Source organism: Oncorhynchus tshawytscha, linkage group LG28, assembly GCF_018296145.1.
Source record: "Oncorhynchus tshawytscha isolate Ot180627B linkage group LG28, Otsh_v2.0, whole genome shotgun sequence".
Classification (NCBI taxonomy): domain Eukaryota; kingdom Metazoa; phylum Chordata; class Actinopteri; order Salmoniformes; family Salmonidae; genus Oncorhynchus; species Oncorhynchus tshawytscha.
The window spans coordinates 11878059-11946439 of NC_056456.1; the positions used below are offsets into that span (position 1 = coordinate 11878059).

At 44.1% G+C, this 68381-nt stretch overlaps 4 protein-coding genes across 5 annotated transcripts; 2 read left to right on the forward strand and 2 right to left on the reverse strand.

Annotated features, from left to right (window-relative positions):
- Positions 1-7496: 7496 nt before the first annotated feature.
- Positions 7497-12639, reverse strand: LOC112226723 (leukotriene B4 receptor 1). Its single transcript, XM_024391234.2, has 5 exons — positions 12407-12639; positions 10422-11080; positions 9960-10160; positions 9788-9831; positions 7497-9669 (listed from the first exon to the last, which is right to left on the reverse strand). Exons 2-5 carry the CDS (start codon positions 11061-11063, stop codon positions 9405-9407), a joined length of 1152 nt encoding a protein of 383 aa, XP_024247002.1. The 5' UTR covers positions 11064-11080; positions 12407-12639; the 3' UTR covers positions 7497-9404.
- A 2134-nt stretch (positions 12640-14773) lies between these two features.
- LOC112227350 (nuclear factor of activated T-cells, cytoplasmic 4) lies at positions 14774-27966 on the forward strand. Its single transcript, XM_042307944.1, is given in 14 exon segments — positions 14774-15846; positions 16932-17095; positions 18025-18534; positions 18615-18790; positions 18910-19072; positions 25331-25431; positions 25530-25631; positions 25844-25900; positions 25931-26006; positions 26009-26189; positions 26361-26416; positions 26524-26650; positions 26803-27498; positions 27657-27966. Coding segments are annotated over 14 exon segments (2661 nt in total). The 5' UTR covers positions 14774-15665; the 3' UTR covers positions 27728-27966.
- A 10684-nt stretch (positions 27967-38650) lies between these two features.
- On the reverse strand, positions 38651-43779 carry LOC112226724 (myeloid-associated differentiation marker homolog). The gene is made up of 2 exons (XM_024391235.2): positions 43624-43779; positions 38651-40739 (listed from the first exon to the last, which is right to left on the reverse strand). The coding sequence occupies exon 2, from the start codon at positions 40603-40605 to the stop codon at positions 39724-39726; it is 882 nt and encodes a 293-aa protein (XP_024247003.1). The 5' UTR covers positions 40606-40739; positions 43624-43779; the 3' UTR covers positions 38651-39723.
- Positions 43780-51127: 7348 nt separating this feature from the next.
- LOC112226725 (peroxisomal biogenesis factor 19) lies at positions 51128-62880 on the forward strand. 2 transcript variants are annotated; one of them, XM_024391238.2, is made up of 8 exons: positions 51128-51220; positions 59032-59129; positions 59355-59517; positions 61227-61312; positions 61474-61647; positions 61779-61937; positions 62029-62073; positions 62186-62880. In XM_024391238.2, the coding sequence occupies exons 2-8, from the start codon at positions 59094-59096 to the stop codon at positions 62270-62272; spliced, it is 750 nt and encodes a 249-aa protein (XP_024247006.1). In that variant the 5' UTR covers positions 51128-51220; positions 59032-59093; the 3' UTR covers positions 62273-62880. The 2 variants fall into 2 exon arrangements, with proteins under 2 accessions (XP_024247006.1, XP_024247005.1); XM_024391237.2 differs by lacking the exon at positions 51128-51220 and adding an exon at positions 58034-58177.
- The last annotated feature ends 5501 nt before the right edge of the window (positions 62881-68381 follow it).

The window sequence follows — 68381 nt, forward strand, 5'->3', positions numbered from 1 at the left end:
CAGTGTTGACCCGCGCATCGGAGGGGGGTGTACTATCACGACTTATTTCGAAGTCGTAGCCTCTCCTTGTTCGGGTGGTGCTCGGCGGTCGACGTCATCGGTCTTCTAGCCATCATTGATCCATTTTTCATTTTCCATTGGCTTTGTCTTATCTTCCTACACACCTGGTTTCAATCCCATTCATTACCTGTTGTGTATTTAACCCTCACGTCTTTGTCAGATTGTTTGTTATTCAGTGTTGTGTTGTTTTTGTATTGGTGCGTGACCTGTCCCCGTACTCACTTTGTTTATTGTTACATTTAGTGTTGGGAGTATGTTTTGTTTATTGTCATTAAATAACTCCATTACACAGTTTAATTCTCCTGCGCCTGACTTCCCTGCCACCTATACACACGACTCTGACACACTGACTTTGAGTAAAGCCAGAGTGTCTATGTATGCGGATGACTCAACACTATACACGTCAGCTACTACAGCGACTGAAATGACTGCAACACTCAACAAAGAGCTGCAGTTAGTTTCAGAGTGGGTGGCAAGGAATAAGTTACCATAAATATTTCTAAAACTAAAAGCATTGTATTTGGAACAAAACACTCACGAAACCCTAAACCTCAACTACATCTTGGAATAAATAATGTGGAAATTGAGCAAGTTGAGATGACTAAACTGCTTGGAGTAACCCTAGATTGTTGACTGTCATGGTCAAAACATATTGATGCAGTAGTAGCTAAGAAGGGGAGAAGTCTGTCTATAATAAAGCAATGCTCTGCCTTCTTAACAGCACTATCAACACGGCAGATCCTACAGGCCCTAGTTTTGTCGCACCTTGACTACTGTTCAGTCTAGTGGTCAGGTGTCACAAAAAATGACTTTGCAATTGGCTCAGAACAGGGCAGCACGACTGGCCCTTGGATGTACACAGAGGTAATATTAATCATATGCCTGTCAATCTCTCCTGGCTGAAAGTGGAGGAGATATTGACTTCAGCATTACTTTTATTTATAAGAGGTATTGACACCGAGCTGTTTGTCTAAACTACTGGCACACAGCTCGGACACCTATGCATGCCCCACAAGACATACCACAAGAGGTCTCTTCACAGTCTCCAAGTCCAGAACAGACTATGGAAGGCACACAGTACTACATAGAGCCAGGACTACATCCACATCAAGTAACTGACGCAAACAGTAAAATCTGATCTAAAAAACAGATAAAAAATACACCTTATGGAACAGCGGGGACTGTGAAGCAACACAAACATTGGCACAGACACACGCAGGCGATAACATACTCACTATACATACATGCATGTGGCAGGGTCTACAGTCAATCACGGACTACAGGAAGAAACCCAGCCCAATCACGGACCAGGATGTCTTGCTCCCAGGCAGACTAAATAACTTTTTTGCCCGCTTTGAGGACAATACAGTGCCACTGACACGGCCTGCAACGGAAACATGCGGTCTCTCCTTCACTGCAGCCGAAGTGAGTAAGACATTTAAACGTGTTAACCCTCGCAAGGCTGCAGGCCCAGACAGCATCCCCAGCCGCGCCCTCAGAGCATGCGCAGACCAGCTGGCCGGTGTGTTTACGGACATATTCAATCAATCCCTATACCAGTCTGCTGTTCCCACATGCTTCAAGAGGGCCACCATTGTTCCTGTTCCCAAGAAAGCTAAGGTAACTGAGCTAAACGACTACCGCCCGTAGCACTCACATCCGTCATCATGAAGTGCTTTGAGAGACAAGTCAAGGACCATATCACCTCCACCCTACCTGACACCCTTGACCCACTCCAATTTGCTTACCGCCCAAATAGGTCCACAGACGATGCAATCTCAACCACACTGCACACTGCCCTAACCCATCTGGACAAGAGGAATACCTATGTGAGAATGCTGTTCATCGACTACAGCTCGGCATTCAACACCATAGTACCCTCCAAGCTCGTCATCAAGCTCGAGACCCTGGGTCTCGACCCCGCCCTGTGCAACTGGGTACTGGACTTCCTGACGGGCCGCCCCCAGGTGGTGAGGGTAGGCAACAACATCTCCTCCCCGCTGATCCTCAACACTGGGGCCCCACAAGGGTGCGTTCTGAGCCCTCTCCTGTACTCCCTGTTCACCCACGACTGCGTGGCCATGCACGCCTCCAACTCAATCATCAAGTTTGCGGACGACACAACAGTGGTAGGCTTGATTACCAACAACGACGAGACGGCCTACAGGGAGGAGGTGAGGGCCCTCGGAGTGTGGTGTCAGGAAAATAACCTCACACTCAACGTCAACAAAACTAAGGAGATGATTGTGGACTTCAGGAAACAGCAGAGGGAACACCCCCCCATCCACATCGATGGAACAGTAGTGGAGAGGGTAGCAAGTTTTAAGTTTCTCGGCATACACATCACAGACAAACTGAATTGGTCCACTCACACAGACAGCATCGTGAGGAAGGCGCAGCAGCGCCTCTTCAACCTCAGGAGGCTGAAGAAATTCGGCTTGTCACCAAAAGCACTCACAAACTTCTACAGATGCACAATCGAGAGCATCCTGGCGGGCTGTATCACCACCTGGTATGGCAATTGCACCGCCCTCAACCGTAAGGCTCTCCAGAGGGTAGTGAGGTCTGCACAACGCATCACCGGGGGCAAACTACCTGCCCTCCAGGACACCTACACCACCCGATGCTACAGGAAGGCCATAAAGATCATCAAGGACATCAACCACCCGAGCCACTGCCTGTTCACCCCGCTGTCATCCAGAAGGCGAGGTCAGTACAGGTGCATCAAAGCTGGGACCGAGAGACTGAAAAACAGCTTCTATCTCAAGGCCATCAGACTGTTAAACAGCCACCACTAACATTGAGTGGCTACTGCCAACACACTGTCAATGACACTGACTCTACTCCAGCCACTTTAATCATGGGAATTGATGGGAAATGATGTAAATATATCACTAGCCACTTTAAACAATGCTACCTTATATAATGTTACTTACCCTACATTGTTCATCTCATATGCATACGTTGATACTGTACTCTATATCATCGACTGCATCCTTATGTAATACATGTATCACTAGCCACTTTAACTATGCCACTTGGTTTACATACTTATCTCATATGTATATACTGTACTCGATATCATCTACTGTATCTTGCCTATGCTGCTCTGTACCATCACTCATTCATATATCCTTATGTACATATTCTTTATCCCCTTACACTGTGTATAAGACAGTAGTTTTTTTGGAATTGTTAGTTAGATTACTTGCTCGTTATTACTGCATTGTCGGAACTAAAAGCACAAGCATTTTGCTACACTCGCATTAACATCTGCTAACCATGTGTATGTGACAAATAAAATTTGATTTGATTTGATTTGTTTCATTCAATTTCACATAATTTTGTATTGAATTTTTGTTACATGTAATCTTTGATTTGATTTGATTTACACATGGATTTAGTACTGTAGATATGTGGTAGTGGTGGAGTAGGGGCCTGAGGGCACACAGTGTGTTGTGAAATCTGTGAATGTATTGTAATGTTTTTAAAATTGTATAAACTGCCTTAATTTTGCTGGACCCCAGGAAAAGTAGCTGCTGCTTTGGCAGCAGCTAATGGGGATCCATAATAAATACAAATACAAATACTGTGGTTTTCCAGTGAACGAAGAACTTACATATTTAGGCATAACCATTACTAAGGATCAAAAGTCTAGAGGCTTCCTAAATTTTAACCCTGTTGGTACCAAAATAATATCCTATTGGTGAGCCAACTTGTAAATGCTGTTTTTTAAAACTTATTTATGAGGAATTCTTATCACTCTACAAGATCTCTGTATAACACCTAAAGATTTTGCAATCGTTTTTGATCCCATTCCCAGGGGTGATGCTTTATTATTCCGGAACGTGTCAAGACCTGACCCTCAGAACATACCTTTGATTACCCCTATTGACTCACCACCAATAGGAAATATGTATTTTTCTTTTGGTTCATACAAAAACAATAGAGCCATACATGCCTTGTTTCAACCGGATGTATCCATCTATACCTCATGTCATGCATTACTGGAATCTTTTTATTGATAACATCTGTTGGAACATCTGTTGGAAACAAATGTTTGGATGTTGCCTCACACATACCTACTTATTAACAAAATCAAGGAAGTTTCTTTTAAATGATTCATACATATTATTCTGCCAACCACTATATGAAAAAGACAAACTCAAATTGTACCTTTTGTAACGACCACCCACAGTGTTAGATCTATTTTGGATTTGTATTCATGTAAAGAATCTGTGGCAAGACATCAGTAGATTTATAATTTATCATATTTAGGAAGATGTTACCCTATTATGGAGAGAGTTACTGCTTGGATTCTTTGACCTACAATAAAAATCATTTGTAAAAATCTTTTGGCCAAATGTAATATTCACAAAGGTACATTTACAGAAAAAAGTTGTCTTACTTTACAAAAATAAATGTAACAATATTCTAAGGCAATTTAATACTCTACCAACAAAAAAGCTGTTGAAATTATGAATGTGTATATATCCCTTATGTTAAACTCTGAGCGGCTGTTTTTGGCCCTGTACAGTGCCTGGTGAGTTTGGGCGGTACCAAACATATAACTTTAAAGCTACAGGCTACAGCTATAGTGACATAGCATTTCAAAGCTAGAGGCCTTGTCTTTTTGAAAATCGAACTCAAAACTTACTGCCGGCAATGTCAGAAGAATCACCCCCACCCCCCCAAAAGTGCAAACATTTAGTATGTGTCACGTTCTGACCATAGTTCTTTTTGTGTTTTCCTTGTTTTAGTGTTGGTCAAGACGTGAGCTGGGTAGGCATTCTATGTTGTATGTCTGGTTTGTCTATTTCTATGTTTGGCCTGATATGGTTCTCGATCAGAGGCAGGTGTTAGTCATGGTCTCTGATTGGGAACCATATTTAGGTAGCCTGTTTTGTGTTGGGTTTTGTGGGTGATTGTTTCTTGTCTTTGTGTCTATGCACCAGATAAGACTGTGTTCGGGTTTCACATTTATTGTTTTGTAGTTAGTTCATGTTAAGTGTCTCTTATTAAAGAACATGAACTTTAACCATGCTGCGTTTTGGTCCGCCTCTCCTTCCCAGGAAGAAAGCTGTTACAGTATGCATGGAAAGGGTACACCCTGATGGTCATTAGCAATGCATTTCCTTCTCCATCCACATGCGCTTTTTAGCTGGCTCATCGTTTACAATTTGAAAAGGGGGAAAAGAGGTTTGAAGTTTCTTCACCTGTCTGTGTCTGTGTTTTTTAAAACTCCATCTCTTAAAAGCCCTGATTGATATGGTCATTTTAAGATGTGAGGCTTGAAATTCTGTTCAGCCATTTTGGCACAGTGACTCACTACCCAAAGCAGACGCAACTGGTTTAAACTGGCTAAGAGACGTCATATGCTCTCCTTCTGCTATCTATTGGATTGACAGGGAATCAGACGGAGGATATGTTTATGTCAATGGATAGGAAGAGACTTCAGCTTTCTCCTAAGATGTACAGTGGGGAGAACAAGTATTTGATACACTGCCGATTTTGCAGGTTTTCCTACTTACAAAGCATGTAGAGGCCTGTAATTTTTGGTAGGTGATCAAATACTTATGTCATGCAATAAAATGCAAATTAATTACTTAAAAATCATACAATGTGATTTTCTGGATTTTTGTTTTAGATTCCGTCTCTCACAGTTGAAGTGTACCTATGATAAAAATTACAGACCTCTACATGCTTTGTAAGTAGGAAAACCTGCAAAATTGGCGGTGTATCAAACACTTGTTCTCCCCACTGTAACTCCTGTAAGACGAAAAATGAATGTATGGCACGTTGCACAAGCACTGTGTTTGAATGAGAATTTGCGCATGTTTAGTGTGCCACCATTAGATCCAACCATTTTTTTGTCATTTAGTGAGAAAGTAATCCCATGCATTTTGGGCTGGTGGGATTAGTTGGAATCTTTGCCAGTTTATGGATATCAAGTCTTCAATGAAATAATCAATAATTACATTTTTATATTGTCTTAAATTAATCCATTTGGGTGGTGCTTTGGGTATCTTAATTTTCCAAATGGAGTAGATGATGGAATGATCACTGAAAGAACACCTGAATGTAACCTGCTCAAAAAAATTAAGGGAACACTAAAATAACACATCCAAATAACACATCCTAGATCTGAATGAATGAAATATTCTTCTTAAATACTTTGTTCTTTACATAGTTGAATGTGCTGACAACAAAATAACACAGAAATTATCAATGGAAATCAAATGTATCAACCCATGGAGGTCTGGATTTGGAGTCACACTCAAAATTAAAGTGGAAAACCACACTACAGGCTGATCCAACTTCGATGTAATGTCCTTAAAACAAGTCAAAATGAGGCTCAGTAGTGTGTGTGGCCTCCATGTGCCTGTATGACCTCCCTACAACACCTGGGCATGCTCCTGATGAGGTGGTGGATGGTCTCCTGAGGGATCTCCTCCCAGACCTGGACTAAAGCATCCGCCAAGTCCTGGACAGTCTGTGGTGCAACGTGGCGTTGGTGGATGGAGCGAGACATGATGTCCCAGATGTGCTCAATTGGATTCAGGTCTGGGGAACGGGCGGGCCAGTCCATAGCATCAATGCCTTCCTCTTGCAGGAACTGCTGACACACTCCAGCCACATGAGGTCTAGCATTGTCTTGCATTAGGAGGAACCCAGGGCCAACCGCACCAGCATATGGTCTCACAAGGGGTCTGAGGATCTCATCTCGGTACCTAATGGCAGTCAGGCTACCTCTGGCGAGCACATGGAGGGCTGTGCGGCCCCCCAAAGAAATGTCACCCCACACCATGACTGACCCACCGCCAAACCGGTCATGCTGGAGGATGTTGCAGGCAGCAGAACGTTCTCCACGGCGTCTCCAGCCTCACGTCTGTCACGTGCTCAGTGTGAACCTCCTTTCATCTGTGAAAAGCACAGGGTGCCAGTGGCGAATTTGCCAATCTTGGTGTTCTCTGGCAAATGCCAAACGTCCTGCACGGTGTTGGGCTGTAAGCACAACCCCCACCTGTGGACGTCAGGCCCTCATACCACCCTTATGGAGTCTGTTTCTGACCGTTTGAGCAGACACATGCACATTTGTGGCCTGCTGGAGGTCATTTTGCAGGGCTCTGGCAGTGCTCCTCCTGCTCCTCCTTGCACAAAGGCAGAGGTAGCGGTCCTGCTGCTGTGTTGTTGCCCTCCTACGGCCTCCTCTATGTCTCCTGATGTACTGGCCTGTCTCCTGGTAGCGCCTCCATGCTCTGGACACTACGCTGACAGACACAGCAAACCTTCTTGCCACAGCTCGCATTGATGTGCCATCCTGGATGAGCTGCACTACCTGAGCCACTTGTGTGGGTTGTAGACTCCGTCTCATGCTACCACTAGAGTGAAAGCACTGCCAGCATTCAAAAGTGACCAACACATCAGCCAGGAAGCATAGGAACTGAGAAGTGGTCTGTGGTCACCACCTGCAGAACCACTCCTTTATTGGGGGTGTCTTGCCTATAATTTTGGTACTTTAATTCAGTAAAGTACCTATTTTTTTAATAGTTTTATAATCCTTAGCAGATTCTTATTGAAGTCACCTAACATGATCCATTCATTTGACCAATGCATTCAATTACTGTGGTGATAATATTGTTAATGGAGTCTACTTGGTCTGTAAATCAAAGACATGTAGAGCTATTTTAACAAAAAAACTTCAAAATGTAGAGGGACAATGTCACGTGAAATCTTCATAGACAGTCAGTTATCGAGGACATAGGTTGCTACTCCCCCACCTAGAGTGCACCTATCAATTCTATATATTATGTAACCCTGGATTTTTAACTCAGTGTCAGAAATGTTCCTACTCAACCATGTCTCTAAAATTGTTAATAGATCAACATCAAATCAAATCACATTTTATTTGTCAGATGGACCGAATGCAACAGCTGTAGACCTTACAGTAAAATGCTTACTTACAAGTCCTTAACCAACAATTTAGTATTTACTAAATTAAACTGAAGTAAAAAAATGAAAAATAAAACATCTTGGTCAGAACCTTGGTTACATCCACCCTGCTTGCAGAGATTTTTCGTCCCTGTGTGAATGATTATGTGAGTCGGTGGTCTCAGTCTCTGCTCTGATCCTCTCTTTGGGAACAGCCGTCTTCCATCAAGATATTTGTCGTTGGAGTCACACGGGATGACAATGTTGTCCTCTGTGTGCTGCTCTCGCTGTGTGCTGCTCTGGCTGTGTGGTGTCTGGAGTGATGCTCTCCATGGGGCAGGGGTTGAGAATATGTGTTTGTGTGCTAGTGCTGTGGTTGTCTGGCTGTGTGGTGCTCCGGCTGTGTGGTGCTCCGGCTGTGTGGTGCTCCAGCTGTGTGGTGCTCTGGCTGTGTGCTGCTCCGGCTGTGTGGTGCTCCGGCTGTGTGGTGCTCCAGCTGTGTGGTGCTCCGGCTGTGTGCTGCTCTGGCTGTGTGGTGCTCTGGCTGTGTGGTGTCTGGCTGTGTGGTGCTCCGGCTGTGTGGTGCTCCGGCTGTGTGGTGCTCCAGCTGTGTGGTGCTCCGGCTGTGTGCTGCTCCGGCTGTGTGGTGCTCCGGCTGTGTGGTGCTCCAGCTGTGTGGTGCTCCGGCTGTGTGCTGCTCTGGCTGTGTGGTGCTCTGGCTGTGTGCTGCTCTGGCTGTGCGCTGCTCTGGCTGGGTGGTGTCTGGCTGGGTGATGTCTGGCTGTGTGTTGCTCTGGCTGTGTGCTGCTCTGGCTGGGTGGTGTCTGGCTGGGTGATGTCTGGCTGTGTGCTGCTCTGGCTGTGTGGTGCTCTGGATGTGTGCTGTTCTCACTGTGTGGTGTCTGGCTGTGTGGTGTCTGGCTGTGTGCTGCTCCGGCTGTGTGCTGCTCTGGCTGTGTGGTGTCTGGCTGTGTGCTGCTCCGGCTGTGTGCTGCTCTGGCTGTGTGGTGTCTGGAGTGATGCTCTCCATGGGGCAGGGGTTGAGAATATGTGTTTGTGTGCTAGTGCTGTGGTTGTTGGGTGTGTGGCTGTCAACGCAGGGTGTTGAATGCCTGTGTGCAATTCAACAAACATTCAAGCGGCACAAACAATGAATTAAAGTAAAAAAGGCACATTTGACAAACACATTTACAAAAGAATTGTGGCAGAGAAGTTGGGTCTAGTGAGAAACTTGTGTCTCACATGAGGTGCACTGAATATTGTAGGGATTGTTTCAGATGGTCCCATATGCAAGTAGAGGAGCAGATCTATATAGCAATAAAAAAAAAATGTAAGAAGTCTGTGTGCAGGAGTGCATCGTCATGATGAGTGGATAGCATGTGCAGTGCAACCCTGCATATGAGTGTCTATTTTCATTTCATCATAGCATTGCCCCCAGTGCTGCTGAAAGACAACGTCTCTTTGAGTCTTTTTCCCTCCCTGTCCCTGGTTGTCTGCTGGCCCTTCCTTATCCCAGTGTCCAGAGATGTCCCTTCAAAGAGGCGAGCCATGAAGGCCATGCCGTTCTCTCTGATGTAGGACTTCCCAGCGAATGTGTAGAGAATAGGGTTGGCACAGCTGCTGATGAAGGCCAGAGCGGAGGTCACAGCACGACTGGACTGCCATATTATATATAGTCTGCAGAGGGAGGGATGCAGTTCATGTTGCCATTAGTCTTTTTACTATCATTGTATGGTGGTGCTTATGTTATATTAAAATGGAAGGGGAAATGTTGGGTCAGTTGGTGAGCACTTACCTCTTTTTTGTTGCTGAATCGTCTTTCAAATGTTCAGCCACAACCTAGGAGAAGCAACCACAGAGCAAAACCTTTCCTTCATTCCTTCACTGTAAAATAGCACAACTTCCTGTGCTGCTCACCACATTCTGAGTGAAACGTCAAAATGAACCAATCCCTTATGATCACACACCTGTATTATGTTGATGACGTGATAGGGCAACCAGAAGATGGCAAACATCACAACGATGGCCAGGATGAGATTCTCACTGCAGACCTTGCGATGGAATTTGGTCTGTCTGAGGCGTCTCAGGATGCAGACGTAGCTGCTCACTATAATCCCGTACGGAACCAGGAATCCCACTACAGTCTCAAAGGTGTACTGGAACACCAACTGAACATGAAAAATGAGGTAATGATTAACTGCTCACATGTAGTGATAGCATAGTGGAATACCAGGCGTATTTGAACATGAATGAGTCTGTCATAACAAGATCTCGAACAAAAATGTAGGATTGGTTAGGATTTATGGTTTTAGTAGTCATATCATGACCGTACCTGTATCAACATAAATAACAATGCACTTAAACCAGAACAATATATTATGTACCTAACTCCACTATTAACTTAATATTCACTTATCTCTTAAACTTACATGTTGAGGCATTCTGTGATCTGAGGCACAAACCCGTTGGGTTTTGTTCTGTTCGTTACGATCATCCCTCTGCTCCCTGAACACCAGAGCTGGGATAGCCATGAAGAACACCAGGACCCAGAGCACAACTATTGCCCGCACTACCATCTTCTTGCTGGCCAGGGCCGCTACCCGCTGGGGCCAAACCACTGCCACCAGCCTGTGCAGGCTCATCAGCGTGATGAGGAAGATGGAGGCATACATGTTCGTGTTGCACAGGTAAAACACCCCCTTGCACATGTAGGTGCCAAAGTCCCAGTTCCGCCTAGCCAAATAGATGATGAAGAAGATGGTGAGGCACATGAGGGAGCCGTCGGCGCACGCCAGGTTGAGGATGAGGATGGTGGTGACGGAGCGTCGGCGGGCACGGGCCAGGATACTCCAGATGATGAAGAGGTTCCCTGGAACGCCGAGGAGGAAGACCAGGCCCAGGATGAGGGCCCCAATGGCTGTGGTGGCGTTGTTACTCACAACGCTGGGATCCTCAACAGTGCTGTTCGAGAACAGGACATTGATCTCATCTTTGATCTCTGTGTCATTGAAGACATCAAGGAAGGAGATGGATGAGTCGGAAGAACGAAGGAAGTCACTGTCATTGGCCATTGGGATTGTTATTGATTCTGAGGGAGAGAGGTGAACAGAGAGAAAGAGAAAGAGTCATATATAGTACTATTTGGGTGAAATTTGACCTGTTCTTATGAAGCTTGGATTTGGGAAGTGGCATCGAGCTTGATCTTCGAATCCAAGTCAGGTGGATTGTTTTGCATATTACATATTGTTTGCACCAATTGAATCCAAGTGCCAAAGGGTTGGACTACGGTTTGATTTGGGATTGGAGATACATAGCTCTCTCTATCTCCTATTACTCTTCTCTCCTTGCGGTAGACAATGTTTTTGCAGCACACATAAAATGTGATGCCACTGAATCAGGCAAGCAAATATTCACATTAGGCCTCCTGGCCAACAGTACACTGGCAGAGCACTGAGACGGCATGCTAAAACATGCCAAATGTTAACACTGCTCCTTCGAAAGACTCTCTCTTTCTCTCACAATACTCAACATTGGCACAATCCTATCCTCCTATCATCAAAGGCATTGTACTTGTCTTCCTCCATCCTGTAAGTTCTGTTTCTAACTTTCTGTCAAGCTATGCAGAGGAAGGACACCAAATAATGGTTCACAGAAGTGGAAATCGTGCCAATCATCACACTAATTTGACAGGCTATTAACAGGGCAACAAGTTTCCCCTCTTCCAGTTATTTTAACAAAGAAAAAAGGGGGGGGGGGACTAAATTGAAGCAGTTAAAATTGTACTGTATTATAATTGTACTATATGCTGGTTGAATTGCTAGAAAGAATACAACTGTTCATTGGGAATGTGAGAACATAAAACACAGACTACGGCACTATAGCAGCTTTAGTGTCTTTCAAAAGCAGATCAGTGTAGAGATGTGTAAACATGAGGAACCAAGGCAGAGTTAGGTCAACAGCAAGGAACACAGAACCACACAGAGACAGGAAGGGCTCACCAACACATGGAGAAGAGGGGGAGAGAGGAGACAGAGAGAGATGGAACTTGATGCAATGAGAAAATACATGAAGAAAAGAGGAAAGAAATGTAAAAGTTTTGTAAAGGAATGAAAAGAGAATGGAAAATGAATGAGAAACGATTAAAGAGATATGGAGAGAGAGAGAGAGAGAGAGAGAGAGAGAGAGAGAAAGAGAGAGAAAGAGAGAGAGAGAGGGAGAGAGAGAGAGAGAGAGAGAGAGAGGGAGAGAGAGAGAGAGAGAAAGAGAGAGAAAGAGAGAGAAAGAGAGAGAAAGAGAGAGAGAGAGGGAGAGAGAGAGGGAGAGAGAGAGAGAGCGAGACAGAAAATGACAATGAGCATACAATGACAATACAGTATGTGCCAGATAAAAGTTCAGGAGATTTGCAGCCACTCACCTTATTAACCAATTAAGCATTTAGAAGATGATGAAGATGATGATAAAGAGCAATGGATCTGAGTAGGGCATGTATTATGTGGTGGGATCAGTTTTCTATTTTTCTATGCTCTCTTTTTGTTTCTCTTTTCTGGCAGCTCGTATCCCAATCCCTCTCTCTTTCTGACAGTCTATGTTCTTCTTTACAACTGCTTTCCCCGATATTGTGCCTAAAAAATGTGCTGCCCCACGCTGTGAGGGGCAAGAGAGGTGTGTCCTAACACACACTCTCTCTCTCTCTCTCTCTCTCTCTCTCTCTCTCTCTCTCTCATATTTTTTTTAACCTTTATTTAACTAGGCAAGTCAGTTAAGAACAAATTCTTATTTACAATGACAGCCAACCCCAGCCCAGACCCAGACAACGCTGGACCAAATGTGCACCGCACTATGGGACTCCCAATCATGGCCAGTTGTGATACAGCCTGGAATCAAACCAGGGTCTGTAGTGACACCTCTAGTACTTAGATGCAGTGCCTTAGACCACTGCGCCACTCGGAAACCCAAATGATACTTCATCTGCTAGTGAAATGTAATAACAATTATGTTATTATGCTTGCAAAATTTGTTAAAAAAACAATTGCTGTACAAATTGTTACAATCTTTAAACATTTCCCATTCTCATCCATCACAGTGGATATTTCTGTATCCCCAGGGTACCTATAAGAGTGTGTTGATGATGCAAACATACAATTTTCACAACCATGATCCACCAAAACCACACAAGCGCAAACATGTACACAGAGGGAGTGTTAGACACTAATCACACACATGCACACACTTGCACACAGAGCTCTGACACTTACCCAAGAATGTTGGTTATTTCCGGGGTAGGGCACAAGGTAAAAAGAGGACAGCAGAAGCAGAGACGGAAAGTTAAGGAGTGAGTGAAAAATGACACTCCCTTGTCCAGGTACATAAAGACATGGACCTCACCATCACACACACATTTGATTTCTTCAGAACTGACAGTTGTCAGTTCCTGTCTAACACACTCACCACCAAAACATGCATCCAGTCACTCTCTTTTCTGATTTTAGCTCTGTCGTTGAAATATAAATGTATTATCATAAACATTTCCTTCCCCCTGGTGTTTGGATACACTGAATATATGATTTGAGTTTTCAGACACTCTTATCCAGAGCAACTAGGGTTAAGTGCTTTGCTCAAGGACACATCAACAGATTTTGTTTAACCTAGATGGCTCAGGGATTAGAACCAGTGACCTTTTGGTTACTGGCCCAACTCTCTTAACCACTAGGCTACCTGCCACACTCTTTCATCTCCTATACCTCTCAAATTCAAATCTGGACCTCGAAGTCAGTTCCAGTGCTTTTTTCATTCTTCCCCTCTAATCAGAGACTCATTTAGACCTGTGACACCTGGTGGGTGCAGTTAATTATCAGGTAGAACAAAAAAACAGCCGGTACTCCGGACCTCCAGGGTAGGATTTTTTAATACCCCTGTCCTGTAGTGTATATATTCCCTTTCTGGGAATGTTATGGAAAGACTGTTCCACCTTTTTACCACATGGTGGCAACATATCCACATAATTCTATCTTCCTCCGTCAATGAGTATGACATTAAACTGTTGACATCAGCTGAAACCCAGCCTGAGAATTTGACCCACATATCATCCTTCTAATTTGTAACACTCATTTGCCTCCCAAATAAAACGCTACTGATTATATCAACTCTAAAGAGCTCTTTTTTAATTTCTTGCCAAAACTCCATGAAGGCCAGATAATTCTGAAAGACACCATAAACCTACTGAATTATCCCAATCCCCCCTAATTTAAACTATAACCCTAAATAATAATCTTTAGGCAATGCTCAATCTTGATTGTGCAACAACATTCACCAAATTTAACTATCTTAATTTGGATAAAAGATTGGGTTACCCACATCCCCAAGAGTATGAACTATGGAAAGTGAGACACAAAAAAAAAAGCCTCCAACTCCTGTATAGCGTAATGATTGTGAGAACTGGAGGAGGGGTGAGCGATGGAGAGAAGGGGGGGGGGATAGAGAAAGAGAGGGAGGGAGCATGTTTATTTAAGCTTTTCGTCTCCCGTCTCAGACAGAGTGCAGACAGACTACAGAGGATAATCAGAAACAGATCTCGCAAGGCAAGGCGAGGAAGGGAGGAAGAGAGGGAGGGAGTGAGCCTGGGAGAGCTGGAGGAGGGACACGGAGGAGGGAAAAGAGAAAGGGGGAGAGGGGTAATGGGAGGAGAAAGGGAAGAAAACAGAAGAGGGGTGGGGGTTGTCATGTAAAACACCACAGGAAACAGCCTGGCCTCTTCATGCTCTCTGAGTGACAGCGAAGCATCATTGTCCTTCTTGTGACAGAGAGCACTGGGACATTCAGTGAGGCCACAGCAGGGAGGAACAGCCCACCAGCCAAACATCTGGCTCAAGAGGGCCAGTTCATTACTTGTATTACACTCGAGTTGATGCCATTTAAAATGTTTGGTGATGGGGGAGGGAAGGAAGGCAGAAAACGCCTGGAAATACAAGGATGTGATGTCAAACTGTCAGAGGAAATGTATGCAATAATCTACAGTATATACCACATAACTGATTAATTATTTATAAGAACTTGGTAAAAAATCTCAAAGCAACCAAACCTCCTCAGCTCATGGACATAAGCAGGGGGAGAGGGGAGGGGGTCTCCTTGACTGACAACCCAAATGTCCTATGGAATTCCAGTAACGGTCCAACTGTGCTGAGAAACCCACCCAAAGGCAATTAAGGGTAAAGTACTACAAAAATATTTGATACACTTTTTTTCTGGTCGAATAGAAGAAAGGATGGCGAGAGAGCAATAGAATGAAACACTGATCTCCTGTGATGGAATAGATAGATAACGGTCCGATCGTTTACGAATTTCAAAGAACTCAACGATATAGGCTAGCCTACGCATAACATTTGTCTTCTCCAAAACTTCGAATGAAATAGATGAAGCGGTGGTCCAAAAAGATGTCTTATCGGCGGAAGACATTATAAAAAGTTACAGAGAGAGTTTCTGAGCAAGAACGACCACAAGAACGAATGTTGGACCTACCCTTGAACGTATACATTTTGCGAAAACGTCGATGTTTTTTTTTTTAAAGGACCAAGGAAAGTATTATTATTATTGGATCACCCTTAGGTAGATCTCAATCTTTTCAGCCAGGGTGTTCTCTTCATCAGTCTCTCTGATTTATTCCGCGTGTTGAGGGGATGGGGGCCGCGCCGGGTTCGGGCTGGGAGGAGGGGGAGTTCGAGTTCAAGTTGGTTTTTGAGGAGGACCCGCCGCGCCAACTCCGGGGCCCATCCCCGCTGCGCAACGCGGACCAGGAGCACACCGTCGCAGGGGAGAGGACAGAGAGCTCCCTGTCGCTCCCAACGTCGAGCAATACTGGTTAGAACACTTTCTTGGATAGTGTGTGTGAATGTGTGTGACAGTGAGAGGGAGATTGACAGAGAGAGAATGTCAGAAAGGGGAAAAGAAGATGGTCAATGGTTCCCAATGTTGACGCCTAATCCACACTGTAGTGATTTGTCTCTGTGTGGTGTATGTCATGAGAATTATTTAGTTTGACTTGATCTGAGTATGTTCATCATTGGTAAAAGTATGAGGCCTCCTGTTCTCTCTGCCTCTCTCTCTCTCTCTCTCTCTCTCTCTCTACCTGGATATAGATAAGTTATGTGTCTGGATGTAGGCCTAGTGTGTGCTTGTCTGTGTGTGGGGGATGTGTGTGTTTGTGTGTATGGAGTTTGCGTGCTGTGTATTGCATGCTTGTGCTTGCCTGTATGTTGTGTGATTGTGTGTGTGTGTGTGTAAGGGCAGAATTCAATGTGGTTCTAATCAGCTGTGCGTGTGAGTGAAGTTAACAGCTGCCATCTGGATTGAAACCTCAATCTCTGTTTACTGAGCATGCACCACACCTCCCTCCCTCTGTTCTCCCTCCTTTACTTTCTCCCTCCCTCTCCTTCACCCCCTTTCTTCTAACCCCCTCTTTCAGCTTTCATACACACCCCTCTCACCCACCCACGCATCTCTTTGCCGCCCACACTGGGCATAAAATAGTCATACCACACCCTAGCCTTAAACGTACTACAAGAGAAGTTACCACGGTGCGTACTGTTCCTCTTCACTGCTGCACTAGGCTGACCAATGATCCATAATGGACACTGGACAGTGGTGGACATGGTGCTTTACAGTGACCCTAACTCCCTGGTACTGTCTACTGCACCATCACACCACAGCAGGGTAATGTGCAGTGTAATGTGCAGTTAAAACACCAGTAAGGGACATTTCCTTACTTATTTTATTACCATTCTTGAGAGTTAAGGGATACTTTTTATAGTAGTAGTTTCACTCTTCAACGTGAATGTATTTTGTCTCTACTCTCCTAACAGTGAACTCAGTAGGATACAGCTTACCATGTCAACTGTAACTGAGAGACTCCTGACACTTGTTCCACCTTTTGTGTTTGGTCACAGACAGCCACCTGGCTGCCACTCATGTAGGCCAGCCAATCGGCATCCCTACCCCACCGTCTTCTTCAGCCAGTCAAAGGGCTGGGATGCATTCCCCGCCCCCCAGGCGTGCCTTGGTGAGGGAGTTCAGCGGGACTTATGAGAGTCTTCCAGCGCGATCTGTACAAGTGAGTGGTCAGAGATGGGCCAGTTAGTCTCCTGGTCAGTGAGAGTGGGACAGAGATGCTGGAAGCCATACCTGTCCTTACAGCATGGTCCCTACTGTACATGTCTCTATTGTTAACCCTATCAGTCCCGAGACCCCAGCAAAAATCAGCTTTTCATTTTACATGACTTTCATTTATCTGCATGTCTAGCCGTTATATTTAGCCTCACAATGAGGCGTTTTACCATTTCATTCTAAGGACAACAAGGTCTACAAGTACAACACAAAAACCATTTGACATAAACTCGCCTTCAAATGTCGACACAAAAAAGGTCCAAAACAAAGCAAAAACATTTTTTTAAATCAAAATAATGCTGTAAATACAGAAACGATTTTCTCAGTGGGAAATGAATATCCACCTAGTCAGTGACAACCGTGTGGAGTATGTGACAGCAACGATGTGAGCTTTTTACGGTATTATCGACGCTATGTCCTTCAGATGTGCTATGATCTTCTATGTAGAAATACCCCTTACCTTCCAACGACTCCTATGTAGCTTGTGAGAGTCATAGAGCAAAACATGTCCATGTTTCTGAGAGTCTCAGCTTTTCATAGATATGTTTAATAGTTTGTAGCTCTAACCATTCGGACTCTACAGACGTTTCTGTAAAAAGACCCGTCCCGGGACCGCCTCTGGGATCTGCCCTTGTCTCACAAACACCGCTCTAGCTTAGCCCCGGTTAATCACACAGACTAATGGTTGTTACCAACAGATGCAGAAGAAATAGACACATGCATTGGTACAAGAGGTCTGTAGCTCAAACGCACAATGTTAAAGGGGTTAGAAGTCCAAATCGCACCGGCGTTGCAGTGGGACTCACTGGGTCAATGTTCTGACATATGTCTGTCTGTATGTCTGGTTTTCTCCATCTCTCTCTCTCTCTCTCCCAGGTCTCAGAGTCCCGTGTGTTGGAGTGCCCTAGCATCCAGATCACTACTATCTCTCCAGAGGATGACACTGCCCCAGCAGGAAGTAACTACTGGGACACAGGAGGTGGCTGGGAGAGGGAGCGCCTCTACCTCCCCTTACTGGACCCATTCTGCTACCGCGACGGCGGCACCGGCACTGGGTCCCTGAGCCCAAGCCCTGCCTCCAGCCCCTCTTCTCGCGGCTGGCTCAGTCCTGCGTCCAGCTGTGATTCGCTGCTAGTAGAGGAGGAGGATCTCAATGAGGTCACTTCCCATTTCTGCCTGTCGCCCTCCTCCCGGCCAACCTCCCCGGGGGGTAAGAAGCGCAGGAACTCCCCCCTGGCCTCCCCCTGCACCTCCCGCAGGAGCAGCTACTCTGAGGACCACTCCTGTAACCAGGAGGAAGGAGACTCCACCTCTCAGTCACATGGTCCCAACAGCAGCTTTGAGCTGAGCATCCCACAGAAGACCAGGAAGACGTCACTGGAGCAGGTCAGCTGGTGGTTTGTAGATCTTAAGTTCCATAGTTTGTTTTCATGCTCAACCAGAAGTCCCTGGCTTGTGTCCTCCAGGTTTCCCCCAGGGAGGTGGAGCAAGTGCAGGCTCCAGCCCATAGCACCCACTGCCCACTCCCAGAGCTGCTGCAGCAGAGGAGAGAGGCCCCTTCCATGGGCATGGACTACCTGTCTGTGCCCCCTGCTCTGGGCTGGGGGAGGACCAGAGCCAGCGCCCACAGCCCTCTGTTCAGGTTACACAATGTGTTTATACAGTATCCCTCAATAGTGTGTTGCCATTATTATTCTTTGGGTGGCCAGGATGTTCCCCTCAGCCCCGCCCACACATCTGACTGGTCCATTGTTCTTACAGATCCAATGCTTTGCCACCACTTGATTGGCCTCTGCCAACTCAGTTTGACCAATATGAACTGCGTATCGAGGTGCAGCCCCGCCCACACCACCGAGCCCACTACGAGACGGAGGGAAGCAGAGGAGCCGTCAAGGCATCACCAGGGGGACATCCGGTTGTTAAGGTATAATAAGTCAATTAAATTGATTATGGTTTCAATCCCAAACTAACACATACTGTATGAACTGAGAGTGCAAAACATTAAGAACACCTGCTCTTTCCATGACATAGACTGACCAGGTGAATCCAGGTGAAAGCTATGATCCCTTATTGATGTCACTTGTTAAATCCACTTCAATCAGTGTAGATGAAGGGGAGGAGACAGGTTAAAGAAGGATTTTTAAGCCTTGAGACAGTCGAGACATGGATTGTGCATGTGTGCCATTCAGAGGGTGAATGGGCAAGACAAAAGATTTAAGTGCCTTTGAACAGGGTATGGTATTAGCTTCCAGGTGCACTAGTTTGTGTCAAGAACTGCAACGCTGCTGGGTTTTTCCATGCTCAACAGTTTCCCGTGTGTATCAAGAATGGTCCACCACCCAAAGGACATCCAGACAACTTAACACAACTGTGGGAAGCATTGGAGTCAACATGGGCCAGCACCTCTTTCGCCATCTGGCCCGGTCCCTTCGTCGACACGGCGCACCGCCGTACCACCACGACTGGTCCGCAGACGTAATTCCATCAGCTGTGCCTTCAACTGGCCTTTGCTGGACGTCAGAGCAGACGCTTCTACTTACCCCGGCCTGCTAACTTTAAACGCTGTGTCTCCCGCGTGCTACCATAGCAACGACTGCCCCGCTGCTTCCCTGTTCCATCTATTGCTGTACACTGGACCCTATGATCACTTGACTACATAGCTGATGCCTTGACTACATAGCTGACTGTTCATTTAACACGGTACTCCACTTTGTTTACCTTTGTTTATCTGTCGGCCCTAGCCCCGAACTCAGGCCCTGTGTCTAGTTAACCAACCCTCTCAGCCCATTCATCGCCATTTTACCTGTTGTTGTTGTCTTAGCTGATTAGCTGTTGTTGTCTTAACCTTTGTTGTCTTAGCTAGCTCTCCCAATCAACACCTGTGATTGCTTTATGCCTCGCTTTATGTCTCTCTCAAATGTCAATATGCCTTGTATACTGTTGTTTAGGATAGTTATCATTGTTTTAGTTTAATGTGGAGCCCCTAGCCACAATCAACATGCCTTAGATACCTCCTTTGTCCCATCTCCTACACATGCGGTGACCTCACCCAGTATAACCAGCATGTCCAGAGATGCAACCTCTCTTATCATCACTCAGCGCCTGGGCTTACCTCCACTGTACCCGCACCCCACCATACCCCTGTCTGCACATTATGCCCTGAATCTTTTCTACCACGCCCAGAAATCTGCTCCTTTTATTCTCTGTCCCCAACGCACTAGACAACCAGTTTTGCTAGCCTTTAGCCGTACCCTCATCCTACTCCTCCTTTGTTCCTCGGGGATGTAGAGGTTAACCTAGGCCCTGCGTGTCCCAAGGCACTCTCATTTGTTGACTTCTGTAATCGAAAAAGCCTTGGTTTCATGCATGTTAACATCAGAAGCCTCCTCCCTAAGTTTGTTTTACTCACTGCTTTAGCACACTCCGCCAACCCTGATGTCCTTGCCGTGTCTGAATCCTGGCTTAGGAAGGCCACCAAAAATTCTGAGATTTCCATACCCAACTACAACATTTTCCGTCAAGATAGAACTGCCAAAGGGGGAGGGAGTTGCAATCTACTGCAGAGAAAGCCTGCAAAGTTCTGTCATACTTTCCAGGTCTCTGCCCAAACAGTTCAAGCATCTAATTTTAAAAATGAATCTCTCCAGAAATAAGTCTCTCACTGTTGCCGCCTGTTATAGACCCCCCTCAGCTCCCAGCTGTGCCCTGGACACCATATGTGAATTGATTGCCCACCATCTTCAGAGTTCGTTCTGTTAGGTAACCTATACTGGGATATGCTTAACACCCCAGAAGTACTACAATCTAAGATAGATGCCCTCAATGTCACACAAATCATCAAGGAAACCACCAGGTACAACACTAAATCCATAAACATGGGCACCCTCATAGATATTAGCCTGACCAACTTGTCCTCCAAATACACCTCTGCTGTTTTCAATCAGGATCTCAGTGATCACTGCCTCATTGCCTGCATCCGCCATGGGTCCGCGGTCAAACGACCACCACTCATCCCTGTTAAATGCTCCCTAAAACACTTCTGCGAGCAGGCCTTTCTAATCAACCTGGCCTGGGTATCCTGGAAGGATATTGACCTCAACCCGTCAGTCGAGGATGCCTGGTCGTTCTTTAAAAGTCATTTTCTAACCAGCTTAAATAAGCATGCCCCTTTCAAAAAATGTAGAACTAAGAACAGATATATATATATATATATATATATATATATATATATATATATAGCCCTTGGTTCACTCCAGACCTGACTGCCCTTGACCAGCAAAAAAACACCCTGTGGCGGACTGGAATAGCATCGAATAGTCCCCGCGATATGCTACTGTTCAGGGAAGTCAGGAACCAATACACACAGTCAGTCAGGAAAGCAAAGGCTAGCTTTTTCAAACAGAAATTTGCAACCTGTAGCTCTAACTCCAAAAAGTTGGGGACACTATAAAGTCCATGGAGAACAAGAGCACCTCCTCCCAGCTGCCCACTGCACTGAGGCTAGGTAACACTGTCACCACCGATAAATCCATGATAATCTAACATTTCAATAAGCATTTCTCTACGGCTGGCCATGCTTTCCTCCTAGCTACCCCAACCCCTGCCAACAGCTCTGGACACCCCGCAGCTACTTGCCCAAGCCTACCCAGATTCTCCTTCACCCAAATCCAGATCGCAGATGTTCTGAAAGAGCTGCAAAACCTACAAATCAGCTGGGCTAGACAATCTGGACCCTCTCTTTCTAAAATTATCTGCCGCCATTGTTGCAACCCCTATTACCAGTTTGTTCAACCTCTCTTTCGTATCGTCCAAGATCCCTAAAGATTGGAAAGCTGCCGCGGTCACTCCCCTCTTTAAAGGGGGTGATACTCTAGACCCAAACTGTTATAGACCTATATCCATCCTGCCCTGCCTTTCTAAAGTCTTTGAAAGCCAAGTTAATAAACAGATCACTGACCATTTCGAATGTCATCGTACCTTCTCCGCTGTGCAATCCGGTTTCCGAGCTGGTCATGGGTTCACCTCAGCCACGCTCAAGGTACTAAACGATATCATAACCGCCATCGATAAAAAACTTACTGTGCAGCCGTCTTCATCGACCTGGCTAAGGCTTTCGACTCTGTCAATCAACGTATTCTTATCGGCAGACTCAATAGCCTTGGTTTCTCAAATTACTGCCTCGCCTGGTTCACCTACTTCGCAGACAGAGTTCAGTGTGTCAAATCGGAGGGCCTGTTGTCCGGACCTCTGGCAGTCTCTATGGGGGTACCACAGGGTTCAATTCTCGGGCCAACTCTTTTCTTTGTATATATCAACAATGTCGCTCTTGCTGCGGGTGATTCCCTGATCCACCTCTACGCAGATGACACCATTCTGTATACATCTGGCCCTTCTTTGGACACTTTGTTAACTAACCTCCAAACAAGCTTCAATGCCATACAACACTCCTTCCGTGGCCTCCAACTGCTATTAAACGCTAGTAAAACTAAATGCATGCTTTTCAACCGTTCGCTGCCCACTCCTGCCTTCCCGACTAGCATCACTACTCTGGACGGTTCTGACCTAGAATACGTGGACAACTACATACAGTGGGGCAAAAAAGTATTTAGTCAGCCACCAATTGTGCACGTTCTCCCACTTAAAAAGATGAGAGAGGCCTGTAATTTTCATCATAGGTACACTTCAACTATGACAGACAAAATTAGAAAAAAATCCAGAAAATCACATTGTAGCATTTTCAATGAATTTATTTGCAAATTATGGTGGAAAATAAGTATTTGGTCAATAACAAACGTTTATCTCAATACTTTGTTATATACCCTTTGTTGGCAATGACAGAGGTCAAACATTTTCTGTAAGTCTTCACAAGGTTTTCACACACTGTTCCTGGTATTTTGGCCCATTCCTCCATGCAGATCTCCTCTAGAGCAGTGATGTTTTGGGGCTGTTGCTGGGCAACATGGACTTTCAACTCCCTCCAAAGATCTTCTATGGGGTTGAGATCTGGAGACTGGCTAGGCCACTCCAGGACCTTGAAATGCTTCTTACAAAGCCACTCCTTCGTTGCCCGGGTGGTGTGTTTGGGATCATTGTCTTGCTGAAAGACCCAGCCACGTTTCATCTTCAATGCCCTTGCTGATGGAAGGAGGTTTTCACTCAAAATCTCACGATACATGGCCCCATTCATTCTTTCCTTTACACGGATCAGTCATCCTGGTCCCTTTGCAGAAAAACAGACCCAAAGCATGATGTTTCCACCCCCATGCTTCACAGTAGGTATGGTGTTCTTTGGATGCAACTCAGCATTCTTTGTCCTCCAAACAAGACGAGTTGAGTTTTTACCAAAAAGTTCTATTTTGGTTTCATCTGACCATATCACATTCTCCCAATCTTCTTCTGGATCATCCAAATGCTCTCTAGCAAACTTCAGACGGGCCTGGACATGTACTGGCTTAAGCAGGGGGACACATCTGGCACTGCAGGATTTGAGTCCCTGGCGGTGTAGTGTGTTACTCATGGTAGGCTTTGTTACTTCCATTTCCTAATAATTGCTCCCACAGTTGATTTCTTCAAACCAAGCTGCTTACCTATTGCAGATTCAGTCTTCCCAGCCTGGTGCAGGTCTACAATTTTGTTTCTGGTGTCCTTTGACAGCTCTTTGGTCTTGGCCATAGTGGAGTTTGGAGTGTGACTGTTTGAGGTTGTGGACAGGTGTCCTTAATACTGATAACAAGTTCAAACAGGTGCCATTAATACAGGTAACGAGTGGAGGACAGAGGAGCCTCTTAAAGAAGAAGTTACAGGTCTGTGAGAGCCAGAAATCTTGCTTGTTTGTAGGTGACCAAATACTTATTTTCCACCATAATTTGCTAATTTATTCATTTTTTTTAAAAATCCTACAATGTGATTTTCTGGATTTTTTTTCCTAATTTTGTCTGTCATAGTTGAAGTGTACCTATGATGAAAATTACAGGCCTCTCTCATTTTTTTAAGTGGGAGAACTTGCACAATTGGTGGCTGACTAAATACTATTTTGCCCCACTGTATACCTAGGTGTCTGGCTAGACTGTAAACTCTCCTTCCTTCATATCAAACATCTCCAATCCAAAATCAAATCTAGAATCGGCTTTCTATTTCGCAACAAAGCTTCCTTCACTCACGCCGCCAAACTTACCCTAGTAAAACTGACTATCCTACCGATCCTCAACTTCGGCAATGTCATCTACAAAATAGCTTCCAATACTCTACTTAGCAAATTGGATGCAGTCTATCACAGTGCCATCCGTTTTGTTACCAAAGCGCCTTATGCCACCCACCACTGCGACCTGTATGCTCTAGTCAGCTGGCCCTCGCTACATATTCGTTGCCAGACCCACTGGCCCCAGGTCATCTATAAGTCTATGCTAGGTAAAGCTACGCCTTATCTCAGCTCACTGATCACGATAGCAACACCCACCCGTAGCACGCGCTCCTGCAGGTATATCTCACTGGTCATCCCCAAAGCCAACACCTCCTTTGGTCGCCTTTCCTTCCAGTTCTCTGCTGCCAGTGACTGGAACAAATTGCAAAAATCGCTGAATCTGTAGACTTACATTTCCCTCACTAACTTTAAGCATCAGCTATCTGAGCAGCTAACCGATCGCTGCAGCTGCACATAGTCCATCTGTAAATAACCCACCCAGTCATATTGTTTTTATTTACTTTGCTGCTCTTTTGCACACCAGTATCACTATTTACACACCATCATCTGCTCATCATCATCTGCTCATCTATCACTCCAGTGTTAGTCTGCTAAATTGTAATTACTTTGCTACTATGGCCTATTTATTGCCTTACCTTCTCATGCCATTTGCACACACTGTATATAGACTTTCTTTTTTTCTATTGTTGTTATTGACTGTACGCTTGTTTATTCCATGTGTAACTCTGTGTTGTTGTTTGTGTCGCACTGCTTTGCTTTATCTTGGCCAGCTTCCCTGGTTAAATAAAGGTGAAATAAAAATAAAAAAATAAAATAAAATCCCTGTAGAACGCTTTCGACACCTTGTAGTCCATTCCCCGACGAACTGAGGCTGTTCTGAGGGCAAAACGGGGGTTGCAACTCAATATTAGGAAGGTGTTCTTAATGTTTTGTACCCTCAGTATATATCTAAACAATAACTCTCTTTTCTGTCTCTCCCAGCTGACTGGGTACACAGAGAGACAGCCGCTCTCTTTGCAGGTGTTTGTGGGAACAGCTGATGACAGGTCCATCCGGCCTCATCCTTTCTATCAGATTCACAGGTAGGCGACCGTGCGACAATACTACAGTGAATCTGTGATTGTATGTGCCTCCTCAGTGTTTTGGTATTTATTGTAAAAGCGTTTCTTCTGATCCTCAGGGTGACAGGGAAGATGGTGGGCACTGCCAGTCAGGAGAGCCTCCAAGCTGGCACCAAAATACTGGACATCCCCCTCAACCCAGATACCAACATGACTGCGCTGTGAGTAACAGAGAAACAAAGAGAATGGACACAAAAGGTTTGTATGGAGTAACAGAGTAGGCAGAAAGAGTAGCTTTCCTGTGTATGTATATGTGTGTGTACTAAGTAAGTGTGTAGATGGTATTTTGTACGGTGTGAGTGTGTGTCTATGTGGCGAATAAGACAGCCTTTCTGTCTCTCAGCATTGACTGTGCTGCCTTTCTGTCTCTCAGCATTGACTGTGCTGGCATTCTGAAGCTGAGGAACTCGGACATCGAGCTGAGGAAAGAGTGCTGTGAGTAGCCAGCCAACAATCACAGTCAACTCTCCCTGTCCTGACACTTTCTTTGAGTTTGTATTTTGACAAGGTATCATATTTATCAATATCCTAGCGAATCATCTGTCTTCTCTCTCTCTCCTCTCAATCTCTCTCCTCAGCCCAGCGCTCTGCTCAGGAGCTGCCAGTGGTGGAGTCGGTCAGTCTTACATCCTGCTCTGTGGAAGGAGGGGAGGAGCTACTGTTGGGTGGGTCTAACTTCCTGCCCATGTCCAGAGTGCTTTTTATGGAAAGAGGGACAGGTAATGACGTGTGTGTGTGTGTGTGTGTGTGTGTGTGTGTGTGTGTGTGTGTGTGTGTGTGTGTGTGTGTGTGTGTGTGTGTGTGTGTGTAAGCATGATTGTGTACAATTCTTCAATGTTCAATGTGCACCATCCATTAAATAAGGTATAATTTATATCCTTATTTACCAGATGGAAAGCTACAGTGGGAAGAGGAGGCACATGTTGACCGTGACAACAGTAGTGAGGTAAATAATCTGTTTCTGGGTGTATGTGTGCTTGAGTGTGCGAGCATAAGTGTTCATGCACATGTACGAGAATTGTAATGTACATTGTTCATGTTGTCCTCCCCCAGTGCTTGCTGTGTGTGCGAGTTCCAGCCTATAGCGACCTCTCAGTGAGCCGCCCAGTATCTGTGTGCCTTTACGTCTCCAACGGGAAGAGAAAAAGGAGCAGCACTCACTGTTTCAAGTACCTGCCGGGTGAGTCTCGCCTCACTTCATCCATCAGCCTCTCAGCTGAGACTGGAACTATCTTTGTTGTTTTTGGTTCATTTTGAACAATTCATCTCCATGGTATTTATCTACGTGGTCAGGGACCAGACTACATATTACCACTTATTTTTCACCCTCAGTCATGTTTAAAGAGGAGGACCCTCTGCTGTCACATCCCTCTGCCTTGCCCCTGGAGGGGGTGACACTCTGCTCCATGAGGGAGCCCAGCAGGGTGGACAGCGGTGTGCACCGGGGGAATGATCCCATGCTCGAGGAGGGAGGACTGGCCTTCCACCTTCCCCCCTACCCTTCAGTCTGCTCTCCCCCCTACCCCGGCCAGAGCTACCAGGAGTACTGCCACAAGCCGGAAACTGTGGAGGAGAGCAGAGGTTCTCTGTCGGAGAGACACCCCAGCTTTGAGAACTTGGAGCTGGGCTTCACTGAGCTACTGCCTCCCTTTTACCCCAGAGTCCCCCAGCCTCCCTCCCCCTCCCCTTGGCTGGACTCCCCATACCTGTCCTCTTCCCCCTCTCCCTCCCACTCCTCCTCTCTGAGTCCCTTCCCCTCCAGCAGCCCCATCTCCTCCTCCCCTCGTCCCCCCATGACTACCTCTCCCTTCCCCCACTACCCCTACCCTCATGAGGTCTGCCCCTCGCCTCCTTCCAACCCTAGCCCGTATCAGGACTTCTACCCACCACCGTACTCCCACTATGAGGTATGGGACCACCAGGGCAGGGGACCTGGGGAAAGGGAAGCTCAGGCTGGACCTAAAATGCAGGAGAGCCCCCTGGAATTTTCCAGCTCATCATCCTTTCACCACATTACATTAGAGGAAGGTGAGAAGTTTGTGGGAGGTTCTCATTGGTTCTCATGTATTGTTACAACAGTAACAATACATTTGTACCATGTTTGTTTGTATAGATTTATTGATACAGTATACAGCATGAATTCATATATAAATGTCTGACTGGTTGCTGTGTCTTTTTGCCTACAGTGAATGAGTTCATAGGAGAAGACATCAGATCCTTCCATTCGGGCTCACAGATGGACAGCCAACCGGGATGACAAGCTCCGTACTGTCCTGTCTTGTTCTGTTTTTATAGTATGAAGTGCGTTATTGATATCATATCACACCTTTTCCTATGCACTTGGTTTCTGACGTATTGCTCAAGTATGGCAATACTGAATGGGGATTAAATAAAAGGGCACGGTTGTAAGTATGATCGAAGGTCACTGTTACAGTTTATATAAGGGAGACTAATGTTTTTAACCTGTTTTCAATATAAATTATACAAGTAAATGTCTGTTATGGGTCTGTTTGTGTATATAGCTTTAGTGTGCTTGTGTGTGCTTGAATAGATTGCCTTTCTCTCCACCTGGGAGTCTAATATCTGTTATCACTGGATAAATGTAGCTCTGTCCAAAGCCCCTTGGTTGAGTGGCCCGAGTGAATACAGTCTGGACAGTATGGAGGAGGGTAATTGTTTCAGAGACGCTGTAGAAGGACAGATATCCAGCCCTGTGATCCAGGTACAACCCTACCCTACTACAGGACTCAGGGCCAGGGGCAGGTAGTTTAGTCTCTATGTTGTTATGTAGGGAACTACAGGCTTCTTTGGTGCAAAGTAAACCCCAGTACTTATCATTGAGGCCAAACTGGGCTTCTGGACCAAAGCCCATCCTGCTGACGTTGTTGTAAGAGACTGCTATGTAGGCCTTCTTCCCTCTCCACTCTACCTCCCAGTTAAAGTGGGCCCCAGACAGACCATTCTTACACAGCACCTGGAGAATGTGGAACCTCTCTGGATGGTTGAGGCACAGTTTGGGTCCCTTCATTGTCACTTCCTGGTCTCCCTCAGTCAGGTGGAGGTTGTAGAAGACTGTGTTTGGGTTTAGTGTGAGCTGACAGGAATCTGTGGAGAGAGAGGAGAGGGAGAAAACAGAGCAGATATAATTAGGATGTGTGATTGGTGTAGAATAGACCTTACCTTGTGCGATAACATAAATGTACAGTCGTCAGAGGTGGCTTTTGACACCGCTCCAAAACAACAGGTCTGACCCATCGGGATGCTGGATAGATCTGGAGTTCCAGGACTGGGGGGTAGGAATGGGCATATCTAGAGGAGGGAACAGTGAGCGAAGGATACAAAATGATAGAAATTCGAAATCCAGATTGAAAACCATATAGTTTTATGATCAAAGATACTTGAGGAAGCTGAGGAAGAAAGACTGAGCTGGAGAAGCTTTTACACACACAGGATCACATCAGATTCCTCCAAAAGCTTCTCCAGCTCGGTCTTTCTTCCTCAGCTAAGCTACCTCTTGCTCCAGTCTCCTCCTGGACTCTGATCGGCTCTCTCACCTCACAGCACCTCTAAGGAGTGAATCAGATCCCCCTCACTTTAAAAATCCTCTCAACGTCCTTCATTGCTGTCTGTGCAGAATGCTGGTGGGAGACACAGAGAGGAGTCACAGCGATGATTAAGCCTTTGCTTTTGCCAAGAACGTTCTGTGATGATCAGAGTTTCCTCCCTACATTGTGGCTCAGTGAACAGAGATTCCAAAGCCTCCCTCAGCTCCTGAACCTTCTTCTCTCTACCTGGGATTTTCTCCTGGGATTGGTCACAAATTCTCTCCAACTGTCTCTATTGAAAATAAAAATAGAGATAAGGACAGGCAAGCTGTGACTATCATGTTAAAATATTACTACGGTAGATTTTTAGACAGAAATGTACTTTGGAATTCCACAAGGGTTGTAAACGATTTTCTTCAACTCATATGCTTCTTTCTCAAGTCTATTGGTAACCATATGAAACTCCCTGAGGGTTGATGTCTGCGCCCCTGCGGAAATCTAATTAGCATAATAAAAACATCACCATGAAAATATGTCCGTTTAAGATGAAGATGTCTGTTTTTTTTGCATTGGAATGCGTCTCAATCCACCACATCTGCATATGTGACACTTCCACATCTGCGGTGAAAGGTGACAGAGCTAGAGCGGTGTTTGTCAGACCATGAGACATCCCGAAAATCGTCTTCTCACAAAATCGTCAGTAGCGTCCGAACGGTTTGGCCTACAAACTATTATGGGAAGATGAGAACACCATGGTGTCCTCCGTTTTGCCCTACGACCCCCACAAGCATCTTTGGACTCATCTGAAGTCAGTCCAGCTGATCTGCCAACTTCTGTCCGTCGTGTCCGAACAGTTTTGGCTACACACTCATATGACCCCTCTATGCAAAGGTGAGGCTCTCACGAACACGTACATGTCGGTTTTGTTCTAGGACAGGGCTCACAAGACTCGTCTGAAGGTCTCCCAGTACCAGTCAAAAGAATTCATGGAAGTATACAGTATATGGAGACTGTTCACTGAGACAAATAAAGGGTTAAATACTTAAAAAAAAAAAAAAAAAAATTTAAATTCCTGATCTTTCTTCTTTCTCTCAGATATAGGACACACACTTCAGATCAAACTTCCTTTAGATAATTTTTTTGGGGGTGGGGGGGTACTATCTGTTGTTCCATGTAGGCAATCTGTTATTCAATGCATTTGTATGGGCTAATAGCAGTAAGGCCAAAAACATTTAATGAAATATTTTTTTAAATATATTTTTGGGATACTTCAAGGGGTCTTAAAATTCTAAATCAAATAGCAAAATGATCCTTGGTATGACCTTAAAACAATTCCATATAGCTTAGTAGAACCCCTCCCCCAGCTTAGACAGGGCTTAGATTATTTTAGTGTAAGAAATAAGGGGTTAAATACATGTAAAAATGCAAAATGATCATTGGCATGATTTTCTGAAAACAATTCCATATAGCTTAAACTCTTATGGGTTAAGACCATGCATTTGATAACAGTTCTCTGACATTACATATGTATGGAAATGCTTCTCGGTGTCTCTTTCTCCAGTCTGATGAAGAAATAGAGGATGCATGTTGAATCATAATCGGAGGGTGATGACAAATATTTACTTTCGCACACTTAGAGAACACACCCCCTTTACAAAGTTGCGCAACTAAGAAGAATAATGCAGCACTCATATCCTCTGGTCCCTATGGGGTGTGTGAATGCTATGACAAGCCCCACCTGTCGGTCTGTCCTCCCTGCTGTAGCTGAGACTGTATCGTGGCCCCTGTGTTTATCCATCACACACAGCAGACAGACACCCTCCTGATCAATATGGCAGTAGATCTCCAGTAATCTGTCATGCTGTGCTGTTGCCACTGAGGTTACCTGTGACACTTTTTGATAAAAACATACCACAGTGCATGTGTTATATAAAACACAAATCAGTGTCATTGATATTGCCATTGATATGAACAGTCATTTCCAACCAAACATCATTCAACTAAAACCACCACCACAAGGGGGTAGCAGCATCCTCTGCAAATGATAACAGATTTGTACGCCATTTGTTTGGTGCCTGATATCAGGCTTATGATAAAGAGCCGTTGGGCTAACAGTGAGGCCATTAACCCAGAGCCTGAGTGAGGTTGATATAAAACGATATCCTCATAGGACACTAACTATAGCAAATCTGTTTTTGGGCTTTGGGGGCTTTGGGGGCTTTGGGGATAGAGAGTCGGATAGGGTCGGATAGGGTCAAGAAGACCTAAACGGGATAATGTGTAATGGGGATGTGATGATGACAAATGAAGAGTAGAGAATGGGGAAACAGGATCCACTTTTCTTTTCGCTTCACAACGTAGCAAGAAGGTGTTAGTATTTCAATGATTGTACTTGACTTGTTTAAAGGTCTTTCTCACGTCGGCTGCGGAGAACGTGATCACATAGTCTTCCGGAACAGCTGGTGCTCTCATGCATGTTTCAGTGTTATTTGCCTCGACGCAAGCATAGAAGTAGTTTAGCTCTTCTGGTAGGCTCGTGTCTCTGGGCAGCGCTCGGTTGTGCTTCCCTTTGTAGTCTGTAATGGTTTGCAAGCACTGCCACATCCGATGAGCATCAGAGCCGGTATAGTACGATTCGGTCTTAGTCCTGTATTGACGCTTAGCCTGTTTGATGGTTCGTCAAAGGGCATAGCAGGATTTCTTATAGGCTTCCGGGTTAGAGTCCCGCTCCTTGAAAGCGGCAGCTCTAGCCTTTAGCTCAGTGCGGATGTAGCCTGTATTCCATGGTTTCTGATTAGGGTATGTACGTACGGTCACTGTGGGGATGACGTCATCGATGCACTTATTGATGAAGCCAATGACTGATGTGGTGTATTCCTCAATGCCATCGGAGGAATCACGGAACATATTCCAGTCTGTGCTAGCAAAACAGTCCTGTAGCTTAGCATCTGCTTCATCTGACCACTTTTTTAATAGATCTAGTCACTGGTGCTTCCTGCTTTAATTTTAGCTTGTAAGCAGGAATCAGGAGGATAGAATTATGGTCAAATTTGCCAAATGGAGGGCGAGGGAGAGCTTTGTATGCATCTCTGTGTGAGGAGTAAAGGTGGTCCAGAGATTTTTTCCCTCTGATTGCAAATTTAACATGCTGATAGAAATTCTGTAAAACTGATTTAAGTTTCCCTGCATTAAAGTCACCGGCTACTAGGAGTGCCGCCTCTGGGTGAGCGTTTTCTTGTTTGGTTATGGTGGAATAAAGCTAATTTAATGCTGTCTTAGTGCCAGCCTCAGTCTGTGGTGGTATGTAAACATCTACGAAAAATACAGATGAAAACTCTCTAGGGAGTCAGTGTGGTTTACAGCTTATCATACAGCTTATCATACAGCTTACCTCAGGTGAATTATAGCTTGAGACTTCATTAGATATTGTGCACCAGCTGTTATTTACAAAAATACATAGTCCGCCGCCCCTTGTCTTACCAGACGCCGCTGTTCTATCCTGCCGGTACCGTGTATAACCAGCCAGTGAGTAAGAGTCAAAAGAGACGATAGCGGCAACATTATGTAGAAAATACGTAGAAAATACGTTTAAAAAATAAGTTACAAGCAACGCAAATAAACTAACAAAAAAACAGTTGATTGGGGACACATACAATGTCAGCCTTCTTTTCCGGGGCCTAGAGGTTGGAGTGGGTATTCTAGTGGCCACATTATTGTGCCAGACATTTTCTGGAACAGAACAAACTCATTACGTCCAAAGTGGGAGTTGTTGCCCTCTCCTCTCCTGGTCATCTCTTTGTACGCCACAGCCATGTTAATGTCTCTACTCGGCCTCCCAGTAGTAGTGCCTTGACAGAGCCTCAGTGCACAGCACTCCAGTGATCAAACCTCTCTGGGTAGTCAGGACAGGAGTGGTCCCTGGCCCTCACTGGCACCACCCTGTTCTCCTCAGACATAAGCTGAGCTGACAGGAATCTACGAACTGACAGGAATCTACGAGGGAAGAGGATGGAGGGAAGGAAAGGAGGAGTCAGTTTAGTAAAGTACAACACTAATATGAAAGGAATGGTAACAAGAGGATGAATAGAATCAACAGAACACTGCCACGATGCAGATTTAGCCTTGAGCTAAGACCAGATGCAGCACTCTTGTCATTAATGGAGTTGAAACTGACTTAAAGTATAATAAGATCTCTGGTCTGATCTGGGGCTCTGCAGGAGTTTCACTGTGCCTGCTATGAAGGAATAAGAATTGGACTTTTACTGTGAGGAGTAGTAATGTTCTATAGAAAATGTTAGAATGACAGTGAAGTGTCCATTCTCACCTGCCCTAGATTTGTTGGGCCATTCCCCTTTGAACATGTCCTTCAATCTCTACCGACGTCACACTTTACCAAAATCCCCCAAAGGAACCAATGTGATTCTGGGTGTTTCTGTGAGTTCAGTCGATGTAGAGATTGACTGGCACTTCTAGAAACCAGGAGAGAGGAACGAGAAAACAAATACATAAAACAGTACCAGTCAAAAGTTTGGGGACACACCTACTCATTCAAGGGTTGTCTAACAGTTTTTGCTTTGTCATTGTAGGGTAATGTTTGTAGATTGATGGGGGGAGGGGGGGAGCTACAATTTTATCAATTTTAGTATAAGGATTTAACGTAACAAAATGTGGAAAAAGTCAAGGGGTCTGAATACTTGTCGAATGCACTGTATAAGCAGAACCAGTCACCTACTCTTTCAAGGGTTTTTCTTTATTTGTACTATTTTCTACATTCAAAAATATGAAATAACACATATGGAATCATGTAGTAACCAAAAAAGTGTTAAACAAATCAAAATATGTTTTTCTTTTTTGATTCTTCAAAGTAGCCACCCGTTGCCTTGATGACAGCTTTGAATACTCTTGGCATTCTCTCAACCAGCTTCATCAGGTAGTCACCTGGAATGCATTTCAATTTAACAGGTGTGCCTTGTTAAAAGTTCATTTGTGGAATTTCTTTCCTTCTTAATGAGTTTGAGCCAATCAGTTGTGTTGTGACAAGGTAGGGGTGATACACAGAAGATACCCCTATTTGGTAAAAGACCAAGTCCATATTACGGCAAGAACAGCTCAAATAAGCAAGAGAAATTACAATCCATCATTACTTTAAGACATGAAGGTCAGTCAATCCAGAAAATGTCAATAACTTTGAATGTTTCTACAAGTGCAGTCGCAAAAACCATCAAGCGCTATGATGAAATTGGCCTTCATGAGGACCTCCACAAGAAAGGATGACGTAGAGTTACCTCTGCTGTAAAGGGTAGGTTCATGAGAGTTACCATCCTCAGAAATTTGAAATCAGTCTTCATCAGTCATCAGCCTCCCAACAGATCAATATGCCTCAAGCCTCCCGATCTATGCAAGCCTAATCAATACGTTGGTTTGCTGCAAAGAAACCACCACCTTGACCGTGTGGCATTAACCCTTAACAGTTAACTACTCCTGGATTTTTTTGCCAAAGATATTGATTATCAATGACCAATGGGACGCCAGAAATAACACCTTTTACCGGTGCCCTGCTCCGAAAATCAAAGCTGTTCACTTCATGCATCAACATTTTTTGCAAGCCACAATGCACGCTCCTTTTGCTCTTTAGATACACACGATATCAACACCATACCACTCCTGGTTACTTTGATTGCATCCACTTTTCCCAACGCCTTCTTCACCATCCTCGTGACTTCCAAAGGGTTTCCCAAATACACATCTTTATCCCCCAAAAATTGCTACAACAAGGAATGATTCATTTTTCCACAACAATTTTTGCCCTTTTTGTTCCATTCTTGGACTTTTTTCACTAACTGTACTCTACCGCTTTCAGCTTCAAATTACACTTCTGCTTCCGCCATCTCACAGTCCTCCTCCAATGCCAGTCGTGGCCCAGCACACAACTGATTTCTGATCCCTTCTTCTTCTTCTTCTTCATCTTCTTTGGACTTTATATGGCGATTGGCAACCAACTAAGAATCGGAACCTATTTTTCAATTTTCGCCTAAAATGACATATCCAAATCTAACTGCATGTAGCTCAGGACCTGCAGTAAGGATCTGCATATTCTTGATAACATTTGAAAGGAAACACTTTGAAGTTTGTGTAAATGTGAAATTAATGTTGGAGAATCTGGTAAAAGATAATACAAAAAAAACACGATTTTGTTTTGTTTGTACCATCATCTTTGAAATGCAAGAGAAAGGCCATAATGTATTATTCCAGCCCAGGAGCAATTGAGATTTTGGCCAATAGATGGCAGCAGTGTGTAGGCAAAGTTTTGGACTGATCCAATGAACCATTGTATATCTGTTCAAAATGTTATATCAAGACTGCCCAAATGTGCCTAATTGGTTTATTAATACATTTTCAAGTTCATAATTGTGCACTCTCCTCAAACAATAGCATGGTATTCTTTCACTGTAATAGCTACTGTAAATTGGACAGTGCAGTTAGAGTAACAAGAATTTAAGCTTTCTGCCAATATCAGATATGTCTATGTCCTGGGAAATGTTCTTGTTCCTTACAACCTCATGCTAATCGCAATAGCCTACATTAGCTCAACCGTCCCGTGGACGCGACACTGATCCCTTAGCTGACTTGCCAAGTTAAATAAAGGTTAAATAAAAAATAAAATAAAAATATGACTGAGCTTATGTGTGACACGGGTGCAACTTTTACTGGGGACGGAGGGTGGCATGTCCCCCCCACATTCTGAAAATGCATTTTGTATCACATTGGAATATGATACAAAACGAGGCAATGGTGTGCTTTAGGACCATGTGGACGCCTCCGAGTGGTCGGGTAGACTGTTTGGAGTGTTTATCCGACTGGATAAAAATAATATAAGAAGAAGAAGAATCATGTCCCCCCCACTTCTAAATCCAAAGTTGCCCCCCTGGTGTGACATACTGTATACTCATGCTGGCCACACCGCTCGCATTCAAAATACATTTATACATACATGTTATTCAATAATTTCATTCAAACTGCTAGCGCTTGTCAACGAGCGTCTGCATAGCCAGGTGCTAAAACAGAACATAGTTCTATTTTTGACACTTGTCGCACTGCAAGTCCCTCCTCTCCCATCTCCTCATTGGTTTTAAGGAGCAAATACCCCGAGGATGATTGGAAGATGAACTGAGTTCCACACTCCAGTCCAGTTGGTGGTGGTGGTATTGCACCTTAAGAACAAATTATTATTTACAATGACGGCCTACCCCGGCCAAACTCTAACCCAGACGACGCTGGGCCAATTGTGTGCCACCCAAATCATGGCCGGATGTGATACATAGTCAGATAGTGTGAAGAGATGGTGATGCTTTGCACGTGGAAACATAGTGCCACATTCAAAGCAACTGCCTAAACCGATGGCAGACACCTGACAGTCCTTAACCCAGAATGGACAAGTCACTCAGATCCCTGATACAGAGTTCACATTTTAATATGGGAAACAAAGTTCTATAGATTTATATATATATTTTTAGAATTGTACCCCCCTTTTTCTCCCCAATTGTTAGTAGTTACTATCTTGTCTCATCGCTACAACTCCTGTACAGGCTCAGGAGAGACGAAGGTCGAGAGCCAACCAAGCCACAATGCTTCTTAACACAGTGCGCATCCAACCCGGAAGCACCAATGTATCGGAGGAAACACCATGCACCTAGTGACCTGGTCAACGTACAATGCGCCCGGCCCGCCACAGGAGTCGCTAGTGCACGATGAGACAAGGATATCCCTACCGGCCAAACCCTCCCTAACCTGGATGACACTAGGCCAATTGTGCATCGTCCAACGGACCTCCCAGTCATGGCCGGCTGCAACAGAGCCTGGGCTCCAACCAAGAGTCTCTGGTGGAACACTGTGATGCAATGCCTTAGACCACTGCACCACCCGGGAGGCCTTAGTTCTATAGATTTTGATAGAAACTTACCTTTAACCTTTAGATTTAATTTTGTTGAAATTATATCCATCAATCCCAGTCTAGAAGGCGCCAAACATATTGCTTCCTTATAGTTTTCAGTCACAGGAATGGGCATAAGTATTCTTTGTGCCCATAACATGCTTTCAGAAATGGCCATATTCTGTCATGGTTAAACAACTGAGGTTGAATGGCAAGAGATGATTGTTTTTCAGTCCTTACCTGTTTCTTGGTGCTTTGCGCTGTAGCTGAGTTTGTATCATGGCTTCTGTGTTCATGCATCACACACACAGACACACTGATCAGTACAACAGTAGTTCTACACAAGCCTGTCATGATGAGGTTAGATTCGCTCCTTCAGCTGCATGGTCACTTCAACCAGGTCTATCCTTTCTTGGGGTAGGACATTCCTTGGGAGAGTGGAGGTGAGCTGCACAGTAAGAGGCCAGAGACACCAGACAGGATCTGATTGATTTGAGCTGACCAATGAGGCAAAGATCAGATGCCACATCTCCAGCTCCAGCATATGGGCAGCTTTGACCAGAGGGAGCAGCTTAAAGTCCTCCTGTCTTCAGTTCCTCAACCAACTCAGCTAAAATGGTGTTTCTCTTCAGAATTGGTCTTGGAGTGAAGGTCTGTCTGCACTGAGGACAGCTGAAGATCTTTGAGGAGTCATCTTCACCCCAGCACCCCCTGATACAGCCCGTGCAGTAGCTGTGTCCACTGGGGATAGCTACTGGTTCCTTCAAATTGAGTAGCAGAATTGCTCTCTATCCGAGGACCTGTTTGTGCCATTCTCTACCACAGAGGCAGAGGGAGTTTGCATCAACTTCTCTGGAGCAGACTGTGGCATCTAATTTATAAACCAATATATATATAAGGCAGCAACCCACAACCACATCTCCTACAGCAGTTTGGGATGTGGGTGGGATGTGTACTGTGTGTGTGTGTGTGTGTGTGTGTGTGTGTGTGTGTGTGTGTGTGTGTGTGTGTGTGTGTGTGTGTGTGTGTGTGTGTGTGTGTGTGTGTGTGTGTGTGTGTGTGTTTTTTGAGACAGATCAGGAGAGAGAGATTGAGAAATAATCTTGGTGTTAATGGTTTACTTTTATAATGAACAAGGACTGTTGCGGAAAATTATAATCAAGTGAGAGAGACTACCTTGTTTTCTTCTTGAGGCAATGAGTTGTGGGTCACTCCTCTTTCCAGTTTCCTGCAGCTAGCAACTGGATGGAGTTCAACAAACACTTAAACTGGACAGTTTTATCTAAATTTCTTAATTCAGACTCAATCATGGACACTCTTACGGACAGTTGTGGCTGCTTAGTGTGATGTATTGTTGTCTCTACCTTCTTGCCCTTTGTGCTCTTGTCTGTGCCTAATAATGTTTATACCATGTTGTGTCGCTACCATTCTGTGTTGTCACATGTTGCTGCATTGCTATGTTAGGTCTCTTTGGTCTCTCTTTATGTAGTGTTGTGTTGTCTCTATCCCTGTGATTTGTCCTATATGTATATTGTATTGTAGCTAGAGTGGAAACATTCCTTTAAAGAAACACAGCATTAGTAGATACAGAAATGTCTTACTATTGTTAAGCATTAACTATTAATATTAAACAACTGAAGTAAATATGTAATTTATCTCTCACACGTAAATAGTTACAGACACAAGAAGTGACTGGCACACAGGCTTTAATAATATATCACATGACTTTTATTGAACACTGGATTATATTCTCCCAAAACACTGATGTGGTAGGCACATTCTCAACAGGCACAGTGGAATAAAAAAAAAAAAATGAAACAAAGGACATGTCATGTATCAGTAACAGCAGGAAGTAGAGCCGAAGACAATGCCGCGAAAAGATCTCCCTCTCTATGACAAAGTGGACATTCTCATCCACGAGAGCAGACTGACACAGTAGTACAAACCAATGGGCCAGATTAAGGATAATACATGTAACTAAACAACTTACTTTTTTATTCTAAGATGTTTGGTTTTTTTGAGCTCATCACAGACAGAGAATGAGTTATAGCAAACAGTAAATGCGCATTATCTTTTGAATATATTCTTTCAACATACAATAAACTCTTGACCAAACAGCTTGGCAGAATATGAAAATATATTTTTAAAAAATGTGAAAACAGGAATATAAAATCACCAAAAAGCTAGGCTAACACACAACTTAACATGAATTCCTAAACTTTAATTTTTTTCAAACTTTGGAGCAGTGTACACATTTTCTAGGAATTACTTAAGGGTTTGATTGACATTTTTGTTGTTGTTACTTCTTAACTCCAAACTAGGTAGGTGTGAGTTGTTCTGTAAACTAAATATTACATCTACTAACAGTATTGCATCATTTCTAAAAAGCCATGCTTATAAAAATACCATTCAAATTTAAGATGCAACTATAGTAACATCAACATACTCAATAAATCCATCCTGTCTATGGAACACTGTGTGTATTTGTGTGTCAGATAATCAGAGATAAAAAATAAAAATAAAAAAATATCTGGTCCATCTAATCTGAGTTCTTGGGTCCATAACACCATCATTGTATAAGGATGTTTTCCTTTGAAATACCACAGCAATCCCCTCAATGTATAGTCCCTCTCTGGGTGAGTAGGTGACCTCTGTCTGAACATTGATATATAAATGACGCAAAATACAGTAAGCAGTTTATTTCGTTACCTCTTCATTTCTACTCCTCAACCTCTCTCTACATTGTAATCAAATCAACTACCTCCCTCTTCCTTCCTCTTACACAGTAACAAACACCAGTCGGGCAGAGTAGATCAGGTCTGCCAGGTAGAGCACAAGGTTGACTGCGGTGAGCACAGCCACAGCCATCTGCCTGTCCCAGTCGCACAGCCCTGCATATCTGCCACAGCCATAGGGCCTGGAGGATCCCCCGTGCTTCTTGTCAAACTTAAAAATGGGCCAGATGATGGTGGCGGAGAGGTACATGGCGACAGCCAGAACGGCGTAGGCGGACAGGAAGCGGGCAAAGGGGAAGGGCAGGCAGCCGGTGCACTCACAGATACACAGCACTATAATGGCCGCCGACAAGATGAAACAGATGCAGAAGACGGCCAGGCACCACCTCAGTGCATCGTGTGAGTCGTAGGACACTGGGTCGCTGATGAAGACGAAGATGACGCAGGCTACAAAAGTCTCACACACCTTCAGCAGACCCGGGGCGGTGGCCATGTAACCTGCTACCTCTCCTGGCCTGGCTTTGCTGATGCTCACCTCACAAATGTAAGCGATGGTTGCCAGGCAGGAGAAGACGGTGGCCACAATGCGGTAGTTTTGAGTCTCGCTGCGGTAGGTCTGGCCCTTGAGGAAGTAGAGGGGGAAGATGATGGAGGCAGAGAGGCAGAGCAGGGAGGCGTAGCAGGCAAAGGTGATGGGGAAGTTCTTCCAGGAGACAGGGGCACGGGTCTGCAGGCCAAACAGCTCCACCAGCAGCACCAGCAGGGTCCCAGCGAAGCTGAAGGCCCAGCAGAACACACACCAGTCCCCTGTGCCATGGGAGAGGTTGGCCCCATGGACGGTCACAGCAAAGGCCACACAGGAGAACACCAGAGCACACAAACGCACCCAGAACAGGGGGTTGGAGTGCACCACTACTATCGGCATGATGGGATATGGATGATGCTTGACAACTAGAATGGGTTAGATTAAAGTGAAAGGCTGAATAGGCTGGAGATTAGATATTTATGTGGAATACTGTAGGACTACTGTTCTTGGTGCATCGGGTGCAGAGGGATCTTCTAAGGAGACACAGAATTGAGAGCAGCTTCAGTAACAAAGAACAAATTAACAGAATGCATTCATATAAAAACAATGAAGTTCTAATGGCAAGTCTTGATTCCATTATGGTTTTCATAAAACATTCGTGATGGTGTATCATATTTGACGACATGAGGGCAACAGTTATATTTTCTTTTCAATATCTCCTTGTAAATGTAACATAATAATGGGTGACAATACACAAAAGTTTATCAATTCAATCATGGATTTCGCATTTTAAAAACCATGTACAGTTGAAGTCAGAAGTTGATATAGACTTAGGTTGGTGTCATTAAAACTTCAACCACTCCACAATTTTCTTGTTAACAAACTATAGTTTTGGAATTCCGGTTAGGACATCTACTTTGTGCATGACACAAGTCATTTTTCCAACAATTGTTTACAGACAGATTATTTCACTTATAATTCACTGTATCACAATTCCAGTGGGTCAGAAGATTACATACAATAATTTGACTGGGCCTTTAAACAGCTTGGAAAATTCCAGAAAATTATGTCATGGCTTTAGAAGCTTCTGATAGGCTAATTGACATCATTTGAGTCAATTGGAGGTGTACCTGTGGATGTATTTCAGGGCCTACTTTCAAACTCAGTGCCTCTTTGCTTGACATCATGGGAAAATCAGTTTTAATAACTCCAACCTAAGTGTATGTAACCTTCCGACTTCAACTGTATAAGAGGATGTGAAAGTATAGGTTCCTTCTTTTCATTTTCATTCTCTGAGAAGGCTTTATCAGCTGAGGGATTCCTGTTCTAAAAGTCAGTGAGTCAGTGTCACTGGACATGCTTTTACCCCCCACCCCCGCTTTTCAGACAGGCGTGGTGCTGAGAGACCCCCACCCGAACTCACAGCCAATCTGTCATCGGTCACTAACAGTCTCATTATCCAGAGACACTCAGGCCTGAGTAACTATTGCTCCCTCCCACTCCCCCAAGCCACTCTCTCCTCCAGTCCCCTCCACAAATGGTGAAGAGTCCATGCTCCCAGATTACATAACGTAGGAGGGACTAAGAGACACACCTGTTTACATTAACAAAATGTCTTGTTCAAACAGCAGGGGACAGAGAGTGGGAGCAAGAGGGAAGGGATATGGAGAGAGAGAAATAGAGGAAACAGACAGATGAATAAAGATGTTAAACTATGGACGAACTCAAAGTGAGAGTGACCAAAGCAGTCAGGCAGAACAGGCTAGTTGAAGTAAGTAAAATGGGGAAATCCCTGTGCCTTAATCTCAGAAAGGCACACTTTAAACACAACGATGAAGAGGAATAGCAGAACAGTGAGTCACCTCCCTCTCTCATTCTCTCTCTCTCTCTCGTGCACCCTCCCTCTTGTAAGATTTTCCAACTCCTTTATTTATCCCAGCTATGCAGACTACTGCCGAACTGCTAACTGTGTCAAAAGGTGCCAAGTCCCCTCTCCCGATCTCTCTTTTTTTATATTTGACTCTTTTACCTTCATAAATCTCTCTCTCTCTTTCTGTATCCCTGTCTTTTTCTGTCTCTCTATCAAAGAGAAACACTAATCACGTAAACCACTTAAAATAAACCTATGGGAGGAAGTAGTGGAAAAATCCATCCACTCCCAGCCATTACTTGGTACTTATGAAATCATGTTAGGAAAATGGGTAAGCCACCTTTTAGGGGGTGGCATGGAAAAGACAGCCTTTCCTTTAGAGAGGTGCTTAAAATAGGCTCATAGTCTCACACATAGCCTGGACAGGAGGGGAAACAGGATATACAATAGCATACTTTTGCACAGTCACACACACACAAGCTTGAGGGTGAAGAGGGCAGGCTCAGTGTTTGTTTGAGGCAGGGGTCAAGAGCGTTGTCATGACACAACATGGTTAACTCGATTTCACCCTTAATCCAGATAAAGAGCCATAGGCTCCCAGACTGCTGGGCATAGACACAAGGGACTCTAGTATGTCAGCTAATGATCCCACAATGGAGGGAGGGAGAAAGGGAGAGAGGGAGAAAAAGTGAAATAGAGGCACAATACAGTGATGTAAACTGGAGACACTGAATACCATAATATTGAGATATTTTAGTCACTGAGGATGTCACAGAAATACCCTTGGCCATGATGTACTGTATTGTTAAAACCAACGTGTCCAAAATGTTCACGTTGTTTCACCATGCTCCATAGGTGAGCTGGTCAGATGCAACAATATAGGGGGAAATATTTGTGTTATAACAAGTGTTCTGATCAATAGTAGGGACTATAGGAACGCCTGCACCCACATTCCCACAAACTACCAGAGCCCTCATAATCAAAATATTCATCTGAAATCGTTTCACTACTTTCCTGTTATTCTGACAGCCGTAGCCTACTGTTATCCTTCCGTTATTCTGGTTGCTCATTGACAACCACAGTCTAGGGTGGGTGTGACGCTCAATTGTGCCGCGCCCTGGAGTTTCTCAGTGTTAGAACAAAACGAGTGTATCCCCCCATCAAGTCATTCATATGAGGCAATAGACATTTAAATGGCAAAACAGTTTTACAACACTGCAGAAGTTATTTTCGTGACTATCCCTGTGTCCAAAATACTTCTAGGCTATTTGATGTGCAAAAGGGATGTTTCAATTGCATAGTGTAGAAAGCTGACTCTGAAAGATAAACAACAACAAAAAACTGTAAAAGGCATGCAGTTAGGACGTGTTTAAAACTATAAAAGGCATGCAGCTAGGACGTGTTTAAAACTATAAAAGGTATGCAGTTAGGACACGTTTCAACTGGTTGTACAATTTGTAGTCATCGTGTTGAGGGAAAAAAAACCTCTCGAATAGACCTCTATATTTCACAATCTCAAATATAACACTGTAACCAAAATGTATTACCTTTGTTACGTTGTGGCTGCAATATCCTCCGTTTCTCTCAGGATCTCCAATCGAATGGGAGTTTGCAAGCGTAGCCCTCCTAGTCCGTTCTTCCTAGTCATAGAAAGAAAAGCACATCCACCCAGCTCCCCGCCCAGTGCAAACCAAATTAGGTATCAAATGTCGCCATCATCTTTCTACTGCGCGCCATCCCATCCCTCCTCACACGCAATATTGCACTCGACTAAGTAGGCTAGTTTCTAAGATTAAATGATTGTACGTTTTCTGTAGGCTACAAGTGTGTTGCCAAATTCTAGAAGTCTGGATCTGTGCGACCTCCATCAATAGGTCAGTATCTGAATAATCACTATATTAACAACCTGATATACACAGTGCCTTCAGCAAGTATTCACACCCCTTTAGATTTTCCACATTTTGTTGTGTTACAGCAGGCCTAGGCATTTTCCATGGAGGGCCACATTAGAATATATTTTTGGCATTGCGGGCCAGAATCATATTACAGGATTATACATCTTGACAGATATATCTACTATAAATGACATCCAGATATGCTACTTATTTTACTTTTTTAACATGCAGAAATAAACCACATCCATGTTCTCCTTTTGGTAGAAGGGTAACAAATAAAAAGCAGACATTGAATATCCCTTTGAGCATGGTGAAGTTATTAATTACACTTTGGATGGTGTATAAATACAACCAATCACTAGAAAGATACAGGCGTCCTACCTAACTCAGTTGCTGGAGAGGAAGAAAACCGCTCAGGGATTTTACCAAGAGGCCCATGGTCTTAAACAGTTAAGAGTGTAATGGCTGTGATAGAAAACTGAGGATGGATCAACAACATTGTAGTTACTCCACAATACTAACCTAAACTACAGAGTGAAAAGAAGGAAGCCTGTACAGAAAACAAACTATTACAAAACATGCATCCTGTTTGTAATAAGGCACTAAAGTAAAACTGTTAAAAATGTGGCAAAGGAATAAACTTTATGTCCTTATGTTTGGGGCAAATCCAACACAACACATCACTGAGTGTGATGAGTGTCAATCTTCATACTTTCAACCATGGTGGTGGCTGCATCATGTTGTGGGTATGCTTGTCATCAGCAGGGACTGGGGATTTTTTTTAGGATGACAATAAACAGAATAGAGCTAAGCATACACAAAATTCATGGAAGAAAACCTGGTTCAGTCTACTTTCCAGCAGACACTGGGAGAAAAAAATTCACCTTTCAGCAATAACCTAAAAGACAAGGCCAAATATACACTGGATTTGCTTTACCGAGATGACATTGATTGTTCATGAGTGGCCTAGTTACAGTTTAGTCTTAAATCACCTTCAAAATTTATGGCAGGACTTGAAAATGGCTGTCTAGAAATGAACAACTAACTTGATAGAGCTAGAACAATTTTTAAAAGAATAATGTGCAAATATTATACAATCCAGGTTCTTAGAGACTTACCCAGAAAGACTCACAGCTGTAATCGCTGCCAAAGGTGATTCTAACATGTATTGACTTAGGATACTTAGGCTGAATGAGATATTTCTGTATTTCATCGTCAATAAATTTGCAAACACTTCGAAATACATGTTTTCACTTTGTCATTATGGGGTATTGTGTGTAAATGGGTGAAACAAAATCTATTTAATCCATTTTGAATTCAGGCTGTACCAACAAAATGTGGAATAAGTCTAGGGGTATGAATACTCTCTGAAGGCACTGTAAATTAATGAAAATAATTACAGGTTTATTAATTCAATTGATTGTCATTTAGTTATTACAGTTTCATTTGGCATAATGGTTCATATTTATAGCAGGCAATGTCCTTCAAATGATATAATATTACATCTGTAACCTATAACAATATGTTATCAGTCAATGGCTACCAAAAAATTATTTTGCAGGTACTTCTTTGTTGTCGTTGACATTATTTGTATATGTTGCTAAGAAACAGAGACAGTTCCCATGGAAACCACTATTTATTTACTCCCCTAATGACTAGTTTCTCAGAAACAGACTGAAGGCATCTGAAGTTTTACAATGCTGCACCACAAGTATACAAGCACGCACACAACACACTCTCTCTCACACACACTGGTGCCTGTTGGCAACTAAGGACCATGTCCACGAGCCCACAAGAACACCTGAGCCCTGTACTACTAATGTAGTTTAAAGTTTTAATGTCACGTGGCACACAAGTACAGTGAAATGCCTCTGGCAAGTTCAACTTTGGATTTCAAATATATATTTAATTTAACTAGGTAAGTCAGTTAAGAACAAATTCTTATTTACAATGACGGCCTACCAAATAGAAAAAGGCCTCCTGTGGGGATGGGGACTGGGATAAAAAAGAAGAAGATATAGGACAAAACACACATCACAACAAGAGAGACACCACAACACTACATAAATAGAGACCTAGAACAACAACATTGCATGGTAGCAACACCACATGACAACAACATGGTAGCAAGACAACATGACAGCAGCACAACATGGTAGCTGCACAAAACATAGTACAAACATTACTGGGCAGAGACAACAGCACAAAGGCAAGAAGGTAGAGACAACATTACATCATACGAAGCAGCCACAACTGTTAGTAAGAGTGTCCATGATTGAGTCTTTGAATGAAGGGATGGAGATAAAACTGTCCAGTTTGAGTGTTTTTTTGCAGCTCGTTCCAGTCACTAGCTACAGCGAACTGAAAAGAGGAGCGACCCAGGGATGTGTGTGCTTTGGGGACCTTTAACAGAATGTGACTGGCAGAACGGGTGTTGTATATGGGCTCCCGAGTGGCGCAGCAGTCTAAGGCACTGCATCTCAGTGCTAGAGGTGTCACTACAGACCCTGGTACGATTCCAGGCTGTATCACACCTGTCCGTGATGGGGAATTCCATAGGGCGGCGCACAATTGGCCCAGCGTCATCTGGGTTAGGGTTTGGCCATCACTGTAAATACGTATTTGTTCTTAACTGACTTGACTAGTTAAATAAAATACAAATGTGGAGGATGAGTGCTGCAGTAGGTATCCCAAATTTATTCATAAAGCCCTTTTACATCAGCCTATGTCACAAAGTGCTGTACAGAAACCCAGCCTAAAACCCCAAACAGCAAGCAATGCAGGGATAGAGGCACAGAAAAACTCCCTAGAAAGGCAGGAACCTAGGAAGAAACCAGGCTATGAGGGGTGACTAGTTCTCTTCTGGCTGTGCCAGGTGGAGATTATAACAGTACATGGCCAAGATGTTCAAACACTCATAGATGACCAGCAGGGTCAAATAATAATAATCACTGTGGTTGTAGAGGGTGCAACAGGTCAGCACCTCAGGAGTAAAAATGTCAGTTGGCTTTTTATAGCCGATCATTCAGAGTTAGAGACAGCAGGTGCGGTAGAGAGAAAGAGTAGAAAACAGCAGGTCTGGGACAGGTAGCACGTCCGGTGAACAGGTCAGGGTTACATAGCCGCAGGCAGAACAGTTGAAACTGGAGCAGCAGCGCGACCAGGTGGACTGGGGACAGCAAGGAGTCATCAGGCCAGATAGTCCTGAGGCATGGTCCTAGGGCTCAGGTCCTCCAAGAGAAGAGAAAGAAAGAGAGAATTAGAGGGAGCATACTTAAATTCACACAGGACACCGGATAAGACAGAATAAATACGGATGGGGGGGGTGAGACACTGTGGCCCCGTCCGGCCATAACCCCGAACAGGGCCAACCAGGCAGGATATAACCCCACCCACTTTTCCAAAGCACAGCCCCCACACCACTAGAGGGATATCTTCAACCACCAACTTCAACCAGCCGAGTATAGCCTACAAAGATCTCCCCCACGTCACGAACCTGAGGGGGGCGCCAAGCCGAACAGGAAGATCACGTCAGTGACTCAACCCACTCAAGTGACGCACCCCTCCTAGGGACGGCATGGAAGAGCACCAGTAAGCCAGTGAGTCAGCCCCTGTAATAGGGTTAGAAGCAGAGAATCCCAGTGGAGAGAGGGGAACCGGCCAGGCAGAGACAGCAAGGGCAGCTCCATTGCCGTACCATTCACCTTCACACCCCTGGGCCAGACTACACTCAATCATAGGACCTACTGAAGAGATTCTTACTGATTCTTACTTATAGGACCTACTGAAGAGATTCTTACTGAAGAGTCTTCAATAAAGACTTAAAGGTTGAGACCGAGTCTGCGTCTGCGTCCCTCACATGGATAGGCAAACCATTCCATAAAAATGGAGCTCTATAGGAGAAAGCCCTGCCTCCAGCTGTTTACTTAGAAATTCTAGCGACAATAAAGAGGCCTGCGTCTTGTGATCGCAGGACAATGACCCCAAGCAATAGGACAACGACCTTAAGCACACGGCCAAGACAACGCAGGAGGGGCTTTGGAACAAGACTCTGAATGTCCTTGAGTGGCCAAGCCAGAGCCCGGACTTGAACCTGATTGAACTCTGATTGATCTCTGAAGAGACCTGAAAATAGCTCTGCATCAACGCTCCCCATCCAACCTGATAGAGCTTGAGAGGTTCTGCAGAGAAGAATGGGAGAGACTCCCCAAATACAGGTGTGCCAAGCTTGTAGCATCATACCCAAGAAGACTTGAGGCTGAAATCGCTGCCAAATGTGCTTCAACAAAGTACTAAGTAAAGGTGTCTGAATACTTATGTAAATGTGATATTTTTGCTCATTTATAAAAAATATAAAAAAATGTCTAAAAACCTGTTTTTGCTTTGTCATTATAGGGAATTATGTGTAGATTGATGAGGGAAAAAACTATTTAATCCATTTTAGAATAAGGCTGTCACCTAACAAAATGTGGAAAAGGTCTGAATACTTTCCAAACCGTAAATGGATGGGAGAGCTTCCTACTGCCTGAGTTATGTTGTTGATGTAAATTGAGAAGAGCGTGGGGCATAGGATCGAGCTTTGGGGTACTCCCTTGGTGACAGGCAATGGCTGAGACAGCAGATGTTCTGACTTTATACACTGCACTCTTTGAGAGAGGTAGTTAGCATGCCAAAGATCCTCAGACACCAATAGTCCTTAGCCGGCCCACAAGAATGGAATAGTCTACCGTCTGAAAAGCTTTGGCCAAGTCAATAAAAATAGTAGCACAACATTGCTTAGAATCTAGGGCAATGGTGGCATAATTGTGGACCTTTAAGGTTGCAGTGACACATCAATAACCTGAGCGGAAACCAGATTGCATAACAGAAAGAATACAATAGACTTCAAGAAAGCCAGTCAGTTGATTATTGACATGTTTTTCCAACACTTTTGATAAACATGGCAAAATAGAAATTGGCCTTTAAATAAAGGACAAACTGGGGGCCTCCCCAGGGCGCTGTACTGCAGCGCCAGCTGTGCCATCAGAGTCCCTGGGTTCGCGCCCAGGCTCCGTCGTAAACGGCCGCGACCGGGAGGACCGTGGGGCGACGCACAATTGGCCTAGCGTCGCCCGGGTTAGGGAGGGCTTGGTCGGTAGGGGTGTCCTTGTCTCATCGCGCACCAGCGACTCCTGTGGCGGGCTGGGCGCAGTGTGCGCTAGCCAAGGTGGCCAGGTGCACGGTGTTTCCTCCGGCGCATTGGTGCGGCTGGCCTCCGGGTTGGATGCACGCTGTGTTAAGAAGCAGTGCGGCTTGGTTGGGTTGTGTATCGGAGGACGCATGACTTTCAACCTTCGTCTCTCCCGAGCCTGTATGGGAGTTGTAGCGATGAGACAAGATAGTAGCTACTACAACAATTGGATACCACGAAATTGGGGAGAAAAAGGGGTAAAATTAAAAATAACATTTAAAAAAAATAAAATAAAATAAAGGACAAACTGTGGCTGCCTTCCAAGCAATGGGAACCTCCCCAGATAGGAGAGACAGGTTAAAAAGGTCAGAGATAGGCTTGGCTGCAACCTTAAAGAAGAAAGGATCTAAACCATCTGACCCAGATGGTTTTTGGGGGTCTAGTTTAAGGAGTTCCTTTAGCACCTCAGACTCAGTGACTGCCTGCAGGGAGAAACTTTGTAGCGGGGCAGGGGAAAAAAGAGGGAGGAGCATCGGGGCTAGTCACATTAGAAGGGGTAGGAGATGAGGAAATGTTGGACGGGAAATGATGCATGGCTGAGTCAAATAGGAATCCTGACTTAATGAAGTGGTGATTAAAGAGCTCAGCCATGTGCTCCTTGTCAGTAACAACCACATCATTAACATTAAGGGACATGGACAGCTGTGAGGAGGGTTTATTCTCCAGGTCTTTAACCATTTTCCAGAACTTCTTGGGGTTAGACCCACAGAGAGAGAACTGGTATCACGAAAACGGCTCACCTTTTCTGAGGACCAATTCAAATCAGATTCCGTCCCTCTTGCAAAAACTTCATCCTCATCCACTTAATTTGGGGAATACAACTGATTCAATATTTTGAATGTTTTTGTGTGCTAAAAAATAGTAACGTTAAAATCACATTACACATTTTGTAATGACAAATGCATTTGAAACTTCATGCACAGTAAAACTTTTGTATGACTTATTATTTTATTTATGGGGAAAAAGGTGCTTGTGCATTGATAATATCATGACTTGCCAGTCCTGAGATGGAGATCGGGCGTGCCGGCTAGGCTAAGGTCTTAAGACCCCCCCCAGTTTTATGATGGTCATAAATACCTTTCCTTGCCAAGCAGTATGGAGAGAGAGACCTAAGTAGAACAAAGGATCATCTCCTGCCAAAACTCCTGCATCCCCAAAATGTGAGAATTAAACAATATTTATATTTGTTAGAAATGGTCAGCGGAGACTAAAATAACCCTCAAGTTAAATTTGTTTTTATGTTGCGACGCCATGAAAGACAGTATAACCACATAACTGTATCTCTGTCTACACTTCTCAATTATGAGGTTTACATCTGAATGTTGTATAAAATTAATGATTAAGTATCAGAATACTTTTGAAAATATAGAAATGTAACTCAAGTCTTCTAAATTAGAAAATGTTTTTCAACGTAAAGTTTATCCAGTCAGTAACCAAGCCCACGTGAGCACAGACATTATGCCAAACATAATGGAACACCCTTTTTCCCCAAGTGTTTAAAAGGACTTGCTGAAGAATTTACATATTAGACCAGTTACGTGCAGCGCCAACTGAATACGTTACAAATGGTTAAGAAATCTACCACTCTATAGACCAAGCAGACTAAGGTGTGAGCCAGATGTTGCAAAATGGTTTAAAACTACAACTCCACCAAAGGACAAGACCAGAGAATGTGAGAACGCTAGTCCCCACGTTGAAATGGTTACATCTACAGAACAAGCCGAATGTTGCAAAATGGTTATAAACTATCGATCACTACAGAAGAAGCAAATCCTAGATGTCGCGTTGTCGGTCTGCAGCTGAAAACATACGTAGCCCAGGAAGAGAACACCGGCAACCTCTGAAGCATTCTAACGAGATCAACTCTAAGAACTACTGTACAGGGTATGTCGAAGTATCAATTCTTACCACTCCCACGACTTCTACCTAAGGACATGGTGATCTCTGGTGACTGAACCAGAGTCATACACCCAACATCTCCGAGACCAAAGGATTTCGACGATCAAGGCCAGCTCAATAGTAAATATATAAATTGCATTCTCTTTTTCCAAATGAGCAGTTATTAGAGTGCTTAAGATTTTGTATTTTCGTGAGCGCAGCTTCCCAATGTCTGATAAAGGAGTTACTCTGTCTCCCTTTCTCCCCCTTCCTCTCTCTGAATTCGCCACCGTGTTATAACCACTGTCCTGTTTTGTTAGTCTTCAAGAGACTGTTTACTGTATGTTGTCAGTGTGTATTCTGTAATTGTTTAATTAGTTAGTAAATACATAATTGACCTAATTTGTGTATCGCTGATTCATCCATAAAGTAGGGTTCGTGCAGACTACAAGAAAGTACGACGTTCATAATGTCCGATGAGGTAATAATACATTAATAAGTGACTGTTGATAAGATATGAAAATATCTGAAGAGAGTTAAATTTGGGAAATAGTAACTCTAAACATCATTTTCCCGTGGTGTCCCGACTTCATAGTTAATTAATGTTTACATGATTAGTTTAGAAGAAAAAGAAACGCACACTGTTAGAAATTAGATATGTAGACGGGCGAGTCGGTCAAGGATCGATTCAGACAAGGTGGTAAATTGTATGACAAGCGACAGTTTATTCAGAGTGAAGATATCTAGAACAGCGTAATTACGGCTCCTCCGCTGGTTCGTACGGAACTGCAGGCAAAGAGGCCGTTACAATCAGTACACCACTTATATATAGAACAGAAAGTAGGTTGATTCTGGAAGATCGGATCTTTGGATTGGTTCAGCTGGGGTGTAGTCTGTAGTCTTCCGCCATTGGCTCAGTTGTCTGTTCGTCATCGTAGAATCCTCTTCGGGCACACAATGTTCAGCTACAAAGGAGATTATGTGTGTGTGCGCTGGTTTTGGCAATTAGTGTAATGCGGGAGCTATCCTGTAGGGGACCCCACAGGCTTTACTTTGAGTCGTAGCCCTGTATTAACAATAGTTTGGTCACCTGTATAAGAAATAGCATTTCTCTACAACACCTATTTAGATGCTGGCTAGCGGAGTAGAAACTTGAAAATAAAAGAAAGCCGCACACTCTTGGAGCTCAGATGCAAAAATTTAATACCAACGTTTCGACAGCCAAGCTGTCTTCATCAGGGTATATCCGTATATATCCGTATATACCCTGATGAAGACAGCTTGGCTGTCGAAACGTTGGTATTACATTTTTGCATCTGAGCTCCAAGAGTGTGCGGCTTTCTTTTACATGATTAGTTTAATCATGGAATAATTACACAGAGAATTGATTTGATAATATAACAGTCTTCACTTGAATGATAGTCAAGACACGACAATAACCACACCAAAGCACAAGCTAATAAAATAAAGTCCATTTTACATGATAGCCTGCTGAATTTGCAAGACAAATTTTCTTTCATTTCGATTTTGGCACAAATGAAAATGTGCTACCGACTTGCCCATGGATTGATGTTTCAGCTATAGAAATAAGAATAAATAGAAAGGACATCTCCACTCAAGTCAATGATGGCGTAATGGGTGGACTGGCTGCCATTTTGAGTGTACCCATGCCAGGAAGTTAAAGCAGGAAGTGTACCCTTCAATCTGTGCTGTGCTATTAGAGCATGCGCAGACCAGCTGGGTGGTGTGTTTACGGACATATTCAATCTCTCCCACAATTGTTCCTGTACCCAAGAAGGCAAAGGTAACTGAACTAAATGACTATCGCCCCGTAGCACTCACTTCTGTCATCATGAAGTGCTTTGAGAGGCTAGTTAAGGATCATATTACATCCACCTTACCTGCCACCCAAGACCCACTTCAGTTTGCGTACCGCTCCAATAGGTCCACAGGCAACACAATCGCCATCACACTGCCCTATCCCATCTGGACAAGAGGAATACCCATGTAAGAATGCTGTTCATTGACTACAAGCTCATCATTAAGCTTGAGGCCCTGGGTCTCAACCCTGCCCTGTGCAATTGGGTCCTGGACTTCCTGATGGGCAGCCCCCCCAGGTGGTGAAGGACCCACAAGGGTCCGTGCTCAGCCCCCTCCTGTACTCCCTGTGTAACCGGTGTGAAAGGGCTAGCTAGTAAGCGGGGTGCTCGCTAATAGCGTTTCAATCGGTGACGTCACTTGCTCTGAGACCTTGAAGTAGTTGTTTCCCTTGCTCTGCAAGGGCCACAGCTTTTGTGGAGCGATAGGTAACGATGCTTTGAGGGTGTCAGTTGTTGATGAGTGTAGAGGGCCCCTGGTTCGAGCACAGGTAGGGGCGAGGAGAGGGATGGAAGCAAAACTGTTACCTGTTCACCCATGACTGCGTGGCCATGCACGCCTCCAACTCACTCATCAAGTTTGCAGACGACACAACAGTAGTAGGCTTGATTACCAACAACAACGAAACACCCTATAGGGAGGAGGTGAGGGCACTCGGAGTGTGGTGTCAGGAAAACAACCTCTCACTCAACGTCAACAAAACAAAGGAGATAATCGTGGACTTCAGAAAACAGCAGAGGGAGCACCCCCCTATCCACATCGACGGGACAGCAGTGGAAAAGGTAGAAAGTTAAGTTCCTCAGCGTACACATCGCTGACAAACAGAAATGGTCCACTTAACCTAAACAAACAGCGTGGTGAAGAAGGCGCAACAGCGCCTCTTCAACCCCAGGAGACTGAAGAAATTGGCGTTGTCACCTAAAACCCTCAAACTTTTACAGATGCACAATTGAGAGTATCCTGTCGGGCTGCATCACCGCCTGGTACGGCAACTCCACACCCATAACCGCAAGGGCTCTCCAGAGGGTGGTGCGGTCTGCACAACGCGTCACCGGTGGCAAACTACCTACCCTCCAGAACACCTACAGCACCCGATGTCACAGGAAGGCCATAAGATCAACGACAACCACCCGAGCCACTGTCTGTTCACCCTACTACCATACAGAAGGTGAAGTCAGTACAAGTGCATCAAAGCTGGGACCGAGAGACTGAAAAACAGCTTCTATCTCAAGGCCATCAGACTGTTAAACAGCCATCACTAACACAGTGAGGCTGCTGCCTACATACAGACTTGAAATCACTGGCCACTTTAATAAATGGATTACTAGTCACTTTAATAATGCCACTTTAATAATGTTTATATATCTCGCATTACTCATATGCATCTTGCCTATGCTGGTCGGTCATTGCTCATCGATATATTTATATGCATATATTCTTATTTAATTCCTTTACGTAGGAATGAAATACTACTATTAGGTAGTTGCTGTGGAATTGTCAGATTACTTGTTAGACATTGCTGCATTGTTGGAACTAGAAACACGAGCATTTTGCTACACTCACAATAATATCTGCTAACCATGTGTATGTGACCAATAAAATTTTATTTGATTTTTTGAGTCAACTCAACTGACATTACAAAAAATACATTCCATTGCATGAGCCACATCAGTTCGCATCATTTGAATAAACATTCTACATTACCATGGCAATCCAGCATCAGTTGCTAAAACTGATGCTGGATCGCTACCAGCACCTGCCCTCACTACTCTGGACGGTTCGGACTTAGAATATGTGGACATCTACAAATACCTAGGTGTCTGGTTAGACTGGAAATTCTCCTTTCAGACTCATATTAAACATCTACAATCCAAAATTACATCTAGAATTGGCTTCCTATTTTGCAACAAAGCATCCTTCACTCATGCTGCCAAACATACCCTCGTAAAACTGACTAACCTACCGATCCTTGACTTTGGCGATGTCATTTACAAAATAGCCTTCAACACTCCTCTCAGCAAATTGGATACAGTCTATCACAGTGCCATCCGTTTTGTCACCAAAGCCCCATATATACTACCCACCACTGCGACCTGTATGCTCTCGTTGGCTGGCCCTTGCTTCATATTCGTCGCCAAACCCACTGGCTCCAGGTCATATATAAGTCTTTGGTAGGTAAAGCCCCGCCTTAACTCAGCTCACTGGTCACCATAGCAGCACCCACCCGTAACACGTGCTCCAGCAGGTATATTTCACTGGTCACCCCCAAAGCCAATTCCTCCTTTGGCTGCCTTTCCTTCCAGTTCTCTGCTGCCAATAACTGGAACGAATTGCAAAAATCACTGAAGATAGATATGACTCATATCTCCCTCACTAACTTTAAGCACCAGTTGTCAGAGCAGCTCACAGATCACTGCACCTGTACATAGCCCATCTTGTAAATAGCCCATCCCAATACTGTTATTATTTTTTTGTGCTTATTCGCGACCCAGTATCTCAACTTGTACATTCATCTTCTGCACATCTATCACTCCAGTGTTTAATTGCTGAATTGTAATTATTTTGCACTATAGCCTATTTATTGCCTTTACCTCCCTTAACTTACCTAATTTGCACACACTGTACATACACTTTTTCCCCCATTGTGTTATTGACTATATGTTTGTTTCTTCCATGTATAACTCTGTGTTGTTGTTGTTGTTTGTGTAGCACTGCTTTGCTTTATCTTGGCCAGGTTACAGTTGTAAATGAGAACTTGTTCTCAACTAGCCTACCTGGTTAAATAATCATTATTTGTTTTAAATTCCAAAATACCATGGACATTATTATATCACAATTCCAGGCAGCCATTGCAAGTGTACCCATGAGTTTACCAGTCAATTGCCAGAGTTAGAAGCCCATTATATTCATTGTTATTTCTATGGTTTCAGCATAGAGCCCCACAGTGGCGGTGTCGTACTACCCATAAAACCTAGCGGTTAAACAGGGAAATGGTTCAAATAGTTTTTACACCATTCATTTTCACCATAGGGGATTTTTAGAAACACTTAAAATAAGGACTGTGTTATGTGTAGACTAACCCTGGCATAACGTTTTGATAACCATGTAAATCTTTTTCGAACAAGACTACTTTTATCAGTATATTCGACTCTATTTACTCTTAGATTCAGAAGTGCTAAATAGCATCTAAATAGACATCATGCAAGATTACAAATTCCTGCATGCTGCTGCACGTCATCTCTAGATGACACCTGCTAACAGGTATTGTGTCACTTAAAAACTTGCCCAAGACAGTTTACAGAATTGTCAATTTAAAGAAATGTAGACAATTTATTAATTGCTACATTTACGCTAACATTAGATAGTTAATCCAGAGATTCATAACTTTGCCTCGATTCAGCAGTCTCGTCCAGATCATCATGGCGCTTTTACTTCACGATAGCCACATTAGCAGCTAATTAGCGTTTCATTTGTGTGGGGGTAAATAGACTAATATATTTATAAGTCAACCTTGTAAATGTCTCTCGGACAAGTTATCAAAACGCCACTCCCGAGTAAGCCTTCACGAAACACAGCCCTTTAAGTATTTCTAAAATCCCCTGTGGAAAAAACGATTGGAACCATTTCCCGTTTGACCGCTATGTTTTATGAGTATTATGACCCATACTGTGTGACACTGTTGTCTCAATGAAGAGTTTGGCTTTAGACAAGCAAACGCAGTTACAAGCCTGCTAGGAGTTATGCTGCGTTCAAAACTGGGAACTCTGGAAAAATACGAGGTCAAGTCATGACCTCAGTGATCTTCAGGTCCGAAAGTTGGAGCTCAATTAAAGAGGCCTCAGTTCCCGAGTTGGAATTCCAAGTTGGACGACCGTTCAAATCGATTTTTCCCAGTTTTCCATTTTTTTTCTCGAGTTCCCAGTTGTTTCGAACACACTGAAGTCGGACATTTCGGAGTTCCCAGTTGTTTTGAACGCGGTGTACGGACGAGCAATATCCACGGTCAGAGCATGGTAGAAGGGGACTTTCTAAAAACACGCCACTTCGATACTTCTACAACCAAAGTGACTTTATAGCAGGTTAGGAGAGCATTTTCGCCAACCCTTTTCCTAACCTACCGGTATGTGATATTCATCATTAGGGTGGATAATTGTTGTTTCACATTCAGGCATATACTGCTTTTTACATTTCTTGAAGGCCATTTTCCATTCTCTCATGCCTCTTAGTGCTGAGCGATTCGTGCTTTTGAGGTCGGCTCGATTATTTAAAAAAATAATGGGTTTTGATTATTTGCATTGAATGCTGTATTCAACACAGAATAAAATCATCAATAAAAGTCCCATGATGGTAGTGACTGCCCATTTACTGCTTATCACTTATTAACCATCATGTATTCACATTACTTTAATAAAATATTTCAGTTGTGTATATTAGGCTACATTTGTTTTATTTAATGACAATTATTTCATTCCAAGTCATCACCTCATCTCTATAGAGCTGCCGCCTTTGCTGTCTGACAAATTCACTATTTTGTAGTTCTTCAAAGTAAATAACGCATACTTTAATGCGTTGAACTATGAATCACTTAGATCATGTATTTTCAGGTCTCTCCGTACGTAGCAGGTATAAAAGAAAAACAGCGGATAAGTAGATGTGCAATGGATTATGGTCATTGTATGCCATAGCAGGTGCTCCGAATGTTTTGTGTATAATTTGTCATCTGTCACCTCAAATAACATGACGTCTGAAAAGGTCCAGATGACACCAAAGAATGGACATATTCACTGATTTGGAAAATAATTGATATTCATTTAGGATTTACAGATTAACCTTAAATGGTATGAGCTCACTGGTAATACTAAACATTTACATTTGAATACGATTAAACAGCTAAAATGATGGGATGTATACATAGGCTATTGGTAAAATTGTTTGCTGTTTTAAATGTATTGAACAATTCTACAAAGCTGCTATTCATATTCAATTTTTGACTATCTATGATTTGACATTCATCACTTTGGAACGAATGTGTTCTTCCTATTCGTCCCTCCCACTGCAAAACCTAGCTGTGCCGCGTTCAGAACAAATAGGAACTGTGAACTCTGACAAAACATTTTATACTCACGTCATTTTACTGCGTCTACGGCACAGTTGTTTGGATAGAGAAGATGGCTTCAGGGTCAGCCGGACAAGACACAGAACTGGATGAGTTATTGGACAGTATGATTTTACATTACTCCCTGAGTGAAGTGTGATTGTTATCAATCCTGCCAAAAGATACATTCATTCAAGTATTGTGTAAAACGTGGATCAACGCGCATTGTTAGCTAGCTAACTTTAGCTAGCTTAGATGGTGGAATTTGGTTGGACCTGCATGCAAAGTCCAAAACGAAAGCCAGGAATTATCTCACAAAATCTCATGCCTTTTGCTGTTTACAACGGGGTCATCATTAGCATTACAACGCTACCGCAGTATATATGATATCATAATTTTGTCGTTCGCTTTGACCCCGATTTGACAGAAATAGAACGGCATCAAATGTGGTTGCAAGTTAAACTCAAGCTGCCCTTGAATTATTATTATTTTATTTTTTATGGTTTACAGCTAGTGTGATCTGGATTGTCAGACAGCTCTGTCATTGTTTATGTCAACTGGATAACCAATTTGAATTCATAATGTATTGCATACTAGTAACCAATCCCACTTTGTATAGCCGGCTGCTAGACTAGAGACTACTGTTATCTTAATAGCAGGAATGCAATTACCATATCATAATCTGACGTTTTTAATAATTCCAGTAGGTTGGTGAAGTTGTACTCCTAACATCAGAGATGGTAATGGTGGTAATGTATAAAACAATTGGGTTTCTGAAGTAGAAGTAGTGACCTCATCATACTGAGTTTGATAATCAACTAATACATGACTGTATTGCACATTGACCCCGACGTTGAAGAGTTGACCTTTGAGCAGGTAGCTAGAGGACAATCTCTTCACCTTGTCTTGACCTGCTCCTGCTAAATGCTGATAACTGTGCCACAACATCTCCACTTCTACTGTCTTTCCTCTATTAAAGGTGCGCTCGATGACTTTGAGAAGACAAACTCGGCCACCTTGGGCCCAGCCCCTGCTGCTGCCATGGCTCCCCCACCAGCCAAGGGCAGCGAGGAGAAAGTAAGTGAATCTTTTCCCTGGTTTCTAGAATTTCCCCTAGCTTCACCAATTTCCTGGTGCTTGCTTATAAGAAACTCTGGTTGTTGGTGTTCTGATTGTGGTACAGAAGGTATCTTTCAGTGTCTCCTCAATGTCTGTCAACCCTTCCCTATACATTTCTATCTGTGAATGGGGGAAGATCAATTGACCAAGAGTTTGTTTACCTGTTGATGCAAATCTCTCTAGCTCCCTCTACTGGAGGACAGTCAGTTCTTCGAGGCACTGTTTGATGGTGAGATGGCCTCTCAGGCAAAGGAAGAGTGGGAGAAAGCCATGACTGAACTCGCACAGGAAGAACCTGAGCTGCTGCAACACTTTCACAAATTGTCAGAGGCAGCAGGGAAAGTTGGTAAGCATCCACATATTTTCAGTTCTGTTTTTACGTGCCCCCGTCTGTTTTTATCCATGCCAGTTTTTTTCCCCCTGTGTTTTGCAGAGATGTGTATGTGTGTGTGTGTATATATATATATATATATATATATATATATATATTGTTCAAAAAAATAAAGGGAACACTTAAACAACACAATGTAACTCCAAGTCAATCACACTTCTGTGAAATCAAACTGTCCACTTAGGAAGCAACACTGATTGACAATACATTTCACATGCTGTTGTGCAAATGGAATAGACAACAGGTGGAAATTATAGGCAATTAGCAAGACACCCCCAATAAAGGAGTGGTTCTGCAGGTGGTGACCACAGACCACTTCTCAGTTCCTATGCTTCCTGGCTGATGTTTTGGTCACTTTTGAATGCTGGCGGTGCTTTCACTCTAGTGGTAGCATGATACGGAGTCTACAACCCACACAAGTGGCTCAGGTAGTGCAGCTCATCCAGGATGGAACATCAATGCGAGCTGTGGCAAGATGGTTTGCTGTGTCTGTCAGCGTAGTGTGCAGAGCATGGAGGCGCTACCAGGAGACAGGCCAGTACATCAGGAGACGTGGAGGAGGCCGTAGGAGGGCAACAACCCAGCAGCAGGACCGCTACCTCCGCCTTTGTGCAAGGAGGAGCACTGCCAGAGACCTGCAAAATGACCTCCAGCAGGCCACACATGTGCATGTGTCTGCTCAAACGGTCAGAAACAGACTCCATGAGGGTGGTATGAGAGCACGACGTCCACAGGTGGGGGTTGTGCTTACAGCCCAACACCGTGCAGGACGTTTGGCATTTGCCAGAGAACACCAAGATTGGCAAATTCGCCACTGGCGCCCTGTGCTCTCCACAGATGAAAGCAGGTTCACACTGAGCACATGTGACAGACGTGAGTCTGGAGACGCCGTGGAGAACGTTCTGCTGCCTGCAACATCCTCCAGCATGACCGGTTTGGCGGTGGGTCAGTCAAGGTGTGGGGTGGCATTTCTTTGGGGGGGCCGCACAGCCCTCCATGTGCTCGCCAGAGGTAGCCTGACTGCCATTAGGTACCGAGATGAGATCCTCAGACCCCTTGTGAGACCATATGCTGGTGCGGTTGGCCCTGGGTTCCTCCTAATGCAAGACAATGCTAGACCTCATGTGGCTGGAGTGTGTCAGCAGTTCCTGCAAGAGGAAGGCATAGATGCTATGGACTGGCCCGCCCGTTCCCCAGACCTGAATCCAATTGAGCACATATGGGACATCATGTCTCGCTCCATCCACCACAGACTGTCCAGGAGTTGGCGGATGCTGTAGTCCAGGTCTGGGAGGAGATCCCTCAGGAGACCATCCGCCACCTCATCAGGAGCATGCCCGGGCGTTGTAGGGAGGTCATACAGGCACGTGGAGGCCACACACACCACTGAGCCTCATTTTGACTTGATTTAAGGACATTACATCAAAGTTGGATCAGCCTGTAGTGTGGTTTTCCACTTTAATTTTGAGTGTGACTCCAAATCCAGACCTCCATGGGTTGATACATTTGATTTCCATTGATCATTTTTGTGTGATTTTGTTGTCAGCACATTCAACTATGTAAAGAAAAAGTATTTAATAAGAATATTTCATTCATTCAGATCTAGGATGTGTTATTTTAGTGTTCCCTTTATTTTTTTGAGCAGTGTATATTTTGTTTTACAGGTACTGATGTAGCCTCCCAACAAGAATTCACTTCCTGTCTCAAAGATACCCTCAGTGGATTGGCTAAAAATGCAGACAACTTACAGGTAGTTCAGATGATTATAATTTGGATGTTTTTTAATAAGTAATGAAAGGTTTGGTTATTACCACGCTTGGACAATGTTCTGAAAATATTGACCATTGGTGGAATGCCCCTTTCTTTTTACTTCAATGCATTTCAGACTGTTCTCGTGTTTTTATTAATCAGAGTGCAGGATTGGCTGGAGAGGATCTGGCAAAGACTCTGGAAGGGCTGGATTTGGATGAGGATGGAGAGCGGGACGGGCAAGATGGAAACATCCTGCCGATCATGCAGTCCATCATGCAGAATCTTCTCTCCAAGGAAGTGCTCTACCCGTCTCTCAAAGAAATCACTGAGAAGGTTAGTGTGTGTTTTTTCTTGGCTTATGTTTGGGTTTTCCCTCAAATTATACTTATTCTTATTTTTTATATACCTTGCCCTTTACCCAACTTTCTAACTGGATAACTGATTGTCATTCACTCCTCATGCAGTATCCTGAGTGGCTGAACAGCAATCGTCAGTCCCTCCCCCCAGATCAGTTCCAGCGCTACGAACAGCAGCACAGGGTCATGGGAGAGATCTGCAGCCTCTTTGAGAAGGAGGGAGATGGGGAGAATAGCTTTGAGAGCATTCTGGAAATCATGCAGCAGGTGAGACAAATGTGCATGAACTGTTGGTTGTCATCCATACTGATGGTTTCCTGTGTATGGATATTGATTGAATTATTATCTGAATTTTCAGCTACAAGACCTGGGCCAACCACCCAAAGAGCTGGCTGGTGAATCAGTATGTTTCTCCTCTCACTTGCTCTCTCTTTTTTTGTCTACCAACCTATCTTTATTTAGTGCAGCTGTGGAGTAACGTTAAATTGATCGTCTTATCTGTTTTCCCCCATCAGCCACCTGGCCTAAACTTTGACCTGGAATCCTTGAATCTCTCAGGAGCCTCTGGGACTGGAGCTGCAGATCAGTGCTCGATCATGTGATCTCAGAGCAGCCAGTTCAATTGATACACAGGCTAGGGCCGTGTGTAACCGGGCTGACGAGGGAGGACCATCAATCACTATAGCAGAAGGACAAGGAGGAGAACGAGACTGTTTGCACTGCTCTCCTCCTAACATATGTTTCTGTGTCAAAATAGAAGAGCACTGTGAAGGGTGGCAAAACAAACCAATGTGACCACACCCTTCGGTAACTCACTGATCATTACATAACTGATTTTAAGTCATTTGCTTTGGTTTGTCATAATAGGCTCTTCCAGGTCATCTATAGTACAGGTAGTACCATTCCCACGCACAGCTCAACTGACTAGCACTTGACTTATCTGGCAGTTTTTACACTCACCACTGTTTAGCCTAATGAGTACTGAAACTGGTTGAACTGCCCTGTTGGTTAAAACAGTGCCTTGCACATTTTTCTTCAGAATTTGAGAATGTTCATTACTGTTATGAGTCTTACAGCAGGGATATTAGGTTTCTCTGTTGTAAGAGTTGCTGGGTGAAGATTGAGTTGTATCATGGGGCTGCATGCCTAACAAAGGTTGTTGAGTCAGTGTCATGGTTCCACTCATCAATAAAGTAACACTAACACCTCAGGTTGATTCAGGTTGTTTCTGACCACTGGTTTAGATTTACAAAATGTGTTATTTATTGAATTATTTAAGGAAAAGAAAATGGAAGAGTTAAACTTGCCTCCTAATTTCATAACATAATCACAAGACGGCTAGCTGATTTTAGAGACTTTACCTGGGTTCTTGGTTAGTTATATCTTCCCAATAGCTGCCATGTTGTACCAGAGATGGTAAACTGGTCTGTGCACATGATTTGACCTTTAGTTTTCATGTCGGTTCAAAAGTCATTGTTATATCGATAAGAGTCCACAGCCGCAGAGCCAGTCATGCAGCCAATTGGGGCTTCCGAGTGGCGCAGCGGTCTAAGTCACTGCATCTCAGTGCAAGAGGCCTCACTACAGTCCCTGGTTCAAATCCAGGCTGTATCACATCCGGCCGTGATTGGGAGTGCCACAGGGCGGCGCACAATCTGCCCAGCGTCGACGGGGTCGGCCGCCATTGTAAATAAGAAATTGTTCTTAACCGACTTGCCTAGTTACATTTTTTTAAATGAGGTGTTTATAAGGGACATGTTTAAACCGGTTAGTTCGTTTGGGGCTGTGGTTAGCTCATTGGCACTCTGACTAGATGGGTTCGAATCGTGATGGGGCTAAAGCCAAGGTCAGTCAGCGATCGTCGGGGTTACGACGGCCCCAGATTCCCGGGGTCATCTGTCCAGTAATAGGACCACAGACACCACTAAGATTGTTAACTTTTTGAGTACTGAAACCATCTTTGCTTTTTATGTCGCTACAATTTATGCCGACGTTGTGAAAAAAGGGTGTGTGACACCAACGTGACCACAATCTTGAAATAGGATTTGTGCCTTCAGGAGAAAATACTGTGTTTGGCACGATTATATTGAAACCGGTACCACTACCGATATGTGACCTTGCTTTGATCTAAAGAAAAGTAATGCAAATTATGATAATATATAGGATTTGTTTTTTAAAGCGACAGATACAAATACAAACATTTAAAACCTTTTATGAGAACCTTTACAGGTATGGATTTTAAGTGATGTGCAAAAAATGACTTTTCCCAGTGGCCTTTGCTGTGGGCACAGTGATAGTAGTGTTAGAGATACCGTGGAAGTACCCCCCTCGTGTTTGCCAGTATATTGCTGTTTCTTTAGTTTAGACTGAGTGGAGTGGAGTGACCATGACATTCCTTATATTTCATATGCCAACATATGCATTGACTGAATCTTAGGGAGTAGCCTTAGTTAGTAATGATTTTCATTAGTTAAATTGGGTGACTTCATTAGACTACCTGTATGTCCTCTTCCCATGCCCTACATCCAGACATGTCCTGGTCATAGAATGTATTGGCAGCTGGCATCTAGAGCGGATCACCTCAAACAATGTGATTTACTTAATTTGCATCACTTGTGGTAAACATACATCAGGTTGATAGACTCATGGAACAGCAGATAAGAAGAGGAGTGTGATAGAAATAACAGAATATATAGGCTTTCCATTTGCATATGGCTGTGAGGGGAGATGAAGGTAGCCTATTATTGCCACATGTTACTGCAAGAGGAAAATTAAAAGACATGTCACACTGTCAGAGCTGATAGCCTCTGTTCAGGACTGGTGTCGTTCATCCAATTATTTTTTACCTGATTAGCTACATGTCTTTCCCCTGTCATCATTCAATCATCTGCCTGAATATATTGTATAAATAAACTCTGTGTAATATCCACTATATATACAAAAATATGTGGACAACCCTTCAAATTAGTGGGTTCGGCTAATTCAGCCACACCCGAGCACACAGCTATGCAATCTCCATAGACAAACATTGGCAGTTGAATGGCCTTACTGAAGAGCTCAGTGAATTTCAACGTGGCACAATCATAGAAGGCCACCTTTGCAACAAGTCAGTTCGTCAAATTTCTGCCCTCCTGGAACTGCCCGGTCTACTGTAAGTGCTGTTATTGTAAAGTGGAAACATCTAGGAGAAACAACGGCTCAGCCACGAGGTGGTAGGCCATACAAGCTCATAGAACCGGACCACCGAGTCCTGTAGTACGCAAAAATCGTCTGTCCTTGGTTGCAACACTCATTACAGAGTTCTAAACTGCCTCTGGCAGCAACGTCAGCACAAGAACTGTTCGTCGGGAGCTTCATGAAATGGGTTTCCATGTCCGAGCAGCCACACACAAGCCTAAGATCACCATGCGCAATGCCAAGTGTTGGCTGGAGTGGTGTAAAGCTCGCCGCCATTGGACTCTGGAGCAGTGGAAATGCATTCTCTGGAGTAATGAATCACGCTTCACCATCTGGTAGTCCGGCGGAAGAATCTGGGTTTGGCGGATGCCAGGAGAACGCTACCTGCCTCAATGCATAGTGCAAACTGTAAAGTTTACTGGAGGAGGAAATATGGTCAGGGGGTGTTTTTTATGGTTCGGGCTAGGCCCCTTAGTTCCACTGAAGGGATATCTTAACCCTACAGAATACAATGACATTCAAGACAATTCTGTGCTTCTAATTTTGTGTCAACAGTTTGGGGAAGGCCCTTTCCTATTTCAGCATGACAATGCCCCGTGCACAAAGCATGGTCCCTACAGAAATGGTTTGTCGACATTGGTGTGGAAGAACTTGACTGGCCTGCACCTGACTTCAACCCCATCAAACACCTTTGGGATGAATTGGAATGCCGACTGCGAACAAGGCCTAATCGCCCAACAGCAGTGGCCGACCTCACTAATGTTCTTGTGGGTGAATGGAAGCAAGTCCCCGCAGCAATGTTCCAACATCTAGTGGAAAGCCTTCCCAGAGGAGTGGAGGCTGTTATAGCAGCAATGGGGGGACCAACTCAATATTAATGTCCCATGATTTTGGAATGAGATGTTCGACGAGCAGGTATCCACATACTTCTGGTCATTATAGTGTATATTATGAAATAAACTAACAACGTTTATGAATAAACATACCAACTCAGTTTGTTTTCCTTTTGTTTTATACTCTGTTCAGATCTGAAGAAAGATCATTGCTGGTTGAAAACACTGTAAATAGTGAACATGGCTGACGTTTTACATTGTCCCAACCAACTGTGCTATTATGTTATTTTTTGAAAGTTTTGTGTAACTTATTTTTTAACTTATTGTGTACATAATGTTGCTGCTACCGTCTCTTGTGACCGAAAAATAACTTCTGGACATCAGAAAAGCAATTATTCACCGCGGACTAGAATAAACTTTTTCCTTTAACGAGTTCGACGAGAAGGATATCCTGCTTTCAGTGGAACAGGCCCAGATCCACGCCTTTTGCGTGAAGAAAAGAAGCCGGAAAAGTGGACACAGATCGGGGATCCTTCTGAGAATCCGGAGGCGAGTGACTAAACTCCCACTGACATCTGTTCTTCTTGCTAACGTGCAATCATTGGGAAATACAATTGATGACCTACTATTAAGATTATCCTACCAATGGGACATTAAAAACTGTAACATCTTATGTTTCACCGAGACATGGCTGAACGAAGATACGGACAACAAAGAGCTAGTAGGATTTTCCATGCACCGGCAGAACAGAGACGCTATCTCTGGTAAGACGAGGGATGGGGGTGTGTCTTTTTTGTCAATGACATCGCGCACCAGCTGTTTAATATTAAAGAAGTCTCGAGGTATTGCTCGCCTGAGGTAGAGTACCTTATTTACCAAGAGAGTTCTCATCTGTATTATTCATAACCGTCTATTTACCACCACAAAGCAAAGCTGGCACTAAGACCACTCTCAACCAACTCTAAGGCCAAAAGCAAAGAAGAAAATGCTCACCTAGAAGCGGCACTCCTGGTGACCGGGGACTTTAATGCAGGCAAACTTAAATCAGTTTGACCTATTTTTTACCAGCGTGTCACATGTGCAACCAGGGGGGGAAAAAACCCTAGACTACCTTTACTCCACACACAGAGATGCATACAAAGCTCTCCTCCGCCCTCCATTTGGCAAATCTGACCATAATTCTATCCTCTTGATTCCTGCTTACAAGCAAAAATTAAAGCAGGAAGTACCAGTGACTCGCTCATTTTGGAATTGGTCAGATGACGCCGATGCTACACTACAGGAATGTTTTGCTAGCACAGACTGGAATACGTTCTGGGATTCATCCAATGGCTTTGAGGAATACACCGCCTCAGTCATCGGCTTCATCAATAAGTGCATTGATGACGTCGTCTCCGCAGTGACTGTACGTACATATCCCAACCAGAAGCCATGGATTATTGGCAACATCCACATCGAGCTAAAGGCTAGAGCTGCCACTTTCAAGGAGTGGGAGACTGATCCGGATGCTTACAAGAAATCCCACTATGCCCTCAGACGAACCATCAAACAAGCAAAGCGTCAATACAGGATTAAGATTGAATCCTACTACTACACCGGCTCTGACGCTCGTCGGATGTGGCAGGGCTTGAAAACTATTATGGACTACAAAGGGAAATCCAGACGAGAGCTGCCCAGTGAAGCGAGCCTACCAGATGAGCTAAATGCCTTTTATGCTCGCTTCGAGGCAAGCAACACTGAAGCATGCACGAGAGCACCAGCTGTTCTGGGTGACTGTGTGATAACGCTCTCGGTAGCTGATGTGAACAAATCCTTTTAAACAGGTCAACATTCACAAAGCTGCTGGGCCAGACGGATTACCAGGATGTTTATTCAAAGCATGTGTGGACCAACTGTCAAGTGTCTTCACTGACATTTTCAACCTCTCCCTGACCCACAACTGCGTGGCCAGGATTTGCTGAGGACACAATCACCGACAACGAGCAGTTGCCATACTACTCGTTGTGACCTCAGCAAACGTAATGATGGTGTTATGTTTGGCCACGTGGATGAACAGGGAATACAGGAAGGGGCTAAGTACACACCCCAGAGGGGCCCCAGTGTTAAGGATCAGCGTGGCAGACGTGTTGTTGCCTACTCTTACCACCTGGGGGCGGCCCGTCAGGAAGTCCAGGCCCGTCAGGAAGCCCAGGACCTCCTCCTATAGGGATGAGACGGCCTATAGGCAGGAGTTCGGAGAACTGGCAGTGTGGTGCCAGGACAACAACCTCTCCCTCAATGTGAGCAAGACAAAGGAGCTGATCGTGGACTACAGGAAAAGGCGGGCCAAACAGGCCCCCATTACCATCGACGGGGCTGTAGTGGAGCGTGCCGAGTGTTTAAAGTTCCTTGGTGTCCACATCACCAACGAACTATCATGGTCCAAACATACCAAGACAGTTGTGAAGAGGACATAACAAAACCTTTTCCCCCTCAGGAGAAAATATTTGGCAGAAGGTCCTCAAAGGTTCTACAGCTGCACCAGAGTGGATCCTGACCCGTTGCATCATCGCCTGGTTATGGCAATTGCTCGGCATCTGACCGTAAGGCGCTACAGGGGGTAGTTCAAACGGCCCAGTACCTCACTGGGGCCAAGCTTCCTGCCACCCAGGACCTATATAGTAGGCGGTGTCAGAGGAAAGCACATAATATTGTCAGAGAC

What these genes read in the sequence shown, in the direction of transcription:
- LOC112226723 (XM_024391234.2), bottom strand. Translation starts at nt 11,063, where the DNA reads ATGGCCAATGACAGTGACTTCCTTCGTTCTTCCGACTCATCCATCTCC. An exon ending in ACGTCATCAACATAATACAG is followed by an intron (nt 9,832 to 9,959) that starts GTGTGTGATCAT and finishes TGCTTCTCCTAG; the next exon opens with GTTGTGGCTGAACATTTGAA. An exon ending in GATTCAGCAACAAAAAAGAG is followed by an intron (nt 9,670 to 9,787) that starts GTAAGTGCTCAC and finishes CTCCCTCTGCAG; the next exon opens with ACTATATATAATATGGCAGT.
- LOC112226724 (XM_024391235.2), bottom strand. Translation starts at nt 40,605, where the DNA reads ATGCCGATAGTAGTGGTGCACTCCAACCCCCTGTTCTGGGTGCGTTTG.
- LOC112226725 (XM_024391237.2), top strand. Translation starts at nt 58,126, where the DNA reads ATGGCTTCAGGGTCAGCCGGACAAGACACAGAACTGGATGAGTTATTG. An exon ending in AAAATGCAGACAACTTACAG is followed by an intron (nt 61,313 to 61,473) that starts GTAGTTCAGATG and finishes TTTATTAATCAG; the next exon opens with AGTGCAGGATTGGCTGGAGA. An exon ending in TTCTGGAAATCATGCAGCAG is followed by an intron (nt 61,938 to 62,028) that starts GTGAGACAAATG and finishes CTGAATTTTCAG; the next exon opens with CTACAAGACCTGGGCCAACC.